General features: G+C 41.1%; 4 protein-coding genes across 4 annotated transcripts in view; all 4 read right to left on the bottom strand.

Annotated features, from left to right (window-relative positions):
- Positions 1–10249, bottom strand: part of tomm34 (translocase of outer mitochondrial membrane 34) — a 17139-nt gene extending 6890 nt beyond the window's left edge. Inside the window, exons 1-6 of the mRNA XM_075460171.1 lie at positions 10018–10249; positions 4022–4194; positions 3023–3122; positions 2268–2420; positions 1848–2068; positions 1399–1546 (exon numbers count right to left, since the gene is read on the bottom strand). Coding sequence (XP_075316286.1) covers positions 1399–1546; positions 1848–2068; positions 2268–2420; positions 3023–3122; positions 4022–4151 — 752 coding nt within the window. The 5' untranslated portion in view covers positions 4152–4194; positions 10018–10249. The remainder of the gene's footprint in view (positions 1–1398; positions 1547–1847; positions 2069–2267; positions 2421–3022; positions 3123–4021; positions 4195–10017) is intronic.
- Positions 10250–14676: 4427 nt separating this feature from the next.
- On the bottom strand, positions 14677–44197 carry tgm8 (transglutaminase 8). Its single transcript, XM_075462003.1, has 15 exons — positions 44125–44197; positions 33952–34122; positions 32008–32262; positions 31736–31854; positions 30554–30682; positions 27701–27878; positions 24871–25006; positions 22295–22404; positions 21525–21640; positions 21283–21409; positions 20510–20607; positions 19724–19898; positions 17441–17604; positions 15268–15401; positions 14677–15136 (listed from the first exon to the last, which is right to left on the bottom strand). Exons 1-15 carry the CDS (start codon positions 44147–44149, stop codon positions 14989–14991), a joined length of 2085 nt encoding a protein of 694 aa, XP_075318118.1. The 5' UTR covers positions 44150–44197; the 3' UTR covers positions 14677–14988.
- Positions 44198–50217: 6020 nt separating this feature from the next.
- On the bottom strand, positions 50218–68440 carry LOC142376701 (protein-glutamine gamma-glutamyltransferase E-like). The gene is made up of 15 exons (XM_075460170.1): positions 66588–68440; positions 64124–64294; positions 62339–62593; positions 62059–62177; positions 61704–61832; positions 59487–59664; positions 59000–59135; positions 57389–57498; positions 57104–57219; positions 56861–56987; positions 55036–55295; positions 54373–54547; positions 54071–54234; positions 52124–52257; positions 50218–51146 (listed from the first exon to the last, which is right to left on the bottom strand). Exons 1-15 carry the CDS (start codon positions 66592–66594, stop codon positions 50999–51001), a joined length of 2229 nt encoding a protein of 742 aa, XP_075316285.1. The 5' UTR covers positions 66595–68440; the 3' UTR covers positions 50218–50998.
- Positions 68441–70927: 2487 nt separating this feature from the next.
- The window catches only part of ccndbp1 (cyclin D-type binding-protein 1), a 13635-nt gene continuing 12756 nt past the window's right edge, over positions 70928–71806 (bottom strand). The window contains exon 11 of the mRNA XM_075460169.1: positions 70928–71543. Within this exon, the coding sequence (XP_075316284.1) occupies positions 71435–71543 (109 nt within the window). The 3' untranslated portion in view covers positions 70928–71434. The remainder of the gene's footprint in view (positions 71544–71806) is intronic.

Below are 71806 nucleotides of genomic sequence, written 5' to 3'. Positions count from 1 at the left end.
TGTGGGTAAACTGTGTAGTATGCGGTTTCGGACACAGTCCAGGATCATATTTCAATGAGAGACACTGGGATCAGGTCCTTTAAGCTCCAGGTTTGACAGCTCGGGGGGGGGGGGGGGGTCGGATAATATTTTTCTATCTGAAACACGTCGAGTTCAAATAATGCACCTTTTTATTTTGATTAGTTTACTTGAACTGACAAAGAACCGCCGCACGGTTTATGTTCATAAAAACATTCAACATCAACTTTAGTCCAGATTTTCTGTGCTTTAATGGCCCAATTTAACACTTATTTACAAAAGTAACTCAGTTATGAACGCAGATGTGGACAGAATGCTGATAAAGATGCACATTTGATCTATTTTCTATGAATATTTATCATTATAATAATAATAATAATACAGCGAACTCCCAGCCCTTCACGACTGTTTGAATCTCAACTTTGTCTTGTTTTCTAATCGACTTTCTATGAATTTGACTCATATGAAATTGAATCCTTGCATTTGATTGTATTGCAATAGAGTTGAATTAGATGTTATCTTTGAAGATTTATCAGATTCACAGACTGTATCTTACTATAACTGAACTGGGATCTCATTTACATATTTTGCTGTTATCAGACAACACAAAAAGAGACTAAAAAAATGACACCCGTCATGATCAGGCATTAACCAACAGTCCCTGATTTTATAAACGCATCTGTAAAAAAGACTCGGTTCATGTTCACGTGCGCAGGAGCGCCGTCAGCTTCGATGTGAAAGTGAGTCCTTACGCTCGTGGGCCCGTTCAGGAGTCCAGCTACAACTAAAAGTACAGGTTGTGCTATTGTGGAAGAGTATGGACACACCTTCTATTGGAATGTGTCCTGTCTCGCTTTGGAGAGACTAACATATATTGTGAAAAAGAAAAAGAATTTTCACAACCTTGAATTGTGATTACTATTACTATTAGAATGTAATTTTGTTTTATTAATTATTATTAATCTACATTAGTATCGTTTTGTTTGTTTTATTCTATGTTTATTTATTTTTATTCTTGTTATTGCCAGATAGGGATATAATGTTCATGTTTAAATGTCAAAGTTTAAATTAATGAAAAATCATAATAAAAATATGTTTTTAAAAAAAAAAAAGTACAGGTTGTTCAACAAGATGCTCAAGTTGATGAAACTTTCTTTAATAAATGTAACGACTAAGTTTTTAAAAAGGCTTAAAAAGAAACTTTTGATGATTTGGTCACCGAGTTAACCGACCTGATGCAGCGCGTTGTTCTGGCAGTAAACAGCAGGTTAATTTACGGAGGTCGGCACCATTAGTGCAGTTTACTAAACCAGAAAATTCTGACCGACTTGTGGTTCGAACATCTAAAACAGGATGTGCAGTGAAAAAGACGCGGCTCACCGGTTGGTGTAGGTCGTCACCTCGGTGGGGTTGTGTTTGAGGCTCTGGCTGTACTTCTCTACGGCCTTCTTATGCTCTCCTTTCTTCACCAGAGCGTTGCCTTCTTCTTTAAGAGCCTGGGCTTTCTTTATGTCTTTATCACTGGGAGCTGATGAGAAGGAAACGGGCAAAACAAAAAGATTTAGACCTTAAACAGCTGATTTTTTTTTTGCCCCCGTGGCTGCTGACTTTAATTATTTGCACAGAAGAAGCAGTTTTATTGAGAAGATTCAGATGGAAAGAAAGAGGCTCGAAATCATTAGGATTCAGACTTTTTGCCAAATTGAACATAAAAAGCAGCGGATTTAACTTGCCGACACGAGTTTAATTGTTTTAGAAAATCACAGAAGAATAATTCAGCTCATGAGAACATTTTCTTGATGCAATTCTTTGCAGAAAAATCTCTGTACCGGGTTTGTTTGTCTTTTTGACGCCGTTCTGTTGTGGCGCCGGTTTCTGCTGTTGTGGCGCAGGTTTCTGCTGCTGTGGCGCCGGTTTCTGCTGTTGTGGCGCAGCGTTGGTCGCAGCGTTTTGGGCGAGTTTCTCCCTCACAGACAGAGGGACAGAAGGGATGGGAGGAAGCTTTTCTCTCCATGACGGACCGTCTGCATCCGTGAGAGCCTTTGTCATCCTGAGAAACGGTTACAAAGACAACGTGAGCTGGAAACATCCTCTTTTAGCAAGACAAGATATACACGATCTGCAGTTTTTATGATTGGAAGAAAGAAAGTAAACTAGAAGAAAAACCCTTTGTGAAAAACACCGGGCGATAATTGAAACGATCAGATATCAGACTGATCCCTGGATGACGCCTCAGCCAGCTTACAGACCTGTTGGTGCCATCGTGAGCAGCTGCTATGTTGCAGTCAATCTGCAGAGCGGTTTTGTAGTCTATGTAAGCCTGTCTGTAACGCTCGAGAGCTTCGAAAGCAGCAGCACGACGGAGCAGAGACTTCACATTGAACGGGAACAACTCCAGAGACCTGAGAAGAAACATTTACAGATTAGAAGAGAGACAATTTGTCAACACGACACTCAGATATTTATATCTGAGAGGTTTCTTTAAAGCGGCACTATGCAACTTTTTCATGGTCATAAAATTGCTTGGCAATCATCAGATAGCTTGGCTGACCCGTTCTGATGAAAACGGTGACATTTCCATCTCCATCTGGTGGCCCTAGACCGAAACAGCGCTTGCAACTTTGCCTGTGGCGCCGCGTGCTTTGTTTACCTCTGGAAGTCTCGCGACACACGAGAGCCGAGAACTACTGCTTCACGGCAGGTCTAAAGGGCTCTGAGCCGAGCCAGGGAGCCTGATAAGACACACCTCTCTCCATTAGCTGTCGACGGCTAAATTGAATGCGGTTAGCTTCTAGAGTAGTAATATATAATATGGCTAGACTGTCGCCTTATTTTCTACGGAGCTCCCCCTACAGCTTTGGGGTGTGTATTGCATGGTAAACAAACCCCGTATTACTGAAAGTTGCATAGTGCCGCTTTAAATAAAAAGGCAGTTTTTTTTTTTATACAACTGGACAGGCTGAAGAGGGTGTAAACTGGTAGGGAATCCAATAAAAACACTTACATATCACAGTCCTTCACACACTCTGTACAGTTGCCATCTTTCAGGTAGCTGGCTGCACGGTTCGAGTACAAAATGCCCAAATCTTCAGGGTTCTTTTTGCCTGAAGAGGAAACACAGTGAGAGCAGCGCTTCAATCCAAAACTAAACGGGACGTATCCCAGGGCAACGATCAATGAACACTGAAAGGACCCGCTCGCTTTAAAGCCTGATTCTTACTCGGCGCAAACGCGCAACTGTTCTGGCTCGAGAACCATTAATGACGTCATCGAAAGCGCCAGTTCCTTCAGCTCATAAGCGCAGTTTGCGCCGAGTATGCGTCACATTTGCAGTTCTCTCAAGACCAGCGGGCGTCACTGTTGAGGAAACATGCTGAAAAGCATACGAAGAAAGCATACACAATGCCACCTGTGGTGTCACGTCAGCAGAGGCTGGCACATCTGATGAGGAATGAATTTACTCTGGGTGTAGAACTGTATATGTATCTCAGAGCTAAGCATCTGCGGCAAAAACAGAAGAGAAGGTGGAATGTTCGTCCTTTGCAACAAGACGAACTTTGTCAAACGTTGTCCCAGTGTAACTTCATAGACGTGTCGTACAGATGTTTGTAGAGGCGCATCCTCTCGGTCACCGCGGTCTCTGCAGTGTTCATTTTTTCTTTTTCTTGGTCAGCTGTTTCCGGTTGAGCTCGCGCGAAGTCAGAAAAAAAGTTGTGTGCGCGACCTTGCGACGCGCGAGGATTTTCTAGCTTGCGACGGGGGGCGTGGCGGAATTTTGGGTCATGTGACCGTTTGCGCCATTTGCGACCAGCTAGTAAGAGCGAGGTTGCGCCGGGTAAGAATCAGCCTTAACAAAGCTGCGAAATGTCACACAAAGAAGAAAAAGCAGTTTTTTTTAATAGTCTTTTTGCTTCCGTTACTTTGTTATTACTCTTTTCTTATTATTAAAACTTGTTTTATTGTAGTTATTTTTGCACTTTGGTTCCATTTAAATGGCACTTACTGGACTTCTCCAGCTCCTTGATGGCCTGGCTGTAAAAACCGGTGGCCTCTCCGTACTGGCCCGTCTTGAAACGCTCATTTCCGGCTTGTTTCAACTCCGTCCAGGGCTTTGCTCTCTGCTTCTGAGGCATGTCTTCGTTTTTTTTTTTTTTAACTGGAAAAGATGAAGACAATCTGCGGAGGAAAAAGTACGTCCAGTCAGCCGTTTATAGTGTTAAATGGATTCTGTTATTTTGATAGATTTTTATTTCGAACATGTATAAAAAAGAAAATGTATGTAACTATTTGTACATACAAAAGAAAGAAAAAGAGAAAAAAATTTTAAATTAAATCACATAAAGTGCTAATACATAACAAAACACCACACATTGTTCAAAAAAGGAATCGAAGAAGTACAATACTTTTTTAGTTTCCCCACCTCTTTTTAACTACTCTTCAGTTTGTAAATATCCTAAACTACAATAACCTATATAAATATATGCATATACACTTCCTAAATATCTAAATAAATATATAATCACAAAAATAAATATATACTACACACATATCCTTGTAAATATAAATGTAAATATGAATATATATATATATATATATATATATATAAATAAAACCATCCCCATAAATAAATATATACCATATATATCATATACTAATTAAATTACAAAATAACAATTAACCCTATTCTATTCATATATTTATCCCTTATCGTCCTTCGTTAACATTCTTCCTCTTCCAATTTACCAGAGGAAACTTTGTAACGACATGCTGGAGGTGTCCATGTGCTGGATGGTACAGCATCCATCGTCCTCCTCGCGCTAAAGCCGGAGTTACAGTTGACGCGTCGCTCACGGCGCAGCCGACCCGTGACGTCAAAATGGCGTTTCAGGCATGGCGCTTGCCTTGAAAAGACGGCGCAGCGCGTTGTCGTGCACCAGTCGATTTTTGTAACTTGGCTGCGCCGAGAACGACAAACCGGACGGACCGATGTGAGACCGGCTCAGTCAGGAGGTGCGTTTGTACAGGCAGCTGTACGAAACTGCAGTGAAACAGCACAGGGAGCACGTAAACTCCAAAAACTGGTGCACAGAGATGGGCAGAACTTTGGGGAAAGAGGGAGAGTTCTGTAAGAATGTGTGGAAGAAGCTACGGGACGGATACGTGAAGGCAAAGAAGAGGGCAGAGACTCTGTTGATGCCGGGGGCTTCAAACCTTCACCTCTAATGACTGAATTGTCTTGGCTCACGAACTTCGTGAAACACAGAAACACACGAAGCATTTCATCTCCCAGGTACTGCAGCAGCATCATTAGCCGCATTCGCACTGTAGGAACCTTCTGCAGTTCCTTTAACCTTTTCAGGAACGGGGCCGTTTTTTTCCCGCATTCGCACATACAGGAACTCGGGACCATCGCCCTCAGTTCCTGGAACCATTTCAGCTCCTTCTCCTCAGCTGGGTCTGTTCTGGTTTCCATAGCAACACATCTGACGGAGGTGTTTGGTGGTTGGTAGCTCCGCCCCTTGTCATGTTGTCAGGCTGAAATGTTTCCTCATACCACACAGACACAACCTGCGCGTGTTTAATAAGTTAAACCTCCACGTGGTCTCCTTTGTCTGCGGCGCTCTGCTCTCCTTCCTTCATGAAACCAAGAAGTACGGCCTGTGCTCCATCCTGCGTCTCCTGACTCTCTCTGTGTGCTCTTCCAGCCTCCATGTTAGACGCCCGATGTGATCGTCCATGATTAATATCACCATCATGCAGACCATGAACACGGTGGCCTCCCCGCTCTCCATATTAGCTTCTTGGTGGTGTTTTTTCTTCTCACCTTACTTTCGAGGATTTTGTTTTGTTTTGTTTTGTTGTTGAATGTGGCGCTAAAGTAACACGTCGCTGTTGCGACGCATCAGTCACGACAGTTCCCCTGGGGAAGGACAGCTATCAAAACGAAATTCGAGGAGGACCGTTCTTAGAACTGCTCTGTCCGAATGCGGCTATTGATGACAGTGTTCCTGCTCTTCATTGTTTTCTTCTCCACTTTCTTCGTTGTAGAGTAGCGCTAACCTTCACGTAGCAGCGACACTTCTGTGACGGAGAAAATTGCAACTACTGCCGCATCGACTCGCGCCACCGTATATAGCCGGCACGAAATCGTGACGTCATCAACACCGCTCGCGCTAGCCGACGCGGCAACCATGCTAGAGGCTTTAGACACATCGTTCCCTGAATACGAACCGATGCTGCTCATTATCTGCAATAACTGTTTGCATATTTACTCCATAATGACAGAAAAGGACAGATTTACTGTCAGGGGTTCAGGCTTCAGGAGGATCTTTGGAAAAAAAAGTGACATCTCAACATATTAAACTTGACTTCTCCGTCTTCTCTGTTAACTGAGGCATCAGTGCAACATCTGTATCACATAATGAGACAGTTAATTTGAAAATGTTCCGCAGCCCTTTTCATGACTGATTCGGTGTCCTTCTGAAGAACCGATAACTGGCTTATCAGCGCCATCTTTATGGGGAGCTGCTGTAACCAGTCATCAGCAGGACAGCTGCCAGTAATCTGGGTGGATTATAGCTTTCCTGCTATCTGCAGAACATCTTATAATTGTGCATCCCAGGATCAGATATTTTGGATCCATCTGCTCTTTTTATGGTTATCACGTATCAGACTTAAGAGGTTTTCACCAACTAGTGATGACGAAACTACTGCAAAGGTAAATGTAACTAAGATGCTCATAATAAGCTTAATAATATAAATCAATTATTTTTTTGTTTGCGCAAAAGCTTTCCATATAAACTGATTATGCTACTGAGTTTTATCATTTTAAGATCAGGTGGGGACTCTTGATGTCTCACTATGTTGAAGTTTTAATAAATTCCAATTTTTTTTATACAGCCCTTCAAGATAATCATTACGATGTACCAAAGTGCTTTACAGCAGGTAATAAATAAAGAGAAGAATAAGTAAAAAACAAATAAAAACAATAAAAAGAACAGTGAAAGCAATAAAATGCAACAAAATCAAATAAGATAAAATAAGATAAAAGTGTCATTATACTACTGGGTATTAAAAGCAATCCTAAATAAGTAGACTTCCAGCAGAAACTGATCTGCTGACCTCAGAGCTCTACCAGGACTGTTAAAAGCTCAGATAAATACGATGTGGCGAGGCCGTTAAGAGCTTTAAAAACAAACATTAAAAGTTTAAAATCAGTTTTATGAAGGACAGGAAGCCAATGGAGGGAGTTAAGAACAGGAGTGATGTGCACACGTCTGTTGGTTAAAAGATTTATTTATTTATTTATTTTTTGAATTTATTTACATTTTTTATGTGGCGTCTCGTCAGAGAGAGGGTGGAGGTCCCTTTTGTATGTTTCCAGTATCAATATCTCAGCCTATGGAGCACCTACTAACACCAAACTTTCCAGCTATACAGTTAGCAGTATTCTGAAGATATTTACAAAAGGATTTGTTGATAAATCATTCCTGGCCTGATTTATGTGACATTATAATAAAAAAAATAAGGCGAAAATTGATGTTTTTTAGGCTATGGACAGTATATTTTGATTTCCTAGGAAATGAAAGCAGATATCCTGAAATCCCTCTGTAATGTTCTTTTCATTTTGTGTGTAAACAAAATGAAAAAATTATTTTGCACCTGGCTTTATCACATGTTCAGATCTAGCTTCTGGAAATATATGCAAATGTGCGCATATTTAATGAGATAATGTCTCATTTGCATAATTAAACATACAAAAACTTGTAACACATTTTTTTTCATACTTGTATAAGTAATCAACTGAGGAAGTTTCATGGTGATATCTACTATTTTAAAATATTACCCTATTCACCTGTACTGTCTCGCCTTAAAACAGCATCTCAGTTACGCGTTTTGCCATGAAATGCCAGTTTAAAATAAATATCAAACTGCTACTTTAGGGGTAAAAGAAGGGGTGATATTATTAAAGGATTTGTGATTTATATTTTAATTTTTTTTTAAATATAGCCCTGCTTATACTCTGTAAGGTTTCTCCATTTTACATAAAAGGGAAGTTTGTTATTCATCAACATTACCTGTTTATTATCAAGGCAAACCCAGTCAAAGCAGAAAAAAATAAAAATGTTGCATTATAATCCATTCATGCCTCGTAATATCTTAATGACATTTTTATCTTTGAATGAGTGTTTATTTCGAGCTTATTTTCAGGCAGATTACAAAATAAATACATTTCCATAATACATATGAATTTACATATTCATCTAGAACAAAGGTAACAGAAGTCAATACTCGCTCGAAAGGGAGTGAGCTGAAGTAAAAATACTTATTTGCTCCCAACCCCATTCAAAAATTACAATTTGTATGGATGCGTCTTACATACATTGGCATAGATTTTAACTTTCAACCTAATTTTAACATATTATTACACATATCTTCTCATCTCTTATTTGATGTTAATCACAATTTATATGATGATAACATAATAGCCCGTGAATATACATTACAAAATGTCTTCAGTTTTGTATTTTGTCATTACTTCCACTTTATATCTGGCCTTGAACTGATGAATAGAAATACACTGCTTAAGTTGTTCCTTCAACCCATTCCAGAGCCGAACCCCAATCACAGACACACACATGCTTTTTCTGGTGGTTCTCACCGCTGGCACTTTAAATATTTTACATCCCCTTAGGTGATGTTCTCCATGTCTCAATTTAAAGAGTGTTTGAATATTATCCGGCAGAGTATTCATGCTGGCTTTGTACAATAATTGAGCTGTATAAAAGTTGACCAAATCCAGCAATTTGAAGTGTTTAGATTGCAGAAATAATGTGTGTGTGTGTGATCATAAAACCCAGCTTTGTGTATGGTTCTAATAGCCCTTTTTTGCAATTTCCAGAGTAATTTTAAGGAGCTTTTGTAGTTATTACCCCAGATTTCAATACCATACGTTAGATAAAGCAGCACAAGACAACTATACAACAGATGGAGAGCTTTATAATCACATAAATATTTTATTTTATTGATTATTGAAATGTTTTTTGAAACTTTATTTTGTATGTGGCTGATATGAGCCTTCCAATTTAGTTTACTGTCAATTATCATTCCTAAAAATTTGTTTTCTGAAACATTTTCAACTATAATCTCAGATGACATAAGAGATTGAGATTAACCAATTGACTCTAAATTGACAGATCAACTGAAATGTTCAAAACACGTAAATGCGTCACAACAACATATGTCTTAAGAGTTCAGATGCATAGGACAGGTGTGAAAATATTACTTAAACACAAGCCTGGCACACAGAGTGTACTTTATTATCAGTAGCTACACTGTCTTTACATGTCAGTTACAAACAATACAGACTTCCTGGTGCACAAATTAGCCAGATCAACGTCCGTGATCGGATGGTTGGAGATTAAATGGAGTCCTTTTAGAAATATCTTGCTTTTACTTATCATCCAGTCTGGTCTGTTTTGAACTGCATATATTTTTCTGTTATAAACCTCGCAGGTTGCACTGTAGTAAGCTGCGAATATGTTGGTTGACTTGCAGCCTACAGTTTCACTTTCACACACTACATTAGTTTAAGTAACAAGCGTCATGATAGTTAAATAATCAATGGTAGTTATCGATGTGATATAATGTTAATCCCCCAGAAGTTTATTTTAAGAACTAGCTAATTGGAGAGCAAATGATACGTTTACATTACGCGTTAGCTTAGCCAGTGTTAGCTGCTAAAGGATATTTATTCTAATGACAGTTTGTTGAGAGTTTACTTTAAATTAGAAGCACATTTGGACAATGTTTCCCCATGTGTTATTATTTTTAAACGAGTCTTATTTGTACTTTTTTCCCCCCTTGGCTACTTGCTAAGTTAGCTAGCTCGGTCTGTTATGCTAATTCAAGTACGACGCCAATGGTGTCTTTATATAGCCACTGCTAACCTAGCTGTGCTAAGGTTAGCCTAGCTGTGCTAAGGTTAGCATTTCTTACCGGCTGCTGCTTCGGTCTGACGGAAAAGTCGGCGAAGAAGAAGTCCACCTTTCTTCACGGCACAAACGGTCGAAAGGACTGCAGCTGTCCGTACCTGTGAACGCAGTTAACAATAATTCATTCCTCTGAGCACTGAGTTGATGTCTTGGTGGTTCAGACACGCGGCTCAGCGGGTTTATGTAAGGGAGGTGAAGAACATGCCGGTTGGCTCCAGTAACTTCTCAGTTTGACGGTGGGTGGGGGGAGGAGGGGGGTTTACTGTATATATCGGTTTCGCTTCGTTTTAAAGCCGCGTTCAGGAGTGTTCAGAGTGTAGGATTTTGGAGTGGCTTTGCGCCCTCTGGTGGTTTTTCCATCAATGAAACAGAATCAGAATCTGAATCTGAATCGCTTTTTATTGCCAGGTATGTCTACACACACGAGGAATTTTACTCCGGTTACACCTCGCTCTCTTTAGTGCAACAAGTACAAAAAAATAGACATGGAAAAAGGCTAAGGTATAAAGTGCAAATTGGTGCATGGTGCAAGGATGGATAGTAAAATATAAATATAAATACAGAGTTCACAGTATGGTAGGTTGGATTTTTCATGAGATGTACAGATATACAGATACACTGAAGTCCGGTTTTAGCTGTTTAACACAGAGACAGCCTGAGGGAAGAAACTGTTCCTGTGTCTTGTTGTTTTGGCGTACAGAGTTCTGTAGCGCCTTGCAGAAGGGAGGAGTTTAAACAGTTTGTGTCCAGGGTGTGATGGGTCTGCAGAGATGTTACCTGCCCGTTTCCTGACTCTGGACAGGTACAGATCCTGGATGGAGGGCAGGCTGACACCAATAATCTTCTCTGCAGACCTTATTGTCCGTTGCAGTCTGTTCTTTTCCTGTTTGGTGGTTGATCCGAACCAAACGGTGATGGATGAACAGAGAACAGACTGAACAATGGCGGTGTAAAGCTGGATCAGCAGCTCCTTAGGCAGGTCGAGCTTCCTGAGCTGCCGCAGGAAGTACAACCTCTGCTGGACCTTTTTGATGGTAGAGACTGTGTTGGTCTCCCACTTCAGGTCCTGAGAGATTGTGGAGCCCAGAAACCTGAAGGATTTCACAGCAGACACTGCGTTGTTGGTGATGGTGATGGGTGGCAGAATGGGGGGGCTTCTCCTAAAGTCCACTGTCATCTCCACTGTTTTTAGCGTGTTCAGCTCCAGATTGTTCTGACCACACCAGCAGACCAGCCGTTCAACCTCCCGTCTGTATGCAGACTCGTCACCGTCCCGGATGAGGCCGATGACCGTTGTGTCATCTGCAAACTTCAGGAGTTTAACAGACGGCTCTCTTGAGGTGCAGTCGTTGGTGTAGAGGGAGAAGAGCAGTGGGGAGAGCACACACCCCTGGGGGACACCTGTGCTGATGGTCCGGGTGCTGGATGTGATGCTCCTCAGCCTCACCTGCTGCTTCCTGTCAGTCAGGAAGTTTGTAATCCACTGACAGGTGGAGGAGGGCACAGTGAGCTGGGTGAGTTTGAAAATGAAACAGGAATAAACAGTTCCTTGCCAAAAGAAAAAGGTGCTGTCCTCCTTTACTACTTACAGAGGTGTGGTCAGCAAACATTTGCCTAATTTCTCATCATTTTTCATCATAGTACAATATAATGTAAATGATCCATATACCCTATATTTCTTATTGGTTCAGTCTGCTCAGTTAAATTTATTTTTACCTTTATTGTTAAATGTACAAATCTGTTTTTATTTAGTTTACTGATGTTTATTATTATTACTATTGTTATTATTTACCCTACTCTTCATACTGTAGATTTGTATATAGCTAATGTTTATTTCTCTGATGTTTATTCTATACTGTAGATTTGTTTATAGCTTATGTTTATTCTCTATTTTTATTCTATTCTATTTGCTTGTTTTTCCTTTAATTGTTTACATATCTTTTATACTGTACGCTGTTGCAACACAATAATTTCCCAAATTGGGATGAACAAAGTATCTATCTATCTATCTATCTATCTATCTATCTATCTATCTATCTATCCATCCATCCATCCATCCATCCATCTATCTATCTATCTATCTATCTATCTATCTATCTATCTATCTATCTATCTAGATAATTAGATAACCCTAATCCTAATCAGATCCAAATTAGTGTCAATAGTTGCACCAATTTGTTATTGATTAATTTATACTTTTGTGTATGTTGCTGAGCACCGTAAAAATAATGCATCAGGATTTTGCTCGGTTTAGCGAGCCCCAACTGCGAATCCACCCGGGGAGTTTCTACTCTGGGCTTTATACTGGAAGCCAGGCTACACAATTATTTTAGCCGACCAGAAGGAGAAATAAAATAGAACTGTATAACTTTTGGCTGTGTGTGCAAATTGTGTGCAACCTACCTATCAGAGGGTGTGGGTATATCCCATGATAACTGCATTATAAGTAAACATCCTGGATGAACAATCCTCCTTTAATAATGTACAGATCTGTTAGCAGTAAGAATATAATTGAAGTTATCAAGGGAAGAAAGTTGGGCCCAAACATGGCCCACATCTGCTGTTTGCTTTGGCCTGAGAGGCTATAACCCACGTTAGAGCCAGTTTATGATATTTGAGCCACGTCTGGCTCATAGAACATATCAGCTCATGACGTTTTTGCCTCTTCTGGCCCATATATCTCTTCCCAGTGCAATGTCTGATCCATCAACCCTAAAGTAACCCAGATTAGGCACAAATGTGTCTGTTATCTGGGCAGTTAGATTATTGATACCAGTATAGGCAGCATAATATTCGAAAAGTTGAATTCACCATCACAAACTCTTTGGTTTAGATGAAGTACTGACAACAGCTCCTTTTCCAGCTCTGCAGCTCATTTGCGAAACGTTTTGGTTTCACTTCTACAGCAGTTTGATCAGAAATGCCAGCCCCCCTCACTGGATCAAACACTTTATCATCATGCATAAATACCTCAAACTCATTTGCAAGTGTCCCAACTGTGTCTGTAAATTGCAAATTAAATGAAAACTCATTAGCCTGTACAGCAAAGATGACTACACTTTATTATATTAGAGAATATTATAGCCCTAGATAAAGATTTGTACAGTATTTTAATGTTGTAATAGGCTTACAGGAGTCACATTTTAATCATTTTATGTAGCCTACTTTTATAGTTAAATCACCAAGATAGCTTGTTATCTGGTTGTGTTTTATATGTTCAATCTTAATTTGCATACAGTCATTTCTAGAAGTTAACTTCAAAATAGATGCAGAGGAGCGGAAAGTAAAATACCTCCCACTGAGACACAATGGGATAGAAATAGCTGAAGCTTAACGTACAATAAAATGGAGATGAGTGAACTACTTTCACTACTTTAATAACAAACGTGAAATAAGCACCATTTAAAGTGTTTTTAAAATATGTCACCCCAGAGCAGTCGTCAAAAATCAACTAGAAACAAAGTTCATCCACAAATGAACATAAAAAAGTAGCTAAAATGATTAAATACAGTGTTTTAATCAATCGATTATCAGGTGTTTGTTTCCTGAGCTTCATGTCCTCGTTACAAACATGTTTGTACCACTTCATCCAGAGCCCTGAACGCCTCATCAGAGGGAGTTGGTCAGTTTCTATTTTTAAGTAAAGAAAGTAAACGGTGTTTAGAGGCAAATCTTTCATGAAATCAGAAATAAAAACCCTTTTTGTTTCTGATTTTCACTTTACTTTCAGTTCCTAAATTTGTTACAGCACTGACACTGCGGCACTGCTTGTTTAATTGTTTCAAATGTTTGTGCTGATCATGAATTTGTTATTTTATTCTTTACTCTTTCACTTGATTTATATCATCAAATTTAAATGGCTTTACGTTTATGTCTGCACTTCGAGCCTGGGGAGTCAAGGCTGTGTAGGTTTAAGTAAATCTAAAAAAGCATTTTATTCCAAACACTGTCAGTGAAAGCCAGCTAAACAATTTCTACTATGTTCCTGACAGAGTTGCATAATGTTTTGAGTAGCTCTAAAGGTTTTCATTCAAGACATATGCAAAAACGCTGCTGTAAAAGGCTGGGAATGACCCAAAAAAATTACCTTCGAATGCTTTCAAGAAAGGGATCAGGACAGGAAACATCAGAGATTTCCTAAAATGTAACAGACTGTAATTGAATCAGGTTTGCTCAATCAGTAATAACATTTCCTTAACTTTTACTATTGGTTTATTGATATTGCATTTATTAAATGGCTTTACATCTCCGCCTGTCTGCAGTTTCACCACTGTGGGTGAAGTTTGTGTAGGCGTTGAAGAATCAGTTCACTTTAAAGTCAGCATTTAGCAAATTCCATCAGTGAGATGGCACCACAGGCAGTGACCTGCTCATAGATATTTTTCTCATTTTAAAAGCTCCAGCTGCAAAATCCTAAAAGCTCATATGAATTGCCTCCTCTGATATCTTCCCTCTTTTTATTTTCAGCTTTAATTGTTTTAAGCAGCATCAGAAAACCCACCACAAACTCACGCATCGACATCACACACACACTGAATTCAGCTTAAAAAAGACTTCAGCGGCAGGACTGAGTCTTCTGTTGGACAGGTTATGAAGAGCAAATCATTATTCAAAGGGGACATGTTTGTTTCAAGTTTTTTTTAACACAAGTAGTTGGTCATTTACAAAAAAAAACTTCATAAAAGCAGTAAAAATACTAATCAAGAAAAACAGTAGTTTTTGTGCTAAAATTCAAATCACTTCAATGTAAGTGGGGCTGCCTTCATACACCCTGTATCCAGCAGTTTTTATTCTTTTAAGATACAATCTATGACTGCGATCAAAGTAAAAAAAGTCAAGTTTTATCAAAGAATATGCATGTTTAAATACAAGAACAATCCCTGGAATATATGATATCTCAAGCTGTGTGAAAGCTATGAAATCTTCGGAAATGATGCCTCAAACATCTTGTTTCTAAGCAAAAATGCTCAAGAATCTACGGTCTGACAGTGAGCGCAAAGCTGTCTTTAATGTCTCTGAAGGAGGAGCAGTCAAAGTCGATCATGAGAGTCCTCTGCCCGCTCTTGTAGGGAACGAAGAAGAACTTGATGTGAAACCTGTGGCTTGGCGTCAGATTTGGAAGGCTGAGAATGACACAAAGCAAAAGAAAGAATCGGTTTAGTAATAGGAATAGCTTTTTACTTCTTTTCTTGAATAAAAACAAACTTAAACAGCATCCAGCAGCATTGTTTAATGTAGTTTTGATTAAACTCACGTGTAAGTAGTTTCCCCGACAAGAAGGCCACTTCCAGAGACGGTCAGAGTGCAATCCTTCAGTGTTTCATTGACCGGATTCATGAAAATCACTTCAGCACTCATCTCATTGTGCAATCTACCCGGACCAGAAACCTGGAAAACAAACAAATGGATTTTTTGCTACAACCTGCAAACAAACAATGAGCCAGAGCTCCAATGTCACCATAAAAGTGTTGCTTTGTTTTTTCTTTACCAGCCAAAAAATACCATAATTACCTCATCAGGTCTAAAAATGATCTAAATACAATCTCATATTAACAAAAACATATTAACTAACACTGAGGCCAAGGTCAAAAACTGAGTCACGCGTACAGCTTCCATAGCAGGGTAAGTAGCAGCCAGGTGCTGCTGATCAATGCAGTTGATTAACTGATCATCAGTCAGTGTGAGCAGCTCTATTAAAGCAGATTTTTATCAGTTTCAGGTGTGTGTTAACACGATGCCAAGGAGGAAAGACATCAGCAATGATCTTAGAGAAGCAGCTGTTGCTGCCCATCGACCTGGGAAGGGTTATAAGGCCGTTTCCAAACTATCTGGAGTCCATCATTCTACAGAGAGAAAGATTATTCACAAGTGGAAAACATTCAGGACAGCTGTCAATCTTTCCAGGAGTGGACGTCCCAGCAAGGTCACCCCAAGGTCAGAAACCCAAGAGCTACATCTCAGACTCTGCAGGCCTCAGCATGTTAAAGGTTAAAGTTCATGACAGCACAGTTAGAAACAGACTGAACAGGTATGGCTTGTGTGGAAGGGCTGCAGGAGAAAGCCTCTTCTCTCTAAAAAGAACATGGCAGCACAGCTTAGGTTTGCAAAGCTGCATCTGAACAAACCACAAGACTTCTGGAACAATGTCCTTTGGACAGAGCAGACCAAAGTGGAGATGTTTGCTCATAATGCACAGCAGCACGTTTGGAGGAAACCAAACACAGCACATCAGCACAAACACCTCACACCAGCTGTCAAGAAACTCTACCCTGGTTTAGACCCAACTTGCATCAGATGTAGGCAGGACCCAGCTAGCCTCAGTCACATGTTTTGGCTTTGCCCGACACTGTCTCTATTTTGGAAATGTATATTCGATACATTTTCATATATGTCATAAAACCATCAGTCCCAACCCATTGACTGCATTGTTTGGGGTTGTCCCTCAGGAGACACCAATATCTAGCCACCAGGCTGAGGCTATAGCATTCTCTACTCTTTTGACTCGACTTCTAATACTCCTTAGTTGGAAGAAGGTTACGCCCCCCCTCTGACAGGCGTTGGGGGGAGGAGGTGATGTCCCATCTCAAACTTGAACAACTTAAATATACTGCCAGGGGCACTAGCCATAGATATTATAAAGTCTGGCCACCATTCCTATCATATTTTGAGGGTGAACTCCCTTCCCTTAATATAGTGTAGCCCCCCCCCCTTTTTTTATTTTTTTTTATTATTTTATTTTATTTGTGTTTATGTAACTCTGTATATGCAGTCACGTGTGTACATGCATTTATGGGTATGTGTGTATGTATAACTACTTTATGTATACCGAGTGATTTATCTGTTTTATTCTCCTGATTTTGTATTTATTTATTATTGTCATTATTTATTTTCTAGTTCTTCCCCTATGGTCTTTGGTATTGAGTACTAGTGTGAGTGTATAATGTGAAAATAAATATAAATAAAAATATTTGAATAATAATAATAACAACTGTCAAGCACGGTGGTGGAGGGCTGATGATCTGGGCTGGTTCTGCAGCCACAGGACCTGGGAACCTTGCAGCCATTGAGTCCACCATAAACTCCTCTGGATACCAAAGTGTTCTAGTCAGATGTGAGGCCAGTTCCAAGGTCCATGTCATGAACTTGTGGATTTTGTCTCAGGTTTTTGTAAAACTGATAAAGAAACTGTGTTCTTATAAATCTGAGGCCTTTTTTTCATATATACCTATTTTTAAGACCTAGTATGAACTACGATCTGATGAGTAAAACCTGAGAACTGCAATAAGTTGAACTTTGAACTCTTTCTCACATGACGTCATCTCATATGTGCAAAGTGATGTGCAGATGTTCTTTAAGCACAGCTGGGTGACAGAAGAGTTTAGAGGCCAACATACAGACAAGGAGAGACGGCAGGTTTTTGTACTAACAGTGACGGAGATCGGTGGGTCCTTCAACACGACGCAGTTCTCAGCCAGGTATACGTTATCTGGGTTCTCTTTGTCCGTGACCAAGGCTGAAATGTTCATGCTCTTGCTCTGCATCATGTATTTATGGTAAGCGGAGAACGGGACCACGATAGGGATGGACAGATCTGGAGGACAAAACACAAGAGACTGAGACTTCAACATCCAAACATGCAGGAAGCTTCACATCTCAGCAACCGACACTGTGAGATACAGTTTCTATACCAGACGAATCTGCTTCTCTGCATTGGCTCCCTGTTAAATTCAGAATAGAATTTAAGATTCTTCTCCTCACATATAAAGCTCTTAATGACCGAGCTCCATCATATCTTAAAGATCTCATTGGTTTACTTGAGGTTCCCAGAGTTTCTAAAAGTAGAATGGAAGGCAGAGCCTTCAGTTATCAGGCCCCTCTCTGTGGAACCAGCTGCCAGTAAATGTCCGGGACACCCTTTCCACTTTTAAGACCAGGCTTAAAACTTTCCTTTCTGATAAAGCTTATAGTTAGGGATGGCTCAGGTAATCCTGAAACATCCCATAGTTAAAGGGATAGTTCGGGATATTTGACATGGATCTGTATGGCATCACCATAACCAGTGTCGTGCATTCAAACTGACTTACCCCCGACAGTGTCCTGTGAGCCGAGTTTTTGTCCAGTGTTGGTCAAGGCGAAAGTAGTCCGGCTTGTTTGCTGGGGTCAAGAAATTAGCGCGTTTTTCTTCCCAAAACAGTACGTGTGCTAAAGAGTGATTTATTTCATCACAAAAACCGAAGCCGGCAAAAGTCACTCCTCGTTATCACTTGGGCCCTATACTGTCTCATTGTGTATCAGTGCGCACGTCATTCTGACCGCGAGCTGTGCGCACGAGTCTTTCTGTTCTTTGGCAGTGCTCAACACTTACTCTGCAGACAACTGGCCATCGGGTCCAGCTGGTCTGGGACGCCTCTTCCAGTTGATCTTGGGAACATGGAAAAAGTTCTCAGACGCCTGCATTCAGGAGTGCAGGGAAGTCACCGTTATTTGTGATGCAGGCAGCAGCTGTCCCGCCGACATCCTCATCTATGGAAAGGTTTTGTATCTGGGGCATAACTAAATCCCACTCGTGGCAGCAGTAACATTCCACCTCTGTCTGCATTACTTCGCACTTCAAACAAGTGCACCAGGATTTGTCGGCCACCCTGGGTATCGCAGCTCCAGCAGTGGCTCCAGCTTCTGTTTCCATCACTTCTCTGTCCACCCTCTCTCTTTCTGCCCGATCTAAGTCCATTTGGCGAACTTCCTCCTCAGTATAAACGGGTTCATAAAGATACCCCCTTGGCTCTGAACGGAAGTCAATATGTTCCTCGTCGTTCTCGTTGTCAGACATCTTCCCGAGCAGTAAACAAAGTGAACTCGTGCGCACAGCTCGCGGTCAGAATGACGTGCGCACTGATACACAATGAGACAGTATAGGGCCCAAGTGATAACGAGGAGTGACTTTTGCCGGCTTCGGTTTTTGTGATGAAATAAATCACTCTTTAGCACACGTACTGTTTTGGGAAGAAAAACGCGCTAATTTCTTGACCCCAGCAAACAAGCCGGACTACTTTCGCCTTGACCAACACTGGACAAAAACTCGGCTCACAGGACACTGTCGGGGGTAAGTCAGTTTGAATGCACGACACTGGTTATGGTGATGCCATACAGATCCATGTCAAATATCCCGAACTATCCCTTTAAGCTGCTATAGGCCCAGCCTGCTGGGGGGCCTCATCTGTCACACCTTTCCTCACTTTACTCTCTTTATGTATATGTGACATAATTGTGGTCATTAACTCGTGTTTCCCTGTTCCAACAGATATCCTTTGAATGGTGTTACAGTGTTTTTCCCCCCTTTCTGTCTTCTCAGCTGTTGGAGGCGGATGGCCACCCTTCCTGAGTCTGCTTCTGCCAGAGGTTTCTTTCTGTTAAAAGGGAGTCGTTCCTCTCCACAGTCGCCTCAGGCACGCTCAGGACGGGAGATTGGACTGAAGACAAGTTTCGGTGCAATCTGTTGGTTTCCTTAGCTGGGAAATTGTTTTTGAATTGGCTCTATATGAATGAATTGGATTATTTTATAAATAATTATGATTGCAATGAATTGAATTCCAATTGGCTCGAATAGGACTTTATTATTTAAGTGCCTTGAGATGACATTTGTTGTATTTGGCGCTATATAAATAAAACTGAACTGAAATTGAATTAAAAGTCAGAGCCAGAAGAATCACCTTTCCCAGGCTGCAGCTTCTGCTCCGTCACCTCATTCTGGATGTTTCCGGCCGGCGAGCCGTTGTATCTCATTGCCTGGACGCTGATGTTGACGGACAGCAGCCTGGGCTCACCGCTGTCACTGCTCAGCACCAACTTTAGCTTCACATCCTCACCGTTCACCGGCTTGGACACCTGCAAAAAAAAAGGCAGTTTTGCATCTTTTGTTGTTTGAGTATTTTTCTTTAGAGAAATGGTGGGAATGAACATCAATCAAGATATAACAGGACACAGTGCTTCTAATCTCTTAATTATTATGTAATTTGATTAGCATTGTCCTGGTTTAATCTAACAACGTCTATAAAAGAGTTGGTATTTTTCAAAATATGTCTAAGATTTTACTTTATATTTACCAGTTCAACCCTTATAACTACAAGCCTGTTATATGTTACACTGGGAACATTCTTCAACCCTCAAACTGGTAAGTTTGCATATGATCTAAAGCAGGAATAATATAGTATAAAAAAAAAAGAAATCATACAACAGATCTTCCAGTACACAAAGGGGAACTTTATGAGAGAACAAGACGTGGCATCCTGAGGCTTTACAGCATGCGAAGTACGTAAAGCGGCTTATTCTGAGTAAATATGGAGTGGAGCAACAAATGTTCTCATCTGAACTCAAACTAGAGGAATCAGAAGGTTTTTGTGCTGAACATCTTAAATGTGCATGGCTGGAGCTGGAGCTAAGATAGGGTTCATGGAAATCAAGACAAAATAGGCGGAAGAACAGCTTCTGTCACCCACCTCCTCAAATCGCATGAGCAGTTGTGGTGGTGCTGTGGGGGGACCATTCTCGATCCTCTCCAGGGCGTATTTGAAAACAGCCCTCTCCTTCTCTGTTCCTGTTGGGACCATAATTCAGTGGATCACAAACATCGCATGAACTTAATGAGATCTGACGACACAAAAATCACCATTTTGGTCACGCATCAGTGTGCTAATCTTTAAACTTAAAGGGATAGTTCGCCTCTTCTGACATGAAGCTGTATGACATCCCATATTAGCAATATCATTTATGAACATTTTCTTACCCCCTTCCGTCATACAAGGCTGCACGGTGGTGTGGCGGTTAGCACTGTCACCTCACAGCAAGAAGGTTCCAGGTTCAACTCCCAGCTGGGGCCTTTCTGTGTGGAGTTTGCATGTTCTCCCCATGTATGTGTGGGTTCTCTCCAGGTACTCTGGCTTCCTCCCACCATCCAAAAACATGCATGTTAGATTAATTGGTGTCTCTAAAATTGTCCTTAGCTGTGAGTGTGGTTGTGTGGCCCTGTGATGGACTGGTGGCCTGTCCAGGATGTACCCCGCCTCTCGCCCATTGACCGCTGGGATAGGCTCCAGCCCCACCGCGACCCGACCGACGGATTCAGCAGGTATAGAAAATGGATGGATGGGATGTCATACAGCTTCATGTCAAAAGAGGCGAACTATCCCTTTAATGAAAGGATTTCTAATTTGAATGGCTGTGCAGTGTGAACAGCACACGTTTTTCGCATCTGTTGGCCAGGCGAGCTCACCTTCTCTGTACTTGTAGGTGTCTGTGACGTCCAGCCGCTTATTGGAGCCGACAGACTTGGTTGACGTGTTCTGTCCGACTGACGAGGTGTTAGAAAATACTTTCACCTTTGAGCCGTCAGTTTTAACCTGAAAAGATACACAAACATGGACACATCAAAGATAAAGAATCCATCTTTTCACACTAAAGGTCTCATTATTGACTAAAAGGGATTTAAGTGAAGCTGTGGCTCTGCTCACTGACCAGCCAGGTAATGCGGTCAGCATTAACTTCGGCAAAGACAAACGGGACGTCGTATTTGAGATGCGTATCCCCGTTCAGGACGGCTGAGACTGAGGCTGGACCGCAGCGGTACACCCCTGCAGGTGAAGGGACGCAAAACAAATCATTAAAACCTTCCTTAAACAATCTTCAAAGCTTTTATACTGGATATTAGGGGTGGGCCGATATGCTCTGGTCACGATTCGATTGTATCACGATTCTTGATAATTGCGATTCTACAAGTATTGCGATTCGATGTAACCAGTAAATGCAATTTTCTTCCTTAAAAAACAAACAAGTTGAATCATACACTTTTAGAATGAATATCGTTCCCATAAACAATGCACATCAGTCCGTTTCAGTCAGTCCAGCAGCTGACATTTATTTCAACTGAGACAAAAGGAGGTCCTTAAGATGTACAGCATCTTTTTAAAGTTCACTGTTACAAAATGAATTAAAATATCCACACAGCACAAATGTGGGCAAGTTTTAACGTAACTTAATGTAATGAATTGATGAAGTTTTTCTGGACACAGATATGACGTAATATAATCGATTCAGGGGAGAAAAATCGATTTTTAAAATCATCCCATTAAAAATCGCGATATGTACATGAATCGATTTTTCCGCCCACCCCCTACTGGATATCACATGAACTTTGAACAGGAGGAGCAGGAAGCAACGTCATCAGAGAGTGAAATAAATGTGTCTCAGTTCAAATTTACGGAGACGAGAGAAGAACGAAACAGTACCATCACTCGACTCCTGTGGAGTTGGATCCAGAACCTGCCAGCCGTCATATTTGCCGTCTCCTGCCAGGTCTGGTCGCTTCATCCATCCCTCCACCCAGACGTGGAAGTTCCTTAAAACACAACACAACATTCAGATTCTGAAGGAGCCCTGGAGCCTGAAACACAATACAGGAGAGCATAACTTAAGTTATACCCTTTTCTAAGTAAAACTGATGGAGGCAGAATTTCCAAATCTTCACCTCCTACCTCATTTAAAACACCTGGTCAATAAAAAAAGCCCCAGTGTCATCGTGCACATTACCCTCATACGCTCATTTCACCCTCTTTCAGATTGGTTTTACATGGAGAAGCAGTTAGAATAAACATGTACGTCACAGCACCTGGACGCATGCTCGTGTGTGAGAAAAACAGGAGGTGAACTTACTCATAAAAAAAGAAAAAAAAAGGATAAGAAATTGCTTTGATTTCTACAGCAAACGACCTACTTATGTTAAGCTCAGTAAAACAGAAAATACAATATTAGAAGTACCTGAAATGGTCTGAAATGGTACTCTTCTAAGGTGTTTTTTTGGGATATTTACTGTTTAACGGCATTCTTCGGTGAGTTGCACTCATAAGTCCCCACATTCTTTGGGTGTGGTGATCTCATGAACACACCAAAAGAAATGTGAACACGTGACCGATGCACCACACCCAAAGAATGCCAGCTGAGTGTGAAAATCCAGCCTTAGGAAAACCAGATCCAACACAAAACTTTGGGCCACTGTATGAAGCCGAAGTTCATGAGAACTGAAAAGTTGATCAGGCCTATAAATATTAGGACACTGACAAAGTGAGAAATATGTAGAAAAAACTCTAGATGATTCAGTTTTTCTGTTGATCAGTGGATATCACTTACCTAAAAGCTGCTAATATCTTTGAGATTTACACCAGATTAAAGATAAACACTGAGATCATATGTTTTATTATTATTATTTAATCTTAATCTTATTTAATCTGATTAAGTCAAGTTTTGCTATCAGAATACGCTGACCCGAAATTCAAAGGGCTCTCCTTTTGGAGAACACCAACCTTTGTGATGCACATTCTCGGGCCTGAAACTGAAACCCGGGGGCTCAGATACCTCAGTTCACAAGTTTGGTGTCCTGCCATGTACCGCATCTTTGTGGGCTTTTGATAACATCTTTTTGGCCTCTTAAACAGGACAACAAATCCACGCGTTTGACTGTGCGTGTGCAGGGCTCACAGTAGAAATAGCCAAAGAGCAAAAAATTCTGCCTAATTTTCTATGGTTGCTTGAAAACTGTGATTTCAGGACTGCATAGTGCCTGAAAATTACTCCAGAAAAAAAAGGATGCGATCAAATTTGGAGGAAATTAACTGAAACAACATGATAAATCAATTGTTTGTTCATAAGCAAACTGGAAAGAGATCACAGTCATAAACATTTGATGAATAGATAATTATTAGGGTTTAACGATAATAGCATAATAATAACGCCGATGAATATTTTATTGCGCATTAACGCAGGTTTTATTATTGTAAAAGTTTATTGCTTTCTGCTGCGGAACCACCAAACGTGGAGAAGGGTACGGAACTTTTACTCGGCCATTTTCATTTTAAAGTTGGACATCACCGTTTCAGGTGCTCCTCTGTCTCTGTGCGGCGCTACTTCCTGTTTTACTTGTTTCAACATAAAAGCACGTATTTCAAAATAAATTTTAAAAATACTCCTCAAGTTGAATTGTCTTCTCAGCGTAGTAGTTCCAGTCTAAAATATCACTTAAAGCGATACAATGTAACTTCTCAAAAAGCCCACTATGCAGCTCCCCCTACAGGCTTGGAGGTAATGTACGGTTACACTGTCGTAAATACAACACCCTTTCGCTTTCACGTTTCACGTTTGTTGAGGAACCGGCGAGGAGTCAGAAGGTGCAAGCTATGTCGACCGAGAAGGTAAGAGTAATCAAATGTACCTGGGAGCGTGAGAGGGGTCTATTTGTTTTTGCGGTAGGTGTGCCAGAAAGCAAGTCGAAGTACTTCCGCTCAGCTCCCGGGCCGGTCCAGCAAAGTTACATAGCGCAGTTTTTCCAACTCAGACCCACGAAGGGCATAGGAGACAGGCCAATCGTAATATTAAAACTCATTCTAGCTGCACAATTTTTTTCAAGCTGTTATTTTAAGGTAGAAATGTTACATAGTATTACTTTAAAGGCAAAACACACAACTGATAGCAGGAAGTCATTCAAGGAAACAGACAGTGGAGCGAGGCTTCTACATAAAAACTACAGAAAGATGCTGATGTTAAAAGTGTGTTTGCACAACAAATGTTATGGCACTTTCATTCATATGGCAGCACATTTAAAATAAAACTAAATGCTAAAAGCTATACACTACTTTTGAATTTTTGGATTTTGCGTTCAAATGCGATTAATCGCGATTAATCAGGGAAATCATGTGATTAATTAGATTAAACATTTGAATCGTTGCCCAGCCCTAATAATAACATCATTAAGATTAAGGGAATAAAAAGAAAAACTGGACAACAGACAAACTCTCCGGCCTTGATGCCTCACCAGATGCTGTCCGAGGATTCTACCTCTGCGAGTCCCTCTTCGGTGTAGTACGAGTCGATGGTCAGGTTCGCGTTGGTGTCGTGAGCGGACTGGAAGTTGCTGATCACACGGCAGGGGATTCCCAGCAGGCGCATCACTGGAACCAGAATAAATAGGGAAATTGTTTCCATTATTTAGCAGCGTCGCTCTGCTCAGCAGTTTGTTTTCTTTCCTATTTTTACATCTGTTGTCACATCTGAAATCTGTTTTATCTTTTGTAATCACGTTTTATTTCCTTTTTGCTAAACTGCTCATAACAGGATGTGTATGTTGAGCTGGGGTTACAGCTATTCAACTGGACCCCCATCCTTTTCCCAGTGTGGTGACTATTTGTCTATGAAAATAATAGAAAAAACTTTTAACTTAAAGGTGACCAAACTAAAATTAAACATAACTCAAATAGTCACTTGATGCACTGTGGGTTTCTGGTTTACGAGTTACAAAAAGGTCCAAAACATCAAAAATATAGTTTATCATGGATTTATTCCAAGTTTGCAGGCAAAACCAAACATGGCGAGCTTCACAGGATCCCTTCCTGCCTCTCCTGCTCTGATTCCCACACTTTCTGCCTGCTTGCCTCACCTGTTCACCCACCGATTGACTGAGAACTGGTAAAAAAGCATGTGATCACCCAAGTGCGTCCAGAGCTCCCTAAAACCCAAGTATTTATGTGTGAAACGCCCATTTCCCAAACCAAAAATTTATTAAATTAATTACAAACCAATTTATCTTAAACATCTAAAATTAAACAAAAATACTAATTATCAACCAAAAACTAAGCAAATAATATAAAATAAATCTAAATTCTTAACTAAAAGTACTGAAATAGCTCCTACACCCAGTATACGTGTACAGAAGAGGAATCGAGTTTCTAACCGAATACCGTGGACTGCTGCTTCTAACTTTCTCTGTGGAGGTTCATCGCTCATGTAAGTACAGCTGAGTTAAACTGTGCAGGCTTGGTCTTTAAGTTACTTCAAAGCATATTTTTCTAAATGACGATTTTAAAATCAGGATTTTATTAGAGCAGAGCGACAGTCAGGGAAAAAAAAGACCTAATGGACTGAGTTTCAGTTAAGAGTTAAGACACATTTAGATGTCTTTTTTATTTTATTCCCTGGCTTTTAACCCAGCATGACACTTTGTTTCTGTTATTACTTTTATTGTTTTAATATTGTTATTGTTTATTATTGTTTTTACATTGTTCTTGTGTTTTATACCTTATATTTCATGTTGTTATTCATGTACAGCACTTTGTTTCAGCCACGGCTGTTTTAAAGGGCTTTATAAATAAAGTTGAGTTGAGTCTTATAAGAGAAAAAATATTAATTATAGCAGCTTTATTTGTAATTCGCCTGCATTAATGTATCCTTTCACTTCGCTGTTTCACTTTACAATGACTAAAATTGATGCATTTCGCAAATGAGAACAGTTTTGACTGGTGTCACTCAGTTTGGTTGCATGGCAACAAACATTTAACTTTTCAACTCGACGTCCTGATTGCAAGACAACAGATATTTTATCATCACAGTGTCCATTATTTGTTATAAGATGTAAGTAATAAGATTTTGAAAGAAAAATGAACTATAAAAAGCTGATCCTGCGAAACAACAGTGAAAATGCTGATGAGCTGACCATGCTAAACGAAAGCTGAAAATAGTGAACATTTTTCAGAAAGTTAGTTGCTGAAGTTTCAAAAGGCCTGAAAGGTATCTTTGAAAGGAGCGGGAAGCTGGATGAAGGCAGAAAACTACAGAAAAGAGAAGAAAAAATGCAAAAAGGATCGGCAGTTGGAAGGTACTGCTGTGATTTAGAGGCTTCTGATTTAAAAAGTAAAGTTCTGAAGGCTATGAAAGTCACATTGGCAGCTCGTTCATGCTCGCACTATTTTCTTAGCGGTGGCGGAGTAATATCAACGAACATCCAGTACAAAATGTCAAATAAAACACGACAGAAGCAACTTTTCGCAACGAAATTTGATATGGATTACCAGTGCACACCAGTAACCACTCCGGTGAGTTGATGATTTTGAAAACGGACGTTTATGGTGCTTTTACGGACCTTTTAGGACATGCGCATGACTTGCCGTTCTGAAGCAGGTTGAGAAGAATCAAAATTGGGCAAATATCGGAGAAAGCAGTACACGTCAAAAAAGCGGTGAGGGGGGTCCTAAAACATTGCAGACGTCTCAGAAAAGAGGCTTAATGTTGAAAATACCGCAGTTCCTCTTTAAAGATTATGGAAACAGTGACGGGTTAAAAACTTTCTGTATTCTTCCACTCTCAGTTGGAGCCTCCTTTGTGCACATGAACATTCTGTGTCATTGGAATGCATTGTAAACTCAGAAATGATTCATTTGCACAAAAACCTTATTATTTTAAAAACTATAAAAGTCAGAAACACCAAAAGATGTAAACATAATCTCCAGAAAGAGCTGAACGTTTTGTACAAAAAATTGTTTACTTTGCTTAAAGTATGTGGAAGCAGTTAAACGGCAAACAAAACTGTCTGAGAACAGGTAGATATCCTACGGAAGAGTATTAAGGCCAGACATAAAAAAAATATTTATATTTTGCCTGTCGAGAATAAAGTCCACATGTCGAGAATAAAGTCGAAATGCTGAAACGACTTTATTCTCGACATTTCAACTTTATTCTCGACATGTTGACTTTAATCTTGACAGGCAAAATATTATTTTTTTTTGTTATGCCTGGCCCTAATACTCTTCCGTAATATCCTGATAGAAGATGCTGTTAAAGATGAGTGGAGCAGCTGCAGAATCAGACTTTACCTGAACACATGACCCCGGCGAACACCCAGCACTGTCCATATTTGACCGATTGGCAGTTGGAGTCAAACCAGCGTTTGAGGATGGCATAGCTGCCGGTCCAGTGTGTGGGCGGGAGCCCACCCTCATAGTTGCTTCCCCAGCATCCATGCACGATGCCGCGGTCACCTATGTTGTTCACCTGGAATAAAAAACCCAAAAGCTGTTTGCTGCCTTCTACCGTGGAGCTGAATGAAACTAAAGCTCACAGATCAACTGTGTCAAAAGATTAGAATATTAAGATAATAAAAGGACTTCCTGGAAAGCTTTCCAAATAGGATTTTTGATAAGCCATGCGTTTGTTTTTTTTTACTTCTTATGAAGCCAATACGACTTTAAACTAGGGCTGAGCGCGTTAACTCGTTATTATCGCGTTAACCTGTTGATTATTTAACGCTGATAAATATTTTATCGCGCATTAACGCGGGTTTTATTATTGTAAAAGTCTGTTGAATGCATCACATTCACACAGTTACAGCAAACACCCCAAAGCATGGAGTAATAAAAACAAAGATAATCACCAATACAGGTGCTCCTCGGTCTCTGTGTGAAGCTCACAGAGCTAACCGGCGCTACTTCCTGTTTTACTTGTTTCAACATAAAAGCACGTATTTCAAAATAAATTTGAAAAAAAACAGTCTAAAATATCACTTCAAGGCAAAACACACAACTGATAGCAGCAAGTCATTCAAGGAAACAGACAGTGGAGCGAGGCTTCTACATAAAAACTACAGAAAAATGCTATACACTACTTTTGAATAAATTTTTGGATTTTGCGTACAAATGCGATTAATCGTGATGATCATGATCAGGGAAATTATGTGATTAATGAGATAAAAAATTGTAATCGTTGCCCAGCCCTAATATTAAGATAATAAAAGGAATTCCTGGAAAGCTTTCCAAATAGGATTTTTGATAAGCCACGCGTTTGTTTTTTACTTCTTATGAAGCCAATAAGACTTTAAACACGAGCCAAGCAGAGTAAAGGCTCTAGCATGGTTGCTCATCAACACCGCTCGCGCGAGCGGTGTTGATGATGTCACGAGTTCGTGCCCGCCATAGGACCCTATATAGTGGCGCAAGTCGTTGCGCGCCAGTAGTTGCAATTTTCTCCGTCACAGAGGTGGCGCTGCTACGTGAAGGTTACCTCTACTCTACAACCACGAAAGTGGAGAAGAAAACAATGCCGCTGTCAAGAGCAAGAATACTGTAATTAATGATACTGCTGCAGTTTTCGGATCTTTTTAATTCAGTTAAAAGAGGTGAAGGTTTGAAGCCCCCGGCATCAACAGAGTCTCTGCCCTCTTCTTTGCCTTCACGTATCCGTCCCGTAGCTTCTTCCACACATTCTTACAGAACTCTCCCTCTTTCCCCAAAGTTCTCCCCATCTCTGTGCACCAGTTTTGGGAGTTTATGTGGTCCCTACTGTTTCACTGCAGTTTCGTACAGCTGTCTGTACAAACGCACCTCCTCACTGATCCTGCTCTCACAACAGTCCATCCGGTTCGACTGGTGCACGACAACGCGCTGCGCCGTCTTTTCAAGGGAAGCGCCATGCCTGAAACGTCATTTTGACGTCACGGTGCGACACCGCCGTGACAGACGCGGCAACCATGCTACCGCCTTAATACATTTTTATTCCAAAATACAAAAGCAACCACATGGTGGAGCTCATATATAAAAAAAAAAGAAGACTTTGATGATTCATTCCATTGAGATCATGTGACCATGTGTGTGGCAGACAGCAGTCAGGTTGCTCTCAGTTTGAAGGTTATAAAAATAATCATCAGACATCAGACAGCTGTTGCTGCACACCCTGTGAGATGCCAGAGGCTTGGACAGAGTCAACAATTACTAAATCTTTTAATCTCATAATAAGAGCCAACCTTAAAACTTTCCTGTTCAAACACAGGCTTTGGTTAATGGCTGTCTCTACAGGTAGATGCGCTGTGATGTCAGTTTAATAAAGTTTAATGTTTTTAAATGGTTCAGTTTGTTTTGTGGTATGCTGTTTATTAAGCGTGAAGTAAATGAGGTATATTGGATGAAATGTGCTTTATAAATAGAGTTCCCATCACACTGAAAACCCTGCTTTCACAACTTGTTAATTATTTAACGCTGATAAATATTTTATCGCGCATTAACGCAGTTTTTTTAAATTATTATTATTATTTTTTTAATTTAATTTATTTTTCTATTGTAAAAGTCTGTTGCTCACAGGCTTTTATTATTGTAAAAGTCTGTTGCTCACAGGCTTTTATTTTGTAAAAGTCTGTTGCTGTCTGCTGCGGAACCGGAAAAGAAAGTAATTGGCGGATCCACCAAACATGGAGAAGGGTACGGAACTTTTACTCGGCCATTTTCATGTTAAAGTTCTTCCAGACGGCGGAGTCGACAGAACCAAAGTCATCTGTAAACACTGCCAAGTTGAATTGTCTTCTCAGCGTAGTAGTTCCAGTCTAAAATATCACTTAAAGGCAAAACACACAACTGATAGCAGCAAGTCATTCAAGGAAACAGACAGTGGAGCGAGGCTTCTACATAAAAACTACAGAAAGATGCTGATGTTAAAAGTGTGTTTGCACAACAAATGTTATGGCACTTTCATTCATATGGCAGCACATTTAAAATAAAACTAAATGCTAAAAGCTATACACTACTTTTGAATTCATTTTTGGATTTTGCGTACAAATGCGATTAAAATGTGATTAATTAGATTAAATATTTTTAAACGTTGCCCAGCCCTACAAAAATGTCATGCCAGCTTCTAAAAGGTTTGCCAGGAGGTGTGTGTAAGACGTAAAGAGTGTGTCCCACCATGGCGCTGAGCACGCGGCCGACGTAGATGGGGTCAGAGCGAGCGGAGACGTCTACAGCTGGATCACGCAGGTGCTCGTTGCTGACGTCCAGTATCTTCAAGCAAATCTTCACCATGTCCTCCTCAAACTGGACAAGAAGAGAGAAACTTAACTTTGTTCATGGAAACATCTGCAGGTGTTTCAGCATTTAAACTTCCCTTTGTAAAATATCTAAGCGGCCTTATTCACGCTTAATCTGATCAAATGACGAGCCTGAACATCTGCATTTTAAATAAATTCACTGGAAAGCGATTGGCCAATTTTTTTAGGATTTACAATTAAAAAAGTTCAAGAATAAAATACATTGAATTACATTTAAAAGACAGGTCAAAGATAGCTGAAATCTTTTATGTAGGGTACCGAAATTTACAGTATAGAAGTACTGATGGTAGTTGTGATGTTAAAAGTATAAAATGTTGATGCACATGTTATGATGTTGTGATTTAATCTCAGCAGATAAAATCAAAACTTAATTAAGTTGCTGATCTCCTTCATTTGTGTGTAATTTGATTACAGCCAAAAAAAAAGGAAAAAAGTTGCTTTTAAACTATGATGCTCAGATTGCTTTTGGCCACAATGATAACGCGGTAAAGATCAGATATGACAACACTAATTTAAAGTAGTTTTTGAAATTGTACCACTTGAAATCATTGACTGAAAGATTCAAAAAGGTGAATCTAGACCGTATAAATGAATTTAGGTGGGTTTAAAACTAAAATATCATACTTTTATAAATCAAGGGTTTCTTACCATTCCGAAAGGAATTTAACGTATTGAAATAAAATGTTAAATAAGATAAAAAAAACACCATCACTGGTGTAATGTTTGTCACGATCCATGTATTTTTTCTGTCTTTTCTGGTTCGTCGCTTTTTAGTCTTGCCCTTTCCTCACCTTTCCTCATTTTCCCCTCGTAATGTTCTGTATGATTTTGTTTCTTCTTCTAGTTTAGCTTTTTGCTACTCCAGCGTTGCGATGATTTTTTTCTTCCTAATTAAACAAACTTTAACTTTCCTCCTGTCCCGTATCTGCATCTGGATCCTCCTTCCTCGCCTCCACCTCCCAACCGTGACAATGTTTTTGTTGTCTGACTGACTCGTCACTAACACAGTAAAACATACAACAGGTGTGTGTTCCTGTACCTGCCCGTAGTTCCAGTTCATTCCAGAGATGTAGTTTGTGCTTCCGCTGTAGATTATTCCTTGTTCGTTCATCACGTACTCTTGTTTCTGCTCCTCAAAGGACAGAAACACGGAGTCGTCTACAAAAAAATAAATAATACAGACATAAATATCCCGTCTGTTGAAATATAGAAAAACTATCAGCATAATGAAGTACCAAACATGATAAATATCAATGAATCAATGAGAAAGACGACAGTTTATAGAAAGACAGAAAGAGAAGACAAGCTTACCGGGACACCAGGGGTTGAAGAGCACCACCAGACTGGCCAGCACCTTTTCTTCGCCCCTGTGCTTCCCTGACAGCTTGTACTCCCCTATGGGGGAGTCAGCCGAGGGTGTAATGCTCAGAGTCAGGATGCCTGTTTGTGGGGAAGAGCTCCTCACGAGCTCTGCCTTCCACACCGCCTTGGCAGACGGGGAACGCTGTACTTTGTCCGGGATACCAAAACGTGACATCGTCCCCATGGCCTCAGACGGATATTCTCCTGCAGAAAGAAGCCACGGAGGGAGTCAGGCAACAATATTCTCTATGTATTATGGGCAACGATTACGTTCGTTTACCGCGAGGGCGTATTGGAAGAATAGCCTCTCCAATAATGTTCCTGTAAAGACGATAATTCAGTCGATCATGAAAGCCACATGAACTTGATGACATGAGACGACATGAAGTCACCATTTTGGTCCCACATCAGGCCATGTGAAAGCTGAGCGGTTAGCGTAGGTAAAAATATTAGGGCTGGGCAACGATTATAATTTTTAAATCTAATTAATCACATGATTTCTCTGATTAATCACGATTAATCGCATTTGTACGCAAAATCCAAAAATGAATCCAAAAGTAGCGTATAGCTTTTAGCATTTAGTTTTATTTTAAATGTGCTGCCATATGAATGAAAGTGCCATAACATTTGTTGTGCAAACACACTTTTAACATCAGCATCTTTCTGTAGTTTTTATGTAGAAGCCTCGCTCCACTGTCTGTTTCCTTGAATGACTTGCTGCTATCAGTTGTGTGTTTTGCCTTTAAGTGATATTTTAGACTGGAACTACTACGCTGAGAAGACAGTTCAACTTGGCAGTGTTTACAGATGACTTTGGTTCTGTCGACTCCGCCGTCTGGAAGAACTTTTACAAAATAAAAGCCTGTGAGCAACAGGTTTTTACAAAATAAAAGCTAAAATAAAAACACGGTTCGAGGCCCGCATCGGACGGCCCTGTGCTGCATGTCGTTCCCCCTCTCTCTGTCCCCTGCTTCCTTTCTCTCTGAACTTTCCTATCCATTAAAGGCACAACCCCCCCCCCCCAAAATTAAAAATAAAGTCATAAAATAATATATTAAAAAAAAAACTGCGTTAAAGGTAGGGTAGGAGATCCTGGATTTTGAGTCCAGCGAAGCCTAATTTTGAAAATACACAGGTCAAAAGTCCCAACCCTTTTCTTCACTTTCCCCCTGAAGCCACGCCTCTAGAGTACATGAACGCGCACGAGCACGAAGGTGCACGAGCGCTGTTCTGACAGCAAGCATCGATCGTTGCCGTATTTAGTATTTAGTATATGCTAACTATACGTTTAATAATGCTAGGTGCTAGCCAAGCTGGCTCTAGTTTAGCTTCCTGCCAAGCTTCTGGACGCGTAATTCGTTCACGGAGCAGGGTACGCGCACAGGGGGAAGGAGGGGGAGGGAGGAGCAGATGCAGTTTGATAGACGGCATCAGAATCCAATCATCGTTAAAGGTCCGTTCAGCATGATTGGATACTGTTTTTCCTGGATTGTACGTTCTAGAGGCCACTAAAACTTTTCATATTTGTGTCAAAACTTTTAATTAATTGGTTGCAATGGGGGTGTGAAGAGTATTTCAAGCAACATGTAAAAAAATGTTCCAGAAAAAGATCCCCTACCCCGCCACCTTTAATGCGCGATTAAATATAAATCGGCGTTAAATAATTAATGAGTTAACACGACAATAACGAGTTATGTCGTTATATATCCATCATTTGTTTTTCACTAGACGTTTCGTGCCTGACGTACCCATGTCATGGCAGCTCCTCACCGACTGTCCCCATCTTTTTATTTCTACCACATTAATAATAAAAGTGTATTTAGGTTTTGGGCAGCAGCCCAGATATCGCATTTATCAAAAATGATTAATAACAAATAATTCAAAAAGACCAACCCGTAGCTGCAGTGATGGTGAGAGGATGGAGGTCAGGGCTGAAAGGTTTGGTCAGGGTTAGAGTCAGTTGGAAGGGCTGGCCTCGCCTCACAACCAGCAGATCTCCTGAGATTTCATGGGTGTTGTGTTCTCTCTTGTTGGTCGCACCGTGGAGCTCCACTCCTTTAAAAACTAAAAGAAATGAAAAAACATAGAAACTCTTTGACAGTAATAAAAATGGTGATTAATTTAAAATGATTGTCACAGTTTTTAATGTTTACTGGATCATCTCTTTTATGTTAAAAGCTTTCCTTTTCCTTTCCTTCGCCCAACCATCAAAAAACATGCGTGTCAAGTAAACTGGGGTCTCTAAATTGACCCTAAGAGTGAGTGTGAGCGTGCATGGTTGTTTGATTCTGTCCATGAGACATGAGATATGGAAACAGTTTGAACTGCGGTGTCAGTAATCACCACAGTGGTTAAAGTTCAGCTCTAACCGATGCATTCACATATCAACCTTCAGAGGTAGGAGCCCGTTTTAGCCATTTTTGAATACTTTAGATTTTGTCTTTATACACCACATTATAGTGCGGTCGTGACAGCGCACTACCAGCTGACAGCCAGTTACCGTCTTCGCCGTCCAGCAAAGCCCCGGGGAGTTGGACGGCGGCACAAGCTCAGACCCCGGGGGAGGGTCTCGCCAAGTGGGCGAGTTAAGTATTCCTCTCCTTTTAACTTCGTGTTTTAGTGTTTATGTATAGGTCGGCCTATTTTTATGTGGTATTGATTGGTGGGGTTGCGTGGGGAGGAGTGACGGGTCTGTGGTTAAACGGGCGCCATATGCTGCAGGTTAGCCGCGTGTTCTGTGGTGTGTTGACTCTGTGTGCTGTTTAAAGCGTGCCTTAAAGCTAGTGAACTTGTGGTGGGATTTCATTCCGTGTGCTGTGTTTAAAGCGTGCCTTAAAGCCAGTGAAGCTAGCCTGACTTTTGGTGGGTTTTCATTCCGTGTGCTATGTTTAAAGTGTGCCTTAAAGCCAGTGAAGCTAGCCTGACTTTTGGTGGGTTTTCATTCCGTGTGCTGTGTTTAAAGCGTGCCTTAAAGCTAGTGAAGCTAGCCTGACTTGTAGTGGGTTTTCACTCCGTATGCTGTGTTTAAAGCGTGCCATAAAGCTAGTGAAGCTAGCCTGACTTGTAGTGGGTTTTCATTCCGTGTGCTCTGTTTAAAGCGTGCCTTAAAGCTAGTGAAGCTAGCCTGACTTGTAGTGGGTTTTCATTCCGTGTGCTGTGTTTAAAGCGTGCCTTAAAGCTAGTGAAGCTAGCCTGACTTGTAGTGGGTTTTCATTCCGTGTGCTGTGTTTAAAGCGTGCCTTATAGCTAGTGAAGCTAGCCTGACTTGTAGTGGGTTTTCATTCCGTGTGCTGTGTTTAAAGCGTGCCTTAAAGGCCTACAGAAAGCTGACACTACACCCAATACATAATGATAATACATACACAGAGGAACAATAATGATTATTGGACTCTACACCAAAACATTTCATAAACGCATGAAATTTGCGATTTTGAATTTGCCGCTAGGAAACCTTCCTGGAATTGCAGACTGGGGGCGGGGCTTCCGTGCGACGTCACAAGTGCAATGGTTTTTCCTGGCTGCCGTGTTGCCAATTTAGCGACTTTGTCAGAAGACAGAAGCACTGCAGGACGGCGGCAACCCGGCATACCGTCATTTCCTGTCAAAACGGCAGTTTCAAGCTAGCTACAACGAGGGTAGGTTCACTTCCTGTTTTCCCTATGATAAAAGGCAACGGGTATTTTATTTTGTGAAAATAACAGGAAGTGCGTTAGCTCACTGCGGCTAGCTTTAGCAGCGCCGAATTCGTCGGAACAAAATGGTAAACAGCCGGTATTTTGTCAGGTTTTCAACACGTTGGGCATCTAAACGACTACTTTCTCACCTGAAAAGTTTCAAATGTTGCGGGGACAGAGGAAGCAGAGAGACCTGCGGTCGGAACTTGTGTCTGTGTCTCCCTGTCCGCCTGCCTCCTCTCTGGTGAAATCAGCCGGAGCCATCCCGCCGTGTTCAGCTCCCTGCGGTGCGGACACTCAGGGGGAATCCACCTGGCGGAGAGCGGACACACCGCGGGATGGTTGTCCTGAAATCAGCCGGGAGAGCGATCATCAAGAGCCCCGACGATCGCTGATTTCAGGGCAACCATCCCGCGGTGTGTCCGCTCTCCGCCAGGGAGACACAGACACAAGACCGCAGGTCTCTCTGCTTCCTCTGTCCCCGGTGGTGTGAGCTGCTGAGGGCAACACACGCACTTCGTACATCTACTCGCAATAAAAACTGCACTGAACCCAACGTTTTATATTTCCAAGCGACGTCCCGCGGCACACATCAAAATTTGCCGTGAAGAAGCTGTCCAGGTCTGGCAAACTGCTGGCTTCGCTACTGGAACTACTGGTATCAGACATGTTTATTGTTTAGTGCACTCGTGACGTCACGCACCTATCGTCGGTTTGCCAAAATTCGAATCAAATGTGGTGATAGTTTATTGGGTCTAATCAGGACTATCCAGGGGCCTAAAATTAATTTTAAAATCATAAAACAATTCCATGCTATATAAGGAATCGATCTGCCATTTCAGTTTTGTGCAAAAAATCACCTTTCTGTAGGCCTTTAAAGCTAGTGACGCTAGCCTGACTTGTAGTGGGTTTTCATTCCGTGTGCTGTGTTTAAACCGTGCCTTAAAGCTAGTGAAGCTAGCCTGACTTGTAGTGGGTTTTCATTCCGTGTGCTGTGTTTAAAGCGTGCCTTAAAGGTAGTGAAGCTCCTGACTTGTAGTGGGTTTTCATTCCGTGTGCTGTGTTAAGGGTTAGCTTGTCGTGTGTGTCGCGACCAAGGAAGCCTGCGTTCCCAATCCTTCTCTCTCTCCATTAGATCGGAGCCCCCCACCCCATGTGTTTTATGAACTTGTAAACTACTAAAGATTTTACATTTGACATCCAAGTAGTATGCAGCTCTTCATATATATATATATATATATATATATATATGTATATATATATATACATATATATACCGATACCACTCTGTTTGAAAAAAAAAAAAAAAATTATATATATATATATATGTATATATATATAATTTTTTTTAAAAACAGAGTGGTATCGGTATCGGCCGATACTGCACAGCCAGGTATCGGTATCAGTATTGGGGCCAAAAAATGGTAAAAAATCAAAAAATCAAAATTACAGTTACCCAGATTTTTTTAAGTAAGCGACGCACCTCCACGTTATCAGTGCTAGTGTACAGTAATTAATAAATTATAAACAGCATAGTTTGTGCCTGTATAACGTTGCCCATAGGAAACCGTTTCATGGCCGAATATCTCAAGAGAGCAGCCAGACGCCTCTCGAATATCTTCGGAACAGCTCCAAATTACCAACAACAAGCAGGGGTGAGTAGAACATCATGTTATAATGTGAAATCAAGGGCCCAATGTCCAAAAAACGGTCTTGTCCTTTAAGCTTGATCGCTTGAAATGGTACCAAAGACGAAGTTCTGGGATTTAACCGGCGTAAATCTGAGTCACAGCTGAACAGCGGCAGTCGATGTGTGGCTGCCATCGTGCGTGCAATGAGGAGATTTCTTTTAGGAAATTCTTACATCGTGTACAGAGAAGCCATTTTTGAATACTTTAGATTTTGTCTTTATACACCACATTATAGTGCGGTCATGACAGCGCACTACCACCTGACAGCCAGTTACCGTCTTCGAGGAGATTCTGGTCCACCATCCAGCGGCTCAGGGGGGGAAAGCGGTGCACCGTCAACACCGTGTATGGTGAGGGCGGGGCTCTGCTGACCTCAACTAGGGACGTCGTGAGTCGGTGGGGGGAATACTTTGAGGGCCTCCTCAATCCTACCGACACGCCTTCCGATGAGGAAGCAGAGTTGGGGAGCTCGGACGTGGGACCTCCCATCTCTGGGGCTGAGGTCGCCGAGGTGGTCAAAAAACTCCTCGGTGGCAAGGCCCCGGGGGTGGATGAGGTCCGTCCTGAGTTCCTCAAGGCTCTGGATGTTGTGGGGCTGTCTTGGTTGACACGCCTCTGCAGCATCGCGTGGACATCGGGGGCAGTGCCTCTGGACTGGCAGATCGGGGTGGTGGTCCCCCTCTTTAAAAAGGGGGACTGGAGGGTGTGTTCCAACTATAGGGGGATCACACTCCTCAGCCTCCCTGGTAAGGTCTTTTCGGGGGTACTGGAGAGGAGGATCCGACGGATAGTCGAATCTCGGATTCAGGAGGTGCAGTGTGGTTTTCGTCCTGGCCGTGAAACAGTGGACCAGCTCTATACCCTCGGCAGGATCCTGGAGGGAGCATGGGAGTTCGCCCAACCGGTCTACATGTGTTTTGTGGACTTGGAGAAGGCGTTCGACCGTGTCCCTCGGGGACTCTTGTGGGGGGTGCTCCGGGAGTATGGAGTGCCGGACTCCTTGATATGGGCTGTTCGGTCTCTGTATGACCGGTGTCAGAGTTTGGTCCGCATTGCCGGCAGTAAGTCGGACATGTTTCCTGTGAGGGTTGGACTCCGTCAAGGCTGCCCTTTGTCACCGATTCTGTTCATAATTTTTATGGACAGAATTTCTAGGCGCAGCCAGGGCGTTGAGGGGGTCCGGTTTGGCGACCTCAGAATCGGGTCTCTGCTTTTTGCGGACGATTTGGTTCTGTTGGCGTCCTCAGGCCGTGACCTTCAGCTCTCACTGGAGCGGTTCGCAGCCGAGTGTGAAGCGGCTGGGATGAGAATCAGCACCTCCAAATCCGAGACCATGGTCCTCGGCCGGAAAAGGGTGGAATGCTCTCTCCGGGTCGGGAATGAGATCCTTCCCCAAGTGGAGGAGTTCAAGTATCTCGGGGTCTTGTTCACGAGTGAGGGACGAAGGGAACAGGAGATTGACAGGCGGACCGGTGCGGCGTCCGCAGTGATGCGGGCTCTGCACCGGCCCGTCGTGGTGAAGAAGGAGCTGAGCCAGAAGGCGAAGCTCTCGATTTACCGGTCAAACTATGTTCCTACCCTCACCTATGGTCACGAGCTGTGGGTAGTGACCGAAAGAACGAGATCGCGAATACAAGCGGCCGAAATGAGTTTCCTCCGCAGGGTGTCTGGGCTCTCCCTTAGAGATGGGGTGAGAAGCTCGGTCATCCGGGAGGGGCTCGGAGTAGAACCGCTGCTCCTCCGCATCGAGAGGAGTCAGATGAGGTGGCTCGGGCATCTGGTGAGAATGCCTCCTGGACGCCTCCCCGGTGAGGTGTTCCGGGCCCGTCCCACTGGGAGGAGGCCCCGGGGAAGACCCAGGACACGTTGGAGAGACTATGTTTCTCGGCTGGCCTGGGAACGCCTCGGGGTCCCCCCGGAAGAGCTGGAGGAAGTGGCCGGGGACAGGAACGTCTGGGTCTCTTTGCTCAAGCTGCTGCCCCCGCGACCCGATCCCCGGACCAGCGGAAGATGATGGATGGATGGGTGTACAGAGAAGTTGATATCACACTTCAGTTTGTTTAGACACCACATTGTGTTGCTCTGAGCTTGATTTTTATACAAACAGACGCTGGATTTTAACTTCCGGGTCGCGTTTCTACGCTTAAACTGTTGGATCAGCCACTAAAATCATCTCCCCAGGCTGTCTCAACTGGTATGAAATTGACAGTAAGTAAATATTAAGCTCAACTTAGCACGAACAAACTCTGCTAACATAACAAAAAGCTACATTTTCAAAAATATCCTGAAAATGTTCAGGATTTTCACAACATCTTGTCCACAGTATGTTTGAAAACAGTTCAGTCTGACTTCTGTCAAAGCCAGGAGCCGAAATATTGTTTCCGGCCATAAAAGTCAACATTTAAATGACATTTAATGACATTTCAGTGTGAATCATGTCCATTACACTTCCTCGTTGTCATTAAAATGCTTTGAAACAAATATTCTGACAGCTTTTACATGGCAACTTAAATGAGGTGTTTACACGTCACTCAACCATTAAAACCAAATTCCTGAGCAGCCTCCCACAGACAGTGGGAGTGGATCCTGGATCCTGTTCAACGAACTGCCTGCAGAAGTCACAGGGCGCCACATGACGTATTGCCGTACGGTCTAGTAATAGAAACCAGGGCAAGGTGGCACCTAAAATATGTAAACCGGCTCACAGCAACATGTCACTATTGTTGCACACAGAAGAATTAATGTGTGAATGGGGCATGTCTCAACAGGTAAGCCCTGGAAAATACTATGACACACCCGTCTGCTTTGAGCCTTCGAACAACAGCCTGGAAAGCGTTTAAATTATTATCAGCATGTGTGAAAGTTTCAGTCACAGACAAAAACAAACCTGATGCAGGGAGAGTCGTTAGCATATTAAAGGTAATCGCTTTACTTTTCGAACCGAAAGCGATGTAACACTTGCTTTTTGTGATTGCATTGAAACCCCAAAAGATCATATATACATGTTTCTAGCTTCTTCAGGGACAAAGGACTAAAAGGTTTTAGTTAAAAGTTTAATAACCTTAGATCATAATGGGTTAGTTAGTAGCTCCCAACCATTAATTATTCAGTATTTGTTGATAAGTTATCAACTATCTGCTCAAGAAAATGAGAGATTCTCAAATTAGGATCACAGATGAATAATCTAAAGTAGTTCCCCAAATATTCCCCCACGTAGGACTATTTAATGGATCTAAATTATTCTTATACTTCCAATAATTCATCACACTTGATTCATTTCTTATCTGAGAATCCACCGAACTGAACCTTTAATTTATTGTTCCTGATTAACTCTGAACCAGTGAGCAGATGAAATAACAGCTCAGTTATTATTCAGGAGTACGGGCTCACAGAAAAAAAAAACAGTCTTAATGTGAGCTTAATTTGTGCCATGCAGCATAATTTACAAAGTGAACTATGTCAGCAGCACCTCTGGTTTGTGTGCATTTAGCACAGGGGGAGTTGTGTCTGTTTTATTCCCAGTTATGATGTTTTCCTAACTTTAAACTCCTGGTTTGAAATACCAAACCTCAACCAAGTAGTTTTTAAAGCGTAATGTGTTGTGTTTTCATCATGAATGTGGTTGGTAGAGTTAACCCTTTAGGCGCCAGGTTTTTTTTTAAAAAAGACTAGATTTTGACATCTAAATTTCAAAAGGCTGTGGCTTCTAAATGGTTAGAGATAGAGACAAAGTGGAAATGAGAAACATATTGGGAATGACCTGAATTTCATGTAGGTTGTAAATTTTCCTATCTAATTTGCATATTATGACGTCATATGGTGGCGGCCATTTTGGAATTCGATAATTCTCAGGAAATAAATGATATTGTTGATACTGTTGAACTTTTTTCATCATATCCACCCCTCCATCCATCTGTTATTTTATCCACATATCAAATGGACAAGCAAACAGTGAATTGTAAGCCAAATGTTGCAAATTATAACCATTATTATACTACAAAACTCATATAAACAGTAGGCGATTTTCAGAAGCAGAGGCCTTATCTGTGCCCATCTATCCAGATTACAGTTTGTAGTTCTTTAGAGTGTGGAACCTCTCATGGCAAGGCACAGCACACAGACAGTTGGCACAATATTGAGAATCACCCTAAGTGTATGTGGGGAATAATTTACTAATCTAATTTGCATACTTTGACACCAGATAGTGGCGGCCAACTTTCAAGATTGATATTTTGAATGGATGTTGAAATTGTTTAGACAGATTATTCCCTGTCCCTTTTATTATGCTAACCACATAACAAATGGACAGGAAAACAGTATAATAAACTGTTTACACATACCCGGGTATTTTCTAACCTTCGTTTGCAAAAAAAACTAGGTACACAGCCCCGTTTTTAAAAAAAAAACACGTCTACATTGATCCACATAAATACGCTATCAAGAGCTGTTAAATTACGCCAAGCCTGACGGTGGCAGTGTTAGAACAATGAGAATTCCACACAAGCCAATCAGAAGCCTAATAGAGAACCGCTGACAGGAAGAACTTCCGGATCCTTTTCAAGAAGAAAATATGGCGCCAGGCTCATGTGTGTGGACTGATAGCGAGACTGAGCTACTTTTACACGTTGCGCTGGACTATAAAACTGCTAAAGCCGTGAAAAATGTCTTTGTTGTTCAATACATTGTATGACTGTAATTTTCAAAATCACACAAGCGAGTATAGCTCTCAACAACAGAAATGCTGCTAGTACCTCCATGCTTGCCAGATAAACAATGAATGGAGAGAATGGCGTTTTCAGCTAGCATTCTGCCAACATGGCGGATAGGGGCGGGGCTCTGTACTATGACGACAACTCCACAAAAACTCAGTTTTTGTCTCTTTCAACCAGTTTACACGCAAATGCTAAACGGAGTTTTTAAAAAATCTCCACTTTTGCCGGAGTTTTTTTTTAGTTTCGTTTTCGGAGGAAAAAACTCCGTTTGTGTATAAATGAAAGGCACAAACGAAGGGAAAGGTCTTCGTTTATCAAAATACCCGGGTATGTGTAAACAGCACCTAAGAATTGTACATTTTGACTACTGCTGTGCCATATAGTAGCAAACACATGTAAACACCAAGTTGGTAGTGAAAGAGGGACAGAAAATCGAGAGGTTGTGATTCAGTCTGAATTTCTCTATCACCACAATAGCCAATTGCCTCATCAAAGGGTTTTATCCATTCCTGTAAAACTTCCTCATCTCTCAAAAAGACCCAGTCACCATCTCCAGCCCTGTTTAGCCTCCTCCTGCTGCCTCTACCACGTACACCTCTCCCACGGGCACTCCGGCCACGTTCATTCCTCTCACCCCCTCTCCCATTTAGCAACGCTTCATCTTCGCTACTTTCCGCCCTATTCAGACCACCCCTGCAGCCAATCCGACACCCACCAGCCCTTCTACGGACACTATGCCCCCGTTTACCCCTGCTTGTGTTGGGCAAAGAGTTGGAAAATGTAGTGTTTTGTGCTTTGGAGACATTGGTGCGTTGCACAGCCGCAGCACTGCCGCGCAGTAAAGCACCACCATGGCTAGCACGGTAGAAAGAATTGACACTCACGCTGGTCCCAGCGCTACTCTCACCTACACTGTTTCCACCATTCCCACCAGCCCCCCTATACCAACACTCCTAGTAGCCTTTCCACTAACTTTGTTAGGCAAAGGGTCGTGTGCTAGTACATTAGCACCGCCATTGCCATGCAAAGACGCACCATGCTCAGCGAGCTCACTAGTTGACTGACCATCATCTCCAAAAGAAAGATTTTCCCCTTCTGAATCAGAATCGGCGAATAGGAAACCCATCACATCACTATAAGTACACTTTTTTGCAGTCATCTTTTATTTATTTGTCTCTAACTCTTGTAATCCAGCAATACCGCTTCAGCAATCAAGATCCGTGGCACACTTTCTCTGTTTTTTTCTCCTACAACGTAGAAGGGACTTCCTCGAACATTTTTCATTACAGTGTGACGTATTCCGAGCCAAAGTATAAGTTCGGGATGTCTGCCAACTAGTGGACGGGAGTATAAGGCAAATTTGACACTCTGCTTGGCTCTACCGTCTGTTAAAGTCAACACCGCTTCTTGTCGCAATATTGCGACTTTGGCGCTTAACCGTTGAGCTTTGAGAGAGCGATCACAGGTTCCAATTTACTCTAGTATACACAATCTTTTCCCAAAGTCTTTTTATTTGAACACTTTGCCACGATAACTCACTTTTCTAATTAAGTAACGTTTAAAGTTAGTTGTTGATATAGTTGTCAGAGACGACACATTTCAGTAGGCACTGGTTGTGGTTTCTGTCACCTGACGCGACCCAAAACCATGACGTTTTTTACATTGTCATCCCGCAGTTTTGAAGCCTGGATTATAAAACTAGTATTTAATGTTCATGTGGAGAAATTTTAACATTTTCTGGTCACTGGTGTAGGCCGAATATGGAGTTATCCATGTGACCTGGGGACATGAAACTGAAACTGTTTCCAAGACTTTTTTATCATTGTTAAAGTTTTAAACATATACATTAAGGCTTTCATTCGCATAGCACACACACAGCACCCAGTTCTGAAGTTTCTAACTCAGTCTAACAGAGAACCTCACAGAGCAACATATGATGAAGAAGTTCTAATCCTCTAACCTACTGTGCAGAAAAACCACTCTACCTACCGGACTGGGTAAACTCGGCCGTCATCTCTTCAGGACTTTCTCTCTTCTCTTAAAATCAGACAGATGCGCTCCGGCAGGCTCTCAGCAGCACACTGACATGTGTCTTGTCCCAAGTGGATTTTAAAAACCTGTCACGCCCAACCCCTCTTCACATTGTTGAAAAGTGTGTGTTGCAACCTCAGAGATTCCCCAGCAGCGAAGCAGGATATAAAATGAGGGACGTCTGTGATTGACAGCTCACTGTCACTGTGTCACATAATTAGTTTTTGTGGAGTCCAGAGAATGTGTTTGTGTGAGCGCCAACATCTCAACAGAGTTAGGAGTCAGTTTTAAACAGCAGAGCGGAGCATAATTCTGAAATTACAAGATAAAAAGTCTGTAAGGCTTTAAACTCGCACACTGGACACCGAACATTTGCAGAAGTTTCCTCTAATACCTTCTTTACAGTTGAATATCCATCTCATAATCTCATTTTAAAACGTATCATTTGTACTTTTGCCTCAAAAGTCTCATAATTTCAACTTTTTATATAATAATTACTTTTTTATCTCATAATTTTGACTTTTGTACGTTATAAATTTCGGCTTTTTGCCTTATTCATGACTTTGCATCTCAGATTTTTACTTTTATCTCACAATTTCGACTTTTATTCTCATGATTATAACTTTTATATCTTATAATTTTTACTCTTGTGTCTTGTAATTAAGGCGTATCTAAGTAGAAGGAAAAGAAGAAGAAAAAATGTTGACGTTGGTAATTTGAAAGTGAGGACCAGGGCGCATGCATTTGGGGATGGGTGGATGGTAATGCCATCAGATAATTACACTGTTGTGTAATTACACAAGGTAAGGTAACAAGTGACTTTTGCAAAATCATATGGCAATATATCAATTAATGAATTATGCTAATGATTCAACTTTTAACACTAATACCACTTCTACTACCACAACGATTACCTTCATATCTACTTTTTACTTGTGTCTCATAATTTACACTTTTTTATCTTATAACTCGAAACGTTTGTCTCTCATATTTATGGCTTACTTTGGGGATATTTTTTTATTTTACTGGCAGAAACAAGCTTCCAGATGAGAGACCAGGGTGCATGCATGTGGGGATGGGTGGATGGTGATGCCATCAGATAATTACACATAATCCAACACCTTTTATTAGAGACAAAGTCATTTCATATGACACTGCACAACAGTTTGGTGATCTGTTGTGTTAGACATCACTGACAGTAAATTGACACGGAAACTGTGTGTTTTCTTTGTAGGATAATAGTCGGGTTGACTTTTCCTCATAGTCACATATATGAGTCAAAAAGGGAGACATTGTACGTGGATATAAAAGCGATACACCGATATAGGCGTTTGTGTCGTTGGTAAGAAGAAAAAAAAAGGATGAAGACGAGACGTTAAACAAACATACAAAAATAAAAAATAAAAGCACCAAACGAACAGCAGCAGCAACAAAAAAGGTATGAAAAGATGAAAAAGTGTCACCATCTACGTGCCGTGCTTAACCTATGTTTGGATTTATTGATTTATCATTATGTTATTCTCTCGTTATCAGTTGCATTAAAAGTGGGCCCAGTGTACATCCTGTGTCCCACACTGGGCAGGCATCCAAGTCGGGCCTCCACCACGGAGACCCACCCAAGCCAGAGGGCCCCCTTTCCACTAGACCTTCCTTATTCTTTATGGATTTTTTATTTTTGTTTTATTTAATATATCGATTTTAGTGTGTGAGTGCGATGCATTAAAATAAACGCTGCATTGCAAGGCAGGCGGGTCGCATCGGAGCGCCAAGAAGGGGTGAGGGGCCCAACACAGGGCCCTGCGATCCATCATGAGGCCTGCCTGGCTGGCTGCAGCTTATGGTTCAGCTAGAAGAACTAATACATTTTATTCATAAAGCAGCAACAGTGGTTATAGCGAAAGCTCCCGTAATAATGAGAATAATAACAGTAATTTCCCTCTTATCTCTTTTTTATTTTAGATAAAGCAATTATATAAGAATTGGTCACCTGGTGGTATTAATACACTGCGTTCATATAGCAGCAGTTTTAGTAAAATTACTTATAATGATCATCACAGTTACAATAACAACAGCTGTAATAGTGACAGCAAAGTCACTGTAATTCAGATGTATATAAGTAGAAGGGAAAGAAGAAGAAAAAGGTAACAAGTGACTTTTGGAAAATCATATGGCAATAAATCAATTAACGAATTATGCTAATTATTCAACTTTTAACACTAATACCACTTCTACTACCACAACGATTACCTTTATATCTACTGATTTTTACTTGTGTCTCATAATTTCGACTTTTTATCTTATAACTCGAAACGTTTGCCTCTCATATTTATGGCTTACTTTGGGGATATTTTTTTCTTTTACTGGCAGAAACAGGCTTCCATAGAATGACAGGTGTATTTCAACAGGATATAAAATGAGGGCCCTGATGTTGATGAGAGACCAGGGATGGGTGGATGGTGATGCCATCAGATAATTACACATAATCCAACACCTTTTATTAGAGACAAAGTCATTTCATATGACACTGCACAACAGTTTGGTGATCTGTTGTGTTAGACATCACTGACAGTAAATTGACACGGAAACTGTGTGTTTTCTTTGTAGGATAATAGTCGGGTTGACTTTTCCTCATAGTCACATATATGAGTCAAAAAGGGAGACATTGTACGTGGATATAAAAGCGATACACCGATATAGGCGTTTGTGTCGTTGGTAAGAAGAAAAAAAAAAGGATGAAGACGAGACGTTAAACAAACATACAAAAATAAAAAATAAAAGCACCAAACGAACAGCAGCAGCAACAAAAAAGGTATGAAAAGATGAAAAAGTGTCACCATCTACGTGCCGTGCTTAACCTATGTTTGGATTTATTGATTTATCATTATGTTATTCTCTCGTTATCAGTTGCATTAAAAGTGGGCCCAGTGTACATCCTGTGTCCCACACCGGGCAGGCATCCAAGTCGGGCCTCAACCACGGAGACCCACCCAAGCCAGAGGGCCCCCTTTCCACTAGACCTTCCTTATTCTTTATGGATTTTTTATTTTTGTTTTATTTAATATATCGATTTTAGTGTGTGAGTGCGATGCATTAAAATAAACGCTGCATTGCAAGGCAGGCGGGTCGCATCGGAGCGCCAAGAAGGGGTGAGGGGCCCAACACAGGGCCCTGCGATCCATCATGAGGCCTGCCTGGCTGGCTGCAGCTTATGGTTCAGCTAGAAGAACTAATACATTTTATTCATAAAGCAGCAACAGTGGTTATAGCAAAAGCTCCCATAATAATGAGAATGATAACAGTAATTTCCCTCTTATCTCTTTTTTATTTTAGATAAAGCAATTATATAAGAATTGGTCACCTGGTGGTATTAATACACTGCGTTCATATAGCAGCAGTTTTAGTAAAATTACTAATAATGATCATCACAGTTACAATAACAACAGCTGTAATAGTGACAGCAAAGTCACTGTAATTCAGATGTATATAAGTAGAAGGGAAAGAAGAAGAAAAAAGGTAACAAGTGACTTTTGGAAAATCATATGGCAATAAATCAATTAACGAATTATGCTAATTATTCAACTTTTAACACTAGGCAAGGCAATTTTATTTATAGAGCACAATTCATACACAGGGCAATTCAAAGTGCTTTACAGCTACATAAAATCACAAGAAGGCAATAAAACCATTAAAAAGGAATTAAAAAAATAAAAGACAGAAATTTAAAACCCATTAAAATAATCATTAAGTAATTAAAAAGTGAAGAGTGCAGATAAAATACTTTCAGGTGTCATATGCACAGCTAAATAGAACTGTTTTCAGCCTGGATTTAAACATTGTCGGAGTTGAGGCCTGTCTCTCATCTTCTGGAAGACTGTTCCAGATTTTAGGAGCATAAAACTGAAACGCAGCCTCACCTTGTTTAGTCCTGACTCTGGGCACCAGCTGGAGACCCCTCCCTGAGGTTCTCAGAGCCCGAGTTGGTTCATGTGGCTCTAACATGTCAGAGATGTACTTTGGCGCTTGACCGTGAAGAGACTTGTACACAAGCAGAGCTGTTTTAAAGTCTATTCTCTGAGCGACAGGAAGCCAGTGCAGAGACCTGAGCACTGGACTAATATGGTCGTATTTCCTGGTTCTAGTCAGGACTCGAGCAGCAGCGTTCTGGATGTACTGCAGCTGTCTTATAGCCCGTTTAGAGAGCCCAGTGAGCAGGCCGTTACGGTAGTCTAACCTGCTGGAGACAAACGCATGGATCAGTCTCTCTAAGTCTGGTTTAGACACTATTCCTTTGATTCTGGCAATGTTTTTTAGATGGTAAAAAGCTGCTTATGTTACAGATTTAATGTGGCTGTTAAAGTTCAGGTCTGAGTCCAATATTACCCCGAGATTTCTAACTTGATAGTTAGGTTTTAGAGAGAGAGTCTCAAGGTGACTGATAACACTTTCTCTTTGTTTCTGTGGGCCACAGACAATGATTTCAGTTTTGTCTGAGTTTAGCTGGAGGAAATTGTTTTGCATCCACACACTGATCTGTTCGATGCAGCGACACAATGTATCTACAGGCCCGTGTTCTCCTGCCGTCAGTGACACGTAGATCTGAGTGTCATCTGCATAGTTGTGGTAGGACACATTATAGCTGCGTATTAGCTGGCCTAGTGGAAGCATGTACAGATTGAACAATACGGGTCCCAGGATTGACCCCTGGGGAACCCCACAGGTCATAGCCATTTGGTCCGAGACACAGTTACCAATTTCAACAAAATATTTCTTGTCCTCCAGATAGGACTTGAACCAGTTTAAAGCACGACCAGAGATTCCCACCCAGTCTTCTAACCTCTGTAATAAGGTCGCATGGTCAACTGTGTCAAAGGCAGCACTCAGGTCCAGCAGAACTAAGACTGTGACTCTACTTGCATCTGTGTTCAGGCGGATGTCATTTGTCACCTTGATCAGAGCTGTCTCAGTGCTGTGGTGGGGCCTAAAGCCTGATTGGAAAGTATCAAAAGCATTGTTAGACAGGAGAAAGTCACTAAGCTGTTGGTATACAACTTTTTCTAGGACTTTGCCTAAGAATGGCAGGTTTGATATGGGCCGGTAGTTGTTCAGTACTGTGGCATCAAGATTGCTCTTCTTTAGAAGAGGCTTAATGACAGCAGTTTTTAAGGCCTTTGGAAATGTTCCAGTCTGGAGTGAGATGTTGACTAGATGAGCGAGTTGTGGTAACAAACTGCTCAGCACAGACTTTAGGAATCTAGTGGGCAACTCATCAAGGCAGCACGTTGATGAACTCAGACTGCAGATGGTCTCTTCGACAGTTTTGTCAGTAACAGGTGTGAAATGTGTCAGCGCTAGGTGTCTAGCTGGCTGCAGAGTAGTTATTTGTGTTGTGGAAATTATTGCATTCTTAATGCCTTGAACTTTGTCATTAAAGAATATTGCAAACTCATTACACTTGGATGTAGAAATGAGTTCTAAAGGCAGTGAAACTGGAGGGTTTGTTAATCTGTTTACTGTAGCAAACAGGACACGAGAGTTGTTACTGCAGCTTTTGATGATTTCAGAAAAATAACTCTCCCTTGTTCTACGCAAAGTCTGGTTGAACACACAATACCACTTCTACTACCACAACGATTACCTTCATATCTACTGATTTTTACTTGTGTCTCATAATTTCGACTTTTTATCTTATAACTCAAAACGTTTGTCTCTCATATTTATGGCTTACTTTGGGGATATTTTTTTGTTTTACTGGCAGAAACAGGCTTCCATAGGATGACAGGTGTATTTCAACAAAATATAAAATGAGGGCCCTGATGTTGATGAGAGACGATCAAAAGGGATCAACCAATGTAGGCGTTTGTGTCACTTCCTGATCTGCTACATATTTACTTTACTGGGATCTGAAGTGGGGAAAAAAAGAGAATTCAGAGAGTGTTAACATGCATTTTGGAAAATCTGTCCCTGATGGGGTGAATGTGTCTGCTTTGGTCTTCACAGCTTAGGAAATAACACACAAGACAGAAAGCAAATACTATTAATGTTTTATTTGATTTTCAGCTTTAAATCTCTCATGCTATGGCAAATACTTTCTATATCTATGACTTGGCACAAACAAACAGAAAACAAGGAAACTGCAGCAAACGTGTGTTTGATGATTGTTTCGGATATTCTGTTAGATGGAGGAGTGGTAGGCGGCAAAAATACTGATCAACTGGTGAAAAATAGCACTTTTTAAGCATTAAAATTCACAGAACTTGGATGAACATATGGCTGCCTTTGTATAACCCAGTATCCAGTAGTTTCAAGTGGAAATCTGTGCTTTCAAAGTCAAATGTCTAAAATGGCGGCGCCCTGGAGGCGGGCAGCCGGCTGCTGCAGTCACTCTGGACATGTTGCGTTATTCTTTGCATCTTGTTGAGATTTTCCACTGAGCTTTTTTTCTTTTTGTGAAAACAAATTTTTCTTCTTTTGGATGCCGTGCTGCTGGAAGGACTTTTTTTTTTTACATGTGTTATGATGCACGTCCATGACAACGAGAAAGTTGTGAACCTGCAGCCAACTGAGCTTTCCAAAGTCCAAGTAAGGCCTGGAATAAGAATCTGAATCAAGATGAGCTGAAGAGCAGACGTCTAGGATGCACAGATGCGCTATAACAATAGTATACCTTTAACAATATTTAATGCTGCGGCAATATATTATCATTTGGGGATAAATAAAGTTTGAATGAATTAAAATAAGTCACGTTTTATCAAAGAATATATATATATACATATATATATGTATCACAGAAGCAGCAATCCCCAGAGTATCTCAAGTCAAAACCGATAAGGATTTAAGGTTCAACTGTGACTGTGCAGCTGTCTTTGATGTCTCTGATAGAGGAGCAGTCGAAGCTGATATTGAGAGTCCTCTCCCCACTCTTGTAGGGAACAAAGAAGAACTTGACACGAACCCTGACGTTTGGCCGCAGGTTTGGAAGCCTGAGAATGACACAAAGGCAAAAAAGGAATCAGTTTGTGTGTAAAAGTCTTCATCGTCGGGCCTGTTCCAGATTCTGTGCAGGATTAAGGCTTTGATTAAAACGGTTAAACAGATTTATACAGCTGCTTACGGAAGCCCAGAGCGGACGTGGTACGTATAAACTTTTTTTTGATCGTTTTCTCGAGATAACGAGAAAATTTACCAATGGTTTTCGAGGCCCCTTTTTCTCCCCAGTCCGCCCCTGTTTATATGTCTTTATGTATTTCTGGCAAAGGTGTACCCATTTTTAACCCCCTTTCATTGAAAACTGAATAAAGTAGCCTATGAATCAAACATGGAATGTGGAGCGTTTGTGTAACAGTTCTGCTGTGAAAATGCACAAAGCAAATCCTGCTGGTGTGACAAGCATTTCGTTTTCTCGAGATAACGAGTTATTTATCTCGTTATCTCGAGAAAACGATAACGGCACCTCTCGTGCATCATTCGGTAACCATGGAGACGGCCTGGTCCCCTCAGTTGGTCACTGATGAAGTTGATCAGCAGGATCACGTAGGTGTAAACGCCTATTGAGCTGCAGTCGAGCCAATAGGCTTAAAGAAAGTTATCTCTACAAGACAAACAAATTGCGAACACATAAAACAAACATAAACAGGGGCGGACTAGGGAGAAAAAGTGGCCTCGAAAACCATCGGTAAATTAACTCGTTATCTCGAAAAAAACATTAAAAAAAAAAGTTTATACGTACCACGTCCGCTCTGGGCTTCCGTAGCTGCTTGTCTTCTGTAGTTTATTTAACTTTGACTTCTTTTTCTAACTAAAAACCTTCTATAAAAACTTCTAATAAACAGATTTCCATTTGAAGGAAACATTTCTGTCATATATATACAGCCCTGACTCACTGAAGAATAACATGTAGCTTTTTTTTTTTAACAGGGCTCATCTCACCCATGTGATGACATGAAACACGTGTACTCACTCGTACAGACTCTGCCCTGTAAAGAGGCCACTTCCAGAGACAGTCACAGAGCAGTTCGTCAGAATCTCTTTGAGCGGATTCATGAAAACCACCTCGGCAAACGTCTCTTGGTTCACTTTGCACTGACCAGAGTGCTGGAAAACAAACAATCAAAATTTGAATAACAGACTGGGAAACATCTGTTTTCTCTCTCTTTTTTTGTATGTTGTGTAATAACCTCCACAATAACAGTCATGTACAGTTTGGTTCTCAGCTGAACAGTAAAACTTGACATATTACACTCTATTTACTTAACTTAGTCTTTGTTAAATGAATAAAGAAACTGTGTTATATGTCAGGTGCTGCAGCTCATCTGTTCAAACATAAGCCGCATTCGGACAGAACAGTTCTAAGAACGGTCCTCCTCGAATTTCGTTCTAATAACTGTCCTTCCCCAGGGGAACTGTTTCAGTGTGCATTCTAGTGTTGCGCGGGCCCGCCCCAACCCGACCCATCACGCAGCCAACCCAGCCCGCCCGACCCGAAAGATTACACAATGATTTTTAACCCGACCCCACCCGACCCGCTTAAAAAAAAAAAATTTAAATGAATAAGTATTTATTTATGTAGGCCTATTCAACACAAATGAACTGTCCGCGGCCGCGCAATGTCAGAGGCTGCCAAAAGCTGCGCGCATTCACCCTTAATTTCCCTTGGATCAATACAGTTGCTACTCTAAAGTCTTGACCGCAGCACATCCATCTGACGATTATGGTTGTAATTCCACTTTTCGTTGCCACATCAGACACCCAAGCTCTGTGCATGTCATATGAATTTAGAGAGAGAGAGCTTCACGTGCCTGTTTGCTTGCATTCTGCGGTCTTCAGCATTGGTGCCGTGCGCAGGGGGAGAGAGAGCAAGCACACACGTGCAGACGCTGTCAATTGGCATTTTGCTGTCTCGGATGTGCGTAGGTGTGATTTTAACGGTGTAATTATGATAAGTGTCTGTGATCTCATCTGACCCGACCCGACCGCAACCCGTGGATTCTAAGAAAATAATGGCCCGACCCCACCCGGCCCGCGGGCTAGCCCGAGGGTCCCGCCGGGCTCGGGCCGGCCCGCGCATCACTAGTGCATTCGCACATGAGTCGGGACCTGATAGAGACTGATGCGTCTGCGACAGCGACGTGTTATTTTAGCGCCACATTCAACAACAAAACAAAACAAAACAAAACCCGGGAAAAGTAAGGAGAGAAGAAAAAAACACCACCAAGAAGCTAACATGGAGAGCGGGGAGGCCATCGTGTTCATGGTCTGCATGATGGTGATATTAATCATGGACGATCACATCGGGCGTCTAACATGGAGGCTGGAAGAGCTCACAGAGAGAGTCAGGAGACGCAGGATGGAGCGCAGGCCATACTTCTTGGTTTCATGAAGGAAGGAGAGCAGAGCGCCGCAGACAAAGGAGACCACGTGGAGGTTTAACTTATTAAACACGCGCCGGTTGTGTCTATGTCGTATGAGGAAACATTTCAGCCTGACAACATGACAAGGGGCGGAGCTACCGACCACCAAACACCTCTGTCAGATGTGTTCCTATAGAACCCAGAACAGACCCAGCTGAGGAGAAGGAGCTGAAATGGTTCCAGGAACTGAGGGCCATGGTCCCGAGTTCCTGTATGTGCGAATGCGGGAAAAAACGGCCCCGTTCCTGAAAAGGTTATAGGAACTGCAGAAGGTTCCTACAGTGGGAATACGCCTAATGTCTCCCATGAGCCTTATTAAGAAAACTATGGAATACCTTTTGTACCTGAAGATGAGACAGAAACTCGTGCTGCCTTTCATTTATACCTGACAACACCTGTCAGCTAATGCAGCAGATGTTCTTTAAGCACAGCTGGGTGACAGAAGGTTTTAGAGACAAACATACAGACAAGGAGAGACGGCAGGTTTTTGTACTAACAGTGACGGAGACTGGGGGGTCCTTCAACACGACGCAGTTCTCAGCCAGGAAAACATCTGCTGGGTTCTCTTTGTCCGTGACCAAGGCTGAAATGTTCATGCTCTTGCTCTGCATCATGTATTTATGGTAAGCGGAGAACGGGACCACGATAGGGATGGACAGATCTGGAGGACAAAACACAAGAGACTGAGACTTCAACATCCAAACATGCAGGAAGCTTCACATCTCAGCAACCGACACTGTGAGATACAGTTTCTATACCAGACGAATCTGCTTCTACAAGTCAGAGCCAGAAGAATCACCTTTCCCAGGCTGCAGCTTCTGCTCCGTCACCTCCTTCTGGATGTTTCCGACCGGCGTGCCGTTGTATCTGATTGCCTGGACGCTGATGTTGACGGACAGCAGCCTGGGCTTGCTGCTGTCACTGCTCAGCACCAACTTTAGCTTCACATCCTCACCGTTCACCGGCTTGGACACCTGCAGCACCACAGAATCAGAGGAATGAGACTAAGACACACGTGAAACTTTTTTATCCCGACGTTTATGTGAGTAGCAGGGATCTGCACTGGGAAAAATCAAAGTCTTACCAAGTATATTTGTCTCATTTCTAGTCAAAATATCTCATTACACTTAATATAAGACACAACTGCCTAACAAGTACTATTTCAGCCAGACATAGGAACTTGTTTGAAGACAATACATCTTGAATATCTTGTTAAATGAAAAAGTCTTGAAAACAAATAGTTTTGAGTCGGATTTCATATGAAACAAGCTTTTTTTGACATTTGAAGAGGTTTTTAAGCTAATTTCAAGATCACTTTTATCTCAAAAGTCCTAAATATCACATCTTATTTCAAGAAATCTTGACAAGCCGATTTTCACTCGTTCCATTGGCAGCAAACAGACAACAAAGTCTTACACTGAGATGAAATAGGCAGAAGAACGAACAGCTCTCTGTCACCTACCTCTTCAAATCGCAACGTCAGATGTGGTGGTGGAGGGAAGCAGGTTTCCACACTCTCACATATGGGCCTGTTCATTGAGCTGTTCATTACTATCTCCCCTCCGTTGTTTGCGTCCATTGTGCCGTTCATCACTATCTCTCTTGTGTTGTTTGTGTTCGTTGGGCCGTTCATCACCAGCTCTCTTGTGTTGTACGGCTTCAACGATCCAATCTCGTTTACCTCGAGGGCGTATTGGAAGACAAGCCTCTCCAATAATGTTCCTGTAAAGACGATAATTCAGTCGATCATGAAAGCCACATGAACTTGATGACATGAGACGACATGAAGTCACCATTTTGGTCCCGCATCAGGCCATGTGAAAGCTGAGCGGTTTGCGTAGGTAAAAATCAGGGCTGGGCAACGATTAAAATGTTTAATCTAATTAATCACATGATTTCCCTGATTAATCACGATTAATCGCATTTGTACGCAAAATCCAAAAATGAATTCAAAAGTAGTGTATAGCCTTTAGCATTTAGTTTTATTTTAAATGTGCTGCCATGTGAATGAAAGTGCCATAACATTTGTTGTGCAAACACACTTTTAACATCAGCATCTTTCTGTAGTTTTTATGTAGAAGCCTCGCTCCACTGCCTGTTTCCTTGAATGTCTTGCTGCTATCAGCTGGGTGTTTTGCCTTTAAGTGATATTTTAGACTGGAACTACTACGCTGAGAAGACAATTCCACTTGGCTGTAAATGCAGGAGTTTTTTAATTAAATTTATTTTGAAATACGTGCTTTTATGTTGAAACAAGTAAAACAGGAAGTAGCGCCGGTTAGCTCCGTGAGCTTCACACAGAGACCGAGGAGCACCTGTAGCGGTGATGTTACCTGCTAGTTTATTTTATTTTATTACTCCATGCTTCGTGGTGTTTGCTGTAACTGTATAAATGTGATGCAGAGGAGAAGTGGAAGTTAAGAAGCATGCTAAAGTGACCAGTATTACTTTGATTATTTATGGGTACCAGCGACAATGCTAAGAATGCTATTTCTTTAATGATTACAACAACTAATGTTGTCTTTTACTTTGTTTACTTAAACATTTAGTTCTACGGTGTTGAGACGGCGTTAATAAAAATCTGTGAAAAAGAACCGGAGTCTCGCATCCAATCAATGGGCGGCATATTGGCAGAGTTTACAGATGACTTTGGTTCTGTCGACTCCGCCGTCTGGAAGAACTTTAAAATGAAAATGGCCGAGTAAAAGTTCCGTACCCTTCTCCATGTTTGGTGGATCCGCCGATTACTTTCTTTTCCGGTTCCGCAGCAGACAGCAACAGACTTTTACAAAATAAAAGCCTGTGAGCAACAGACTTTTACGATAATAAAATAAATAATAAAACAGGGGTGGGTCCGTGGGTATAGTGGGTTGAGCAGGCGCCCCATGTAAAAGAGGCTATAGTCCTTGCTGCAGCTGGTTCGAGTTCCGTATTGGACTGCCCTGTACTGCGTGTTGTTCCCCCTCTCTCTGCCCCCTGCTTCCTGTCTCTCTGAACTTTCCTATCCATTAAGAGCCCAATAGCCCCACACAAAATTAATTTTTTTATCTTTTTTTAGATAAAAAAATAAAATAAAACCGGCGTTAATGCGTAATAAAATACTTATCGGCGTTAAATAATTATTAACGAGTTAACGCGATGATAACGAGTTAACTCACCCAGCCCTAGTAAAAAGATAAAAGAGCTATGTAGAAAATGCATATCTTTAAACTCATTTTAATGGCTGTACGATGCGAACAGCAGACATTTTTGCATCTGTGTGGGATCTGTTGGCCAGGCGAGCTCACCTTCTCTGTGCTTGTAGGTGTCTGTGACGTCCAGCCGCTTATTGGAGCCGACAGACTTGGTCGACATGTTCTGTCCGATTGTCCTGGGGTCAGAGTGTATTTTCACCTTTGAGCCGTCAGTTTTAACCTGATAAGATACACAAACATGGACACAACAAAGATAAAGAATCCATCTTTTCACACTAAAGGTCTCATTATTGACGAAAAAGGGATTTAAGTGAAGCTGTGGCTCTGCTCACTGACCAGCCAGGTAATGCGGTCAGCATTAACTTCGGCAAAGACAAACGGGACGTTGTATTTGAGATGCGTATCCCCGTTCAGGACGGCTGAGACTGAGGCTGGACCGCAGCGGTACACCCCTGCAGGTGAAGGGACGCAAAACAAATCATTAAAACCTTCCTTAAACAATCTTCAAACCTTTTACACTGGATATCATATAAACTTTGAACAGGAGGAGCAGGAAGCAACGTCATCAGAGAGTGAAATAAATGTGTCTCAGTTCAAATTTACGGAGACGAGTAACAGTACCATCACTCGTCTCCTGTGGAGTCGGATCCAGAACCTGCCAGCCGTCATATTTGCCGTTTCCTGCCAGGTCTGGTCGCTTCATCCATCCCTCCACCCAGACGTGGAAGTTCCTTAAAACACAACACAACATTCAGATTCTGAAGGAGCCCCGGAGCCTGAAACACAATACAGGAGAGCAGTGATTTGGAAAGATTTGGCTTCTGCAGCACCGGAGAACCTTCATCTGCTCACTGTAGATCTCAGATAATATTTCTAATCCTGGATCATCCCGGGTTTTAAAATAACAAACTTCTGACAGCACTCAAACATTCAGTTCAGGGATAATACTTTATTTAAACCCCCACCAGACAGGTTTAAAGTTTTGTCCCGATTTGAGTAAGATTTGATTCTGAAGGAAAAAATTTGTCTTTGCCTCCTACTTCATTTTAAACTCAAGCACCAGATACACATTTGACATTATTGGGGTTTAACAACACTTTACATTAACAGAATAACCTTCCACATAAGATCATTTCACCCTCCTACAGATTGGTTTAACAGTGAAAAAACATCTGAATAAACATTCGCAAACCTGGATGGATGGTCTGTTTTCTATTAGAAATTAGAAATCCTTTCATTAAAGGGATAGTTCGCCTCTTTTGACATGAAGCTGTATGACATCCCATACTAGCAATATCGTTTATGAACACGTATGTGATACGAAGGGAGAAAAAATAGTGCCAAGCGATTGTGAGGTCTGACTTTTTCCTGGAGAACGATTTTGTGATGCAAATGTATTACTCTTTTGAACGCATATTGTTTTGAGAAGCAAAACGCTTTATTTTTTAAACCCCAGCCAACTAGCCGGACTACCTTCGTCAAAACGAGGCTGGAACTCGGCTCACAGGACGCAGCAGGGGGTAAGAAAATGTTCATAAATGATATTGCTAATATGGGATGTCATACAGCTTCATGTCAAAAGAGGCAAACTATCCCTTAAACTTAAAAGACAAAAAATAAGGGTGGATGTTTTTTGTATTTCTCCTCTCTGCCACAAGAGGGAGTTAAACTGAACCACTGCGCTTTGGACTTGGACTTTGGATCGTTGGCCTCTAAAGATTCAGTAGGTGACTGAGTACAAAAAAAACTGGACTTGAAATTTTACTGATCAAGTTCTGTGATCAGAATCTCAAAAGCGACCCGAAATTTCTTTGATAAAAAATAAAGCTGAAATGATGATTTCGGGGGTGCATGGATAGAAAAATGATTTGCAAACTGGAGTTCAGGCAGTCAGGAATATTGATGATTAGATATAGAGATTTTAAAACAGTTGTGCAACGTGTTGAGACTCAAAGCAACAAACTCAAGGCTTTGTTTTCCTTTCTCTTTTTTCTTTTTTTGCCAGTGTATTTCGTCTATTTTAAAAATATTGTGGTCTGCAAATGACTTTTATCTGTCATATTTTACCATCTTAATCTGTTCTGACCTTACGTGCCCAGGGGACTACAGGTGGAAATTAGCAAATGCTGCTACAACCTGGCACAAGGTATCTCTTCTCTCACGATTAAATGCTTTTATGCATTGTCCCTGTTTTAAATAAATAAATAAATGTAAATATATATTGTGTCTCACCAGACGCTGTCACTGGCATTTAACTCTCTAAATCCCTCTTCACTGTAGTACGAGTCGATGGTCAGGTTGGCGTTGGTGTCGTGAGCGGATTGGAAGTTGCTGATCACACGGCAGGGGATTCCCAGCAGGCGCATCACTGGAACCAGAATAATTTTAAAGTGAAATTCTTGTCTGTTTCCATTATTCAGCACATGGTACATTCATTCTGAGACAAATTCTTTCAGTGTTAGAATAATATTGATACATAAATTCAAAGCATTTTGCATGTTAGAGTAGTTCTGAGTCCAAATATTAAACTTTAAAATGTGTCTTGATCGTGAAACTATGGATATTTCATCATCATATTGTATGTTATCCATCTTAAATGACAGGATTTTGACAGGAAAATGAAATAATTAGATATTTGTAATGTCTGAGAACAGGTAGATATCCTGATAGAAGATGTTTTTCTGGGTGTGGGTGCAGGAGATGCAGAATCAGACGTTACCCGAACACATGACCCCGGCGAACACCCAGCACTGTCCATATTTGACCGATTGGCAGTTGGAGTCATACCAGCGTTTGAGGATGGCATAGCTGCCGCTCCAGCGGGTGGGCGGGACCCCCCCAAAAAACCTACTTCCCCAATTTCCCTGCAGGACGCCACGGTCGTCTGAGCTGTTAATCTGGAAAAAAAACCAAGAGCAAAGATGTCATCCTCAGGCCTCGATGTCTGTTTGCTGCCTTGTACCCTGAAGGTGAACCAAAAGCTGTCATATTTCCAAATAGGATTTTAGGCAAATCGTTCAATTGTTGTTGCTTTTTCTTATAAATCCCTAAATATTTTAAACACGAGCCAAGCAGTCAAAGTAACACATTTTCCTCCAAATTACAAATAACAACCACATGGTGGAGCTCAAATAAAATAAAAACGTTGATGATTCATCCTGTTGGGATGGTGTGAACTGTGCATGTGGTAGACAGCAGGCAGTTTGTTCTCAGCTTGGAAATTAAGGGAGGAATTTAGCTAAAAGCTACTCAGAACAGGTGGGATAATATTAGAAGAGAAAGGTCTGTAACCGAACAGATCGAAGGGTTAAGGAACCACATTTTCTGTTGAATTTAAAGCTTTAAAATGAGGGATCGTTGTCTTCATTATTATCGTGTTAATTAGTCCTCCACTTTGGTCACCCCATGAGCATTTCTTCACTTTTGCAGCAGTCGATGCATCAGACACATGTTGCTGCACACCTTGTGACGTGGACAGAGTCGACAATTACAAACTCTTTTAGGAATCTTTATCAAAGGAGCCAATGGCACACTGGAAAAAAATCAAAGTCTTACCAAGTATATTTGTCTCATTTCTAGTCAAAATATCTCATTACACTTAATATAAGACACAACTGCCTAACAAGTACCATTTCAGCCAGATATAGGGACTTGTTTGAAGACAATACATCATGAATATCTTGTTAAATGAAAAAGTCTTGAAAACAAATTGTTTTTAGTCGGATTTCATATGAAACAAGCTTTTTTTGACATTTGAAGAGGTTTTTAAGCTAATTTCAAGATCACTTTTATCTCAAAAGTCCTAAATATCACATCTTATTTCAAGAAATCTTGACAAGCCGATTTTCTCTAGTTCCATTGGCAGATGTTTTTGCTTATTTCAAGCAAAAACGTCTTGTATTTATTGTTTTCTTTTCTTATTTTTTGAGGGGCATTTTTTCCAGGGCATCGTCTTAGGCTACTTGGTTTTCTTATGTTCTGGGTTTTCTTCTTGTCATCAGTTTGCTCCTCGCCCTTTAGTTTGCTTGTATCCTGTTTTATTTTGAGGATGGCACAGCTGTCTCTCCATGTTGTGATATGTACAGGTCGATAAACCTTCTTGTACTTGAATTTGCTGTTAAGGTTGTATTGTTGTATGCTGGATGTACAGTAGAGATATACTGTTTGTTAAGTATAACGCTGCTGCTGCTGGAGTTTTAACCCCGACTAAGAGATCTGAACACATCACAGCAGCTTTAAAATCTTTACTCTGGCTTCCAGTCAGTCACAGAATAGATTTTAAAAGCCTGCTGATGGTTTACAATCTGTGATATGTTCAGAGAATATAAAGCCAGCAGAGCTCTTAGATCCAAGGACTCAGGTCAGCTGGTCCAGTCCAGAGTCCAGACTAAACATGGAGAAGCAGCATTTAGCTGTTATGCTGCAAACAAGTGGAACAAACTGCCAGTGGAGATTAAACTTTCACCAAATGGAGACATTTTTAAATCCAGGTTAAAGACATTTCTGTTCTCATGTGTCTATGCATGAAAACTGCACGATATCTTTGAACTTATCTGGACTGTTGCTTGTTTTTAAATTCATTTAAATGATTTTATTTGTTTCTCTTTATATTCTTTTATGTATTCTTAATGCTTCTTGCACTCCCTGCTGCAATGCTTTTATTTTATGTAAAGCACTTTGAATTGTTTTGTACATGAAATGTGCTATACAAATAAATTTGATTTGAATTGATTTTGATTTATAACATAAATGAGTTATATGTGATGAAATGTGCTTTATAAAGAGAGTTCCCATCACACTGAAAAACCTGCTTTCACTAACGTCACACCCCCCCCAAAAAGTTGTCATTCTGGAGCATCCTGAAGTAAAAAATGTCATGCCAGCTTCTAAAAGGTTTGCGAGGAGGTGTGTGTAAGACGTAAAGAGTGTGTCCCACCATGGCGCTGAGCACGCGGCCGACGTAGATGGGGTCAGAGCGAGCGGAGACGTCTACAGCTGGATCACGCAGGTGCTCGTTGCTGACGTCCAGTATCTTCAAGCAAATCTTCACCATGTCCTCCTCAAACTGGACAAGAAGAGAGAAACTTAACTTTGTTCATGGAAACATCTGCAGGTGTTTCAGCATTTAAACTTCCCTTTGTAAAATATCTAAGCGGCCTTATTCACACTTAATCTGATCAAATGACGAGCCTGAACATCTGCATTTTAAATAAATTCACTGGAAAGCGATTGTTGTCTGACTGACTCGTCACTAACACAGTAAAACATACAACAGGTGTGTGTTCCTGTACCTGCCCGTAGTTCCAGCTCATTCCAGAGATGTAGTCTGCGCTTCCTCTGTAGATTATTCCTTGTTCGTTCATCACGTACTCTTTTTTCTGCTCCTCATCAGAGAGAAACACAGAGTCGTCTAAAAAGAAAATATTAAAGCAAACATATTAATATCAGCATGTAAATATCCGATGAGTTGAAATATAGAAAAACTATCAGAATAATTAAGTACCAAACATGATAAATATCAATGAGAAAGACGACAGTTTATAGAAAGACAGAAAGAGAAGACAAGCTTACCGGGACACCAGGGGTTGAAGAGCACCACCAGACTGGCCAGCACCTTTTCTTCGCCCCTGTGCTTCCCTGACAGCTTGTACTCCCCTATGGGGGAGTCAGCCGAGGGTGTAATGCTCAGAGTCAGGATGCCTGTTTGTGGGGAAGAGCTCCTCACGAGCTCTGCCTTCCACACCGCCTTGGCAGACGGGGAACGCTGTACTTTGTCCGGGATACCAAAACGTGACATCGTCCCCATGGCCTCAGACGGATATTCTCCTGCAGAAAGAAGCCACGGAGGGAGTCAGGCAACAATATTCTCTATGTATATATCCATCATTTGTTGTTCACTAGATGCCTGACAATGTGCCCAGGTCAAGGCTGCTAATGAAACATTTCCACCACATTAATAAGTGTCTTCACGTTTTGGAACAGCTGCACAGATATTGTATTTATCAAAACTTATTGTGGTAGTTAAAAAGCTTCTTTGGTATTAAGGTTCCGGGACGGACGAGATTCACCCCGGGATGCCGAAGCTTTGGATGTTGTGGGGCTGCATTGGCTGACACACCTCTTCAGTGTCACATGGAGGTCTAGGACAACACCTGTGGAGTGACAGTCTGTGTTTTGTGGACTTGGAGAAGGCTTATGACAAGGGCTGGGTGAGTTAACTCGTTATTATCGCATTAACTCGTTAATTATTTAACGCCGGTAAATATTTTATCACGCATTAACGCAGTTTTTTAAAAAAAAATTTTTTTAAAATTTTTTAAATTTTGTTGCTCACAGGCTTTTATTTGGTAAAAGTCTGTTGCTGTCTGCTGCGGAACCGGAAAAGAAAGTAATCGGCGGATCCACCAAACCTGGAGAAGGGTACGGAACTTTAACTCGGCCATTTTCATTTTAAAGTTCTTCCAGACGGCGGAGTCGACAGAACCAAAGTCATCTATAAACACTGCCAAGTTGAATTGTCTTCTCAGCGTAGTAGTTCCAGTCTAAAATATCACTTCAAGGCAAAACACACAACTGATAGCAGCAAGTCATTCAAGGAAACAGACAGTGGAGCGAGGCTTCTACATAAAAACTACAGAAAGATGCTGATGTTAAAAGTGTGTTTGCACAACAAATGTTATGGCACTTTCATTCATATGGCAGCACATTTAAAATAAAGCTAAATGCTAAAAGCTATACGCTACTTTTGGATTCATTTTTGGATTTTGCGTACAAATGCGATTAATCGCGATTAATCAGGGAAATCATGTGATTAACTATATTAAAAATTGTAATCGTTGCCCAGCCCCAGTTATGACCATGTCCTCAGAGTGATTCTGTAGGGGTTGCTTTGGTATGAGATACCGGAGTTGTTTTTGCGGGCTATTCGGTCCCCGTATAACCAAAACAAAAGCGGTGTTCACATTCTCGGCACAAAGTTGAGCTCATCTACGGTACATGTTGGCTTCCCATTGTCACGATCATGTTTGTTATTTTCATGAACAGGATTTCAAGTCATTGCCGGGATTAGGAGGGCATCTGGTTTGGGAGCCTCAGGGATGCGTCTCTGCTTCTTTGCAGATGATGCGGCTCTGTTGGCTTCTTCGAGTCATGACCTTGAGGTGAACTGGAGCATTTCGCAGCTAAGTGTGAAGCGGCCAGGATGAAAGTTAGCTCGGCATGCCCCAGGAGGAGCTGGAAAGTATCGCTGAAAAGTATCGCTGGGGAGAGGGATGTCTGACCTGTTGCCTCCGCAACTCAGCCGGGGATAAGTGTAATATAATGGATTGATGGATGAAATCATTTAAAAAGACCAACCTGTAGCTGCAGTGATGGTGAGAGGATGGAGGTCAGGGCTGAAAGGTTCGGTCAGGGTAAGAGTCAGTTGGAAGGGCTGGCCTCGCCTCACAATCAGCTGATTCCATGTGATTTCATGGGTGTTGTGTTCTCTGTTGTTGGTCAAACTGTGGAGGTCCACTTTTCTAAAAACTAAGACAAAAAGGAGAAAAAAGAGACTTTCCTCATTCTCTTTATCATGCTTTTAGACTTCAGAAAAGGTTCAGAATAGATTTATTGACATTTTGGGTTTGAAAACAGCTGATTTTTTGTAAGGCCACACCTAGGAAATTCTTCCAGGCAACAAAAGTCAGCTTTTAAACGACATCTCAGTGTTAATTGTGTCCGTCACACCCAGTGATATCAGTTAAATGATCTAGACAATCTGACGACTTTTAATGAGCAAGCTGAATGAACGGGACTTTCACTTGTTCTGCAACCTTTTTATGAAACCTAATGTCTGAACAGCTTCACACAGACACAGAGGGAGTGTAAAGTCCTTAATTCTCTTCAACATGACATATTGCAGCAGTGGTAGAAACCAGGACGAGATGATGACTAAAATCTACTTCCAGAAACAGGCTGATTGATATCGCCCAGGCCAGAGAAGAATAAACGCTGCGTGCCACAGCATGACCACTTCAGAGAAAACCATGATGAACCTGTTTGCTTTCAGCCTTAAAACAACAGAAGGTGTGGAAATCCTCGACAGCATGTGTGAAAGTTTCAGGCACAAACACAAACCTGATGCAGGGAGAGTTGGCTTAACAGCGGAAACCACAAAAATGATCTCTGAATGTTGAGTAGAGCGAAAACGGACCAAACAACTAGTTAACTATAAGTTAATCCATTGTAAGCTGATGCAACAGATGCATGGTTTTACCTCTCAAACCTAAATGAAAGAAACCCCCAACAATTATATATATATATATATTAGATATCGATGCACTTAAGGGCAAAGCCAGTCATTCACAATAAAAGCTGAATATTTAACTTCTCAAATAGTTTTTAGGTAATGTTTATAGCTTCTTTAGAGACTAAGGAATAAAAGGTTTTATTTAAAAGTTTTCCAAAAAAAATCCTCAATTTTTAGAAGTATTTTTTAACAAAACCTCAGGTTATAATGGTTTATTTAGTTGCTCTGAATCATTTATTATCATTATTATACTCACTTAACCAAAAACTTAGTATTCAGGAAGTTGAAAATGGGTCTGTGGCTCTTTCTTTTCCTTCCATTATCTTGCTGACGGATGGACAAACAGCACCCTCTCTGCTGTTACTTTCCTTTAGTCTTACATCTAGTGAGTAAATACATTTGATTTATATCGTTCCAGATGTTAGGATCATTTCCATCATCAGGCAGTGATTTCCCATCTTTGCTTGATGTAGATTTTCCCTCTGAACCTCCCAAACTAAACGAAATGAAGTGTAAATGTCTTATTATTTTTAAATCATTAGATAATTAAAGTGCGACAGTTTGCGAATGTTCTTGTTGGTTTCGTACTGTTGAACAATGGCCAGATGTTTTTTTTTTTTTTGCGTTATACTTAAACTGATGAGTTAAAGAATCCCCAGATTCAGAGTCCCTGGCAAAGTGGGATAAAACTGGACTGAATCTTTCAAATTTAAGTCAGATTTAGCCGAAATTTGGTGTGATATCTACTGAAGTAACTGTAGTCACTTAGTTTGTGTGTGTTTTTGGCTTCTATTTAACTTTGCTGAAGAGTAAACTCATTGTCTTTCTCACCTTTGTGGAGCTTTCAGTGATGTTTGCTCGTCTTTTTGTCGGTCAGCAGCATAAAAAACTACCAAACAAAATTTGATTTAATTAAATCCTAATAATGTTTGGTGGCTGTTCAGATTAAAAATCATATTATATGATTGTATGTTTTCCTTTTTGGCTTTAAGGTATTTATCATGTATCTATAATAAACACTGGACCTTGGAAACCGTTTCTCTTTGTTCATGCTTTTAAACCTGTTTAACGACACATCGATGGATCATGAACTCTTGAAGAATGTTTTCAGTATAATTTTAAGCCAGTGCTTTGGGCTTATTGACTGAAGTCCAGGTCACGGTGACAAGCTAGAGCACATCTGATATCCAGTTCTTTGTGCTGAATAAATAAAGGCATCCATCATCTACCTAATGCCGTTAAACAGATTTATTTTTTTCTTTTAGAAAACCAGAAAGGTGACTTGCAGCATGTGGACACGAGATTATTTTCACACTGAATGCTCTGTTTTAATGCTCTAAAAGAAAAGTCTTTCTTTCTTTTAGTGGTTTTAAATATCATTCACATAGCAAATACACAGCACCCAGTTCTGAAGTTTCTAACTCGGTCTAACAAAGAACCTCACAGAACATATGATGATGAAGTTCTAGCAGTCTAACCTACAGCACCTGTATAAAAAAATAAAAAATAAAATAAAATCTCTATACTTACCGGCCATCGTCTCTTCAGAACTTTCTCTCTTAACTTAAAAACAGATGAATGTGCTCTTGCAGGCTCTCAGCAGCACTCTGACAGGTGACTCTGCCCAGGTGGATTTTAAAACATGTCGCACCCAACGCGACTACGCAATGTGTGTCGCAATCTCAATCAGAGATTCTTTGGACAAATGACATCAGTGACTGAAGGCTCTGACACAGGCGGAGCACTTTGATGTTTTATTTCATTAAGAAAACTGGCCCAGGCTCCCTTCTCTGGTGTCCCACTTGTGTCTCACCCCTTTAAAGTCCTCGCTACAAGAAAGATCAATGGAAAACACGTCTTTGTGCGACCATCTCTGTAATCGTAAAGCCCAACGAGACCCCTGTGATTTTGGCCAATAGAAAAACATTTTTTGCCTTGACTCGTCAAAGTAAGAGACGACTCTGTGGAAGTCAGTTTGTAAAAGGAAATAAATGTCCCCGAAAATTAGAGTCCAATTCATTGAGAAACAATCAAATCCAATTTATCCAATTCCAAATGAGTCTAATTCATACAATTCAAAGTTGATTTACTAAAGAAATCAACAGACGATCATCCATCCTGAGCGTGCATGAAAGAAAAACTTCCCTTTAACAGGATAAAAATCTCCATCAGAACCAGAGGTCAGGAAAGAGGGGACAACAAGCACCATAACACCGGGCCAATGATACCTGCTGAGAAAGAGAAACACAAGTTAATGACAACAATAATGTCATATGTGCATGGAGAGTAAACAGAGCAGAGGGAGGAGAGTTTCAGGGTCACCTGAGCCATCCCCAACTATAACCAGAGAGTCTCTATTATGAGGAGAGGGAAAACTGGCGGCTTTTTCCGGGTGGTACTGCACTCTAAGGGCGCCAACGAAGCAGTGCAGAGCACGCCGAACTCTATGGTGGTACTATGAAATCCACCTTAGATGCAGCCATTGCTTTGGATATAATTTTTTATATTTTTTCATTTTAATTTTCCTAAAGGCAGGATAAATTATCCTTTCAAACGGCACTTGGTTTGATTTTTTAGACTCACTAGATTTGTTTAAAATACACATTTATTGTCAGTATTGCATCCCGAGTGACGTCACGCATGTGGCATCACTTTACGGCATGGTCAGTCCTAGCGCTGAGCTAGCAGAGAGGTGTTAGCTCAAATAGTTACAGATTTCAGCACAGCCCTTTTACATACTCTCTGACTAGCCTCTGGTTTAGCTTTGGTTGTTGTTAGCAGCACCAGGTTAGCACTCTGGCACAGTGGACGAGTGCCGTAAAGCAGCCGGTCGTAATCAGCCGTGCGTTCTTCAGAGTCCGTTAGCTAGATGCTAGCGGATACTGACTCGCAAATGCCAGACCTGTAAGAAAACAGAAAGCTATAACTCCCAGGTTATTGTACTTTCTATATAAATCCACATCCCTCTGTCAGAAATCACAGTATTATTTTCAGGTTTCAGCCGCTAGCGGGGACATTTTTTGAGTTATTAGCGCCAGCCCTATGGAAAATGGTCATTCTGCACTCGCTCGCCAGCGCCCCCAGAGAAAATCAACTGAACTGCGGCCAAATTTTTTATAATGGGGCGAATAGGAAGTGGAACGGCTGTCTGTAAAAGGGCTGTGGTATAACCTTTGTTATAGTTTTAAACCTGATCTGCTTCCTGAACCCAAACTGGCAGCTGGTCCCACAGAGAGGGGCCTGATAACTGAAGGCTCTGCCTCCCATTCTACTTTTAGAAACTCTGGGAACCTCAAGTAAACCTGAAGTCTGGGAGCAAAGTGCTCTGTTGGGAAAATATCCAGATGTGAGATCTTTAAGATATGATGGAGCTCGTTCATTAAAGGTAGGGTAGGAGATCCTGGATTTTGAGTCCAGCGAAGCTGCATTTTGAAAATATACAGGTAAAAAGTCTCCAACCCTTTTCTTCTCTTTCCCCCCGAAGGCACGCCTCTAGAGCACGAGCACGAAGGTGCACGAGCGCTGTTCTGACAGCAAGCATCGATCGTTGCCGTATTTAGTATTTAGTATATGCTAACTATATGTTTAATAATGCTAGGTGCTAGCCAAGCTGGCTCTAGTTTAGCTTCCTGCCAAGCTTCTGGACGCGTAATTCGTTCACGGAGCAGGGTACGCGCACAGGGGGGAGGAGGGGGAGGGAGGAGCAGATTGCAGTTTGATAGACGGCATCAGAATCCCATCATTGTTAACGGTCCGTTCAGTATGATTGGATAGTGTTTTTCCTGGATTGTACGTTCTAGAGGCCACTCAAACTTTTCATATTTGTGTAAAAAACTTTTAATTAATTGGTTGCAATGGGGGTGTGAAGAGTATTTCAAGAAATATGTAAAAAAAAATGTTCCAGAAAAAGATCCCCTACCCAACCTTTAAGAACTCTGCATGTGAGGAGAAGAATCTTAAATTCTATTCTAAATTTAACAGGGAGCCAATGAAGATAAACTAAAACTAGAGAAATATGATATTTCCTGCTAGTTTTCATCAGACAGCCCAATAATAAAACATTACATACACAATTATATTAGTTCTAGAAACCTGTTTATATGTAGCCTGGCTGACGCGTCCAAATCTTGATGAGATGGTGGTCTGGGAACTAGGTGTGCATTTTCACGTATTTGGGGCGTGGTTTACGAATGCCTAGAGCTGTTTATTGGGTGCTACGAATGTCTATCAAATGGCGTCTGGTTCTTCCCATGCTGCTTTGCACGCGATTCATAGCCATAGACTGTTTTTTGCTTATTACGTCGCCATGGTAACTCCAATCTTCAATAAAATAATAGCCCGCGAAAACTCATCAAGCCGGTCGTTTTGATATATATATTGTTGGGATGTGCGGGCCCATAGGGCCCGCATTAATGTGGACGGAAGAATAAATATATATATAAAGAGACACGTTTTCAATGTTAAATCCCATAGACTTTTGCCAACGGAATAGTAATAGGTGCCTTGCCATGCATTTGCATGGAGGCACTGCATAGCATTGCTTCGCAGTCCTCTCCTATGCAATGCCATGGCAGGCCCAAATAATTCTTTAAATTTGGTTACAGCATTTTCCGATAGACACCATTATGTAAATTTCTTCTCAGAAGCTGTGTGACCAAGTAATGTAAACTGAGAGGTTATCAAAAAATGGTCAGATCAGACGGGGTTATGAAGGAATACTGTAAACTGTTTATTCTCAATGCCATAAGTCATCGTGTGTGTAGGTCTGTGTACACTTTGAGAAAATCCAATTGAATCTAATATAGAATTAAAGTTCTTATCAACATCTACATTAATATAAAGGTCACCCACTACAATGACTTTATCTGTACTCAGCACTAACCCTAACCCTGAGATTTTTATCTCATAATTATGACTTCAAGTAAAAAAATCGTTAAAAAATCCCCAATGAGATAAAAAGAAAAAAGTATGAGATAAAAAGATCTATCTACCAGAAATATATGCAAAGTTGCGCATTTATAATGAGATGACTAATTTCCATAAATTTAATTATAATCAACTTATAATACTTTTTTCCCATACTTCTGTAAGTAATCAACTGAGGAAGTTTCATGGTGATTTCTATTATTTTACAATATTATCACCTGTAGTGTCTCTCCAAAAAGATGGAAATATGCGATACAAAGTCATACAATTTTAAACTTACACACCAAACGTGTGCAGAAGTTTCCTGGTAATACCTCATATTTTCATTTTTCTATCTCATAATTGTGACTTTTGCATCTCTCAAAAGTCCCACGATTTTTAATTTCTCTCATAATCATGATTTACTTTGGGAATATTTATTTTCAGGCGTAAATAAAAGAGGGTTTTGATGTTGATGAGAGATGTTTCTCAACTGAAAAAGGATATTGGGGTGACATATGGAGAATACATATGGAAAAAGTCAAAATCATAAGTGGAAATGTGCCATAATTATGACTTTTGTATCTCAAAACATCGTTTTGACTTCCGTTGGGGTTGTTTTTTTTTCTTTCTTTCACTGGTGGAATAACAGGTCTTTCAGCAGGATAAAAAATTGGGGCCGTCGTGACGTCAGCAGACGTTGCTCAATTGAATATTAAGAGTGGGCTGACACCCGGATTGCATACAGCTGTGTATGTGTGGTGGTAACTATGTCATGAATCACTAATGTGAAACTGACACAGAAACTGGGTTTGTGTGGGATAGAAATCAGCTTGACATTTTCTCATCACATGAGTCAAAAAGGGAGCCATTGTGCATGGAATTAATAGGAATAATATATTTGCTTTGGAAAAAGTGTGTCTTCACCATGTAAGAACATATACACAAGATGCACAGAGAGCAAATAATATTAAAGTTTTATTAGATGTACAGATCATAAAAGCTATACAATTCCTCATCCTGCGGCTCGTAGCAATTTCTTTCTATTACTATGACAAAGCAAGAGAAGAAAAACTGCAGCGAAAGTGTGTTTAATGAAGATAAGGGAGCGGTGAAGTCGGTCTGATGCAAGCTGACAGTGCATCTTTATTACTCAGCCTGCTCGTGGTAACTCAAGTTTAACCAGTTTTTACCATCCATCCCAGAAACACCGTTTTCTCTTTCCTGCTACTCGAATAAACTGAGCTGTCCAAATTATAAAACTAATTTGGTTTCTCCCTGGTTTCCAGAGGATGGGAGAGATCTGCTTCCTTTGCCAGACGTGTTTGGTAGATTGCAACACAACTGTGAAGTCGGCAAACAGGAGTCTTTTCATTATTCGCTGTCAACGAAGGGTTATTTGGCCACACACGCACACAAGCATCAATCAGCCACTCCTTAACCTCTTACACGCCTAACTGCACACACAAACATTAGCTGTCCTGCTCCATAAGACCTTTGGCTTTCAGCAGGTTGTGGTTGACGGCTCCATCTAAGAACTGAACCCAGGTCAGCTCCGATTCTCCACACACGTGACTGGACCTGGAGAGGCGGGGAGAAGGCAAAGGTTGTAAAGTTTTTCCAAATGAATCCATAACCATCCACTCAACTATAACCAGGGTGTATACAGGTATAAACAAGTTAAATTTAAGACTTTTTAATACCACTTCTAAATGAAATCTAAGACCAAACGTACGATGGAAATACGAAGTATTTCCAAGTAAACACACTGACAGTATGGTCAACTGACAATTGAGTTTAAGAACATCGGCTAAATGTGTGTCATGCGAAAAGATCACAAAAGT

This window comes from Odontesthes bonariensis, chromosome 3 (assembly GCF_027942865.1).
Source record: "Odontesthes bonariensis isolate fOdoBon6 chromosome 3, fOdoBon6.hap1, whole genome shotgun sequence".
NCBI lineage: Eukaryota > Metazoa > Chordata > Actinopteri > Atheriniformes > Atherinopsidae > Odontesthes > Odontesthes bonariensis.
Note: the sequence above shows the minus strand (reverse complement) of the source record. Positions and strands in the feature narration are given on the sequence as shown.

Excerpts from the sequence above, each read along its gene's own strand:
- LOC142376701 (XM_075460170.1), bottom strand. Across the intron at positions 62,594-64,123 it reads CACCATCACTGCAGCTACAG|GAGAATATCCGTCTGAGGCC; the intron begins GTTGGTCTTTTT and ends TTCTTTCTGCAG. Across the intron at positions 56,988-57,103 it reads CTGACCGCATTACCTGGCTG|GTTAAAACTGACGGCTCAAA; the intron begins GTCAGTGAGCAG and ends GTATCTTATCAG.
- tgm8 (XM_075462003.1), bottom strand. The coding sequence starts at position 44,149 with ATGACGGCCGAGTTTACCCAGTCCG. Across the intron at positions 30,683-31,735 it reads TGAACTGGAACTACGGGCAG|TTTGAGGAGGACATGGTGAA; the intron begins GTACAGGAACAC and ends CTTCTTGTCCAG. Across the intron at positions 15,137-15,267 it reads GTCGGGGAAACTACTTACAC|CCTTCCAAATCTGACGCCAA; the intron begins GTGAGTTTAATC and ends TGTCATTCTCAG.